This window comes from Dromiciops gliroides, chromosome 6 (assembly GCF_019393635.1).
Source record: "Dromiciops gliroides isolate mDroGli1 chromosome 6, mDroGli1.pri, whole genome shotgun sequence".
Taxonomy (NCBI): Eukaryota; Metazoa; Chordata; class Mammalia; order Microbiotheria; family Microbiotheriidae; genus Dromiciops; species Dromiciops gliroides.
The window spans coordinates 198,629,070-198,701,158 of NC_057866.1; the positions used below are offsets into that span (position 1 = coordinate 198,629,070).

General features: G+C 39.7%; 1 protein-coding gene across 1 annotated transcript; it reads left to right on the forward strand.

The window, feature by feature from the left end:
• Window positions 1-1,655: 1,655 nt before the first annotated feature.
• Window positions 1,656-12,329, forward strand: SPCS3 (signal peptidase complex subunit 3). Its single transcript, XM_043971732.1, has 5 exons — window positions 1,656-2,073; window positions 3,569-3,642; window positions 6,531-6,607; window positions 10,441-10,556; window positions 11,454-12,329. Exons 1-5 carry the CDS (start codon window positions 1,931-1,933, stop codon window positions 11,584-11,586), a joined length of 543 nt encoding a protein of 180 aa, XP_043827667.1. The 5' UTR covers window positions 1,656-1,930; the 3' UTR covers window positions 11,587-12,329.
• Window positions 12,330-72,089: the final 59,760 nt, after the last annotated feature.

Below are 72,089 nucleotides of genomic sequence, written 5' to 3' on the forward strand. Positions count from 1 at the left end.
GGTACAGTGGATAGAGTACTTGGAATGGAATCAGGAAAACCTAAGTTTAACTCCATTCTTAAATACAGGCTATGTGACCCTGGGCAAGTCACTTAACTTCTATTTCCCTTAGGTTCCTTATCTGTAAAACAGGGACAGTAGCTTCCACGGGTTTGGGGAGGATAAAATGAGATGATATTTGTAAAGGGCTTTGCAAACTTTAAAGCAATATATATTTATTTTTTCGGGCCAAGGAGGATTAAGTGATTTGCCCAGGGTCACACAGCTAATAAGTGTCAAGTGTCTGAGGTCGAATTTGAACTCAGGTCCTCCTGAATCCAGAATCCAGGGCCAGTGCTCTATCGACTCAACCACCTAGCTGCCCCCTTTAAAACACTATAGAAATTCTAGCTATTCTATGGAAGATTTACAAGGTGGACATGGATGAGAATGAGGTGCGGAAAAGCTACAGGTCAAGGATTACTCATATTCATGGAGATCATGCATATATACAAATATGTAATTGTCAAAATGGAAATCACTTGAGTAACTAGAGTAATCAGTGCTGCTTCTGTTTAGGGCCCTTTACAAGGGGTGGGGGTTGGGGGGGCGCACCATAGGAAAACAAAGGAATAGGAAGGGAAGAGGGAAGAGCCTGGGTCAGCAGGTGCAGAGACTGCTAAGGGTATAGTGAAAGAGCTCTGAATTTGGAGTTACTGTCGTTTTGGGTATATCATATCCCCTTTATGGGCCTCAGCTGCCTCATTTCTATGAGGATGTTGGAACACTCTCAGGTTGCTTCCAGCCGATATTTTAATACATAAGAGTCAGAGTTGGGAACTTAGAGGTTATGCATTCAAACCACTTTCATACAATAAAAAAGAGAACCATAGAATGTAAGCTCCTTGGGGGTAAGAACTGGCTGTTACTATTAATTTCGTTTTGTTTTCCTATTCCCAGCACCGCAGTGGTCAATGGCACATTGTAAATACCTTGCACACTCCATGTTTGTTGAATTGAACTGAGGCCCGGGTTACTAAATTGGGACCCTTGCCAGGGTCTCTCTCACCGGCCCGGTGTCAGGGCTCAAATCCACTTAGGTCGGGCTTGATCACAGCTTTTCTTCAGGTTTCTGGGGCCATGGGGTCAATGCGTGTTTTACAAACTGTCCTCCATTCCGATATGCTGCGCTAAGACCGGCCAGGGAATTCAAGGCGTTTAAACTGCAACAACAAGCCGGAACCAGTAGTTAACAAGCCAGCAAGTATGGCCCTTAAAACCTGGAGAAAACTGAGCCTGAGGACGCAAGCCCCGCCCACTCCCTGACCAGCCAGTGCTTAGTCCTCCCCCCACCCCCGGAGCTGGGGGAGAGGTGAGAAAGGGAATGGGGCGGGGCCGAAGGAGAAGGACAGGGCGGGGCGTAGGTGCGGAGGCGTGACCATAGAGGTGGGCGTGTCCGTATGACGAAGGCGGCAGTGCGCGACCCGCACTTCCCGCTTCGGGCTCGCGCTTTGCGCCACTCTGATTGGCTACGGGTCACACAGACTGTGGCGAGAGGGGGAAGGGGACGGAGTTTGGGGAGCTGGCCCGCCTTTCCCCGCCTGGCTTCCGCCGGCTTCGGGGCCCCATCCCGGCGTCGGTGCGCGCGCGGGAAAGGGCGGGGCGGAGTGGGGGCGGGAGTCAGATCGCGCCCGCCCCTCTCTCGGAGCTGCGCCCCTCACGGTGGGGCGGTGTGGGGGAAGGTGCGGAGGTGGGCCGGGTTTCAGTGGGGGCGGCGGCGCGCTCGCTCTCGGGAGAAGCGCGCACCCAGGGCGGCGGGGAGAGAAGCAAGCCGGCTGGGAGCGGAGCCGGGTGTGTGTGGGGCTGCGTGTGGTGTGAGCGGGAGCGTGTGTGAGGGAGGGCTGGCGGCGGGAAGCGAGTGAGAGGGGCCGAGCCGAACCGAGCCGCCGCGATGAACACGGTTCTGTCGCGGGCGAACTCGCTGTTCGCCTTTTCGCTGAGTGTGATGGCGGCGCTGACCTTCGGCTGCTTCATCACCACCGCCTTCAAGGACCGAAGCGTCCCGGTCCGGCTGCACGTCTCCCGAATCATGCTGTGAGTGCCGGCGGGGCGGGGGGGGGGGGGTTCGGAGGGCGGGGGGAGCCGCCCCTCCCGCCCTGTCCCGGGCAGCTGCGCCGCGCTACACTGCTTGCTTTCCCCCGGTACCCCGGGGCCGGCTTCCTTCTTCCTCCCCCGGTCCTCACACGCCCTGGCCGGGGCAGCCCAACGCCCCTCCGCGTGCACACCCAGCCGGGGTCGAGCTCTTGGGCTCGCTCTGCTGCCTCCCCTAATTCAGGCCAGCGCCCGCAGCCCTCCTTCCTTCCTGCTCCTTCCCTCCCCCGCGCGGGCCAATGAGGAAGCCCCACACCAGCCTGCGCCGGCCCGGCCGCGGCGCCTGCCCCTTCCCTGCCCCTCCTGCACATCTGCAGCGGGCCCGCCCGAGGGAGGCTCGTCGCCCTCCTTCCTCCCCGGCTTATTTCGGATTCCGGGGATCGGCGATCTCAGGCCTCTGCTCCGCCCCGGGACCCCCACCGGAGGCAAAGCGCTTTGGGATCCGCCAAAGCGTGGTATTGTCTCTCCTCTTGTTGGCTTTTCCCATCTTTACTACGCTTAAATGTGTTTAAATTGGCCTCGTTTCTGTAATAAACATCATTTAAACCTGCCTCGCTCCCTTTTAAGATTTTCTTTAAAAAAATGTACTTGCTGATACCCAAGATGGAAATCACCGGTGTATTTTGTGAAAAGGTTAGAGCCTTCCCCCCAGTTTTGTGGTATTTAAGCTTGATCTAAGATTTTAGGATGAAGGTTTTGAGCACATTCCGAATTGATCGTTACGAAATGAAAACTGGCATGTTATTGCTGCAGTTGCCTGTTTTTAAAAAAAATACTCGTTTAAAAGCCATCCTCCATTCTACGATTATTCTCTTTTGGCAAAGATTACATTCTGTCTCTTTCATGTCCTTCCTGCATACTCGAGTGCTTTCCTGTTGCTCTCCGAGTTAGCCCCGGACCTTTCCTGTCAGATGTTAAATTCTGATGGCTCCTTAAATCACTCTTCTTCTGCCCATTGGTTTGGTTTGTTCTGATGCCCTTAGCCATTGGTTAATTTACTTTTGTTTTCCACATCTCCTTCAGTGAAAACACGTTCTACCCATTTATGAAATTGTCTAATTTCCAAGTCTTTCCCCCATTTTTTTTTTAGGTACTCTTTAAGTCATGTAATGATAGTTGGTGACCTACCTTGATGTTTACTTTGCACGGTTTAGTCTATTTCCTTTTCTTTCAGTTGACCTTAATGTCCATCCTTTTATTAGGTTTTTAATGTATTTTTATTTATCCATCTAGCCTTAATTTTAAGTTGATATGTCTCCCTATTTATATGTAGCATAGAACTGGTCAGGAGATAGTCAGAAATGTTTGGAATAAACTGCTTTGTGTTGTTATGTATATGTGTGTGTATATTTATCTATAAGTGTGTGTGACAAGGGTATCCAACTCTTAAGAAATAGAGATTTTGTTGAAGGATTATAAAATTTATGTTTATTTTCAGAAAAAATGTGGAAGACTTCACTGGACCTAGAGAACGAAGTGATCTGGGATTCATTACATTTGATATAACTGCTGATATCCTTTGTGAAAATAATTTTAAAATATGTATACATCAATTTCAGTGATTTCAAATTTGTGTTAAGCTAAATTACAAAATTCAGAAATATTCTAGTGAAAAACGAAAGAGTTGTGAATTTGCCTCCAACTTGTTTAAAAAAATATTTAATCTCTGTACCCTAGTTTCTTAGTAAAATAAGATTAATTATAGCTGTCCCCATCTACATCAGTAGGGTTTTTTGGTTTGTTTGTTTTGGATAATTGAAGAAAAAAAATGGCTGGAATTGTTCAGAAGAAACATAAATCTAATCCAGCAAAAATGAGATTTTGAAGCCTTAAAACTTTAATTTAGAAAGAATAAAATTGGGGTAAAGAGAAGAATTACTGATACACAAGCTATGTAGAAAGTGAATTTTATATCCTTTCACACAGAAGCCATCAGTGCTGTTACAGTAGCAGTGCTAGGTAGCAGTAACATAAGTACTTTGCTTATGTAATTTTAGGTTACTTGTTTGTCGTCATTTCAGTATCTAAATGATTGGTCAGTTAACCATCTCAGTTGACAGTTACTATTCTGTTTTTTTAGAGTATGTGGCTTTTAGGCCTGGTCTCATCTGTTTTATTGAGATAATCTCAGTCCACCTCCCGGAATCCCTCAAACCAGAATTTGAACCAATCTTTTTTTTTTTTTAATATCAGGTCTTTTTAAACTGGGGTCTATAAATTAAACATACACACACATATTTTTGATAATTGTACTTGAGTATAATTGATTTCCTTTATAATTCATTTTAATTTATAGTTTTCTTATGTATAATGGGATCCACGGACTTCACCAGACTGCCAAAGGGACTCTGACACTGGAAATGTTAAGAACCCCCTTTCTTAGTGGACTTAAACAAATGATCCTCTCTTTTAACCAAGGGCTAGGGTCTTAGAAATAGTCTGGATTCAGCAATAGGCTGCAACTTTGGTCTACAGGCAGCTACTGTGAAAGTAGGGTTCAACATTTAAGAGGGAAAAAAAAGTCATTTGTTACACTAAGTGTCTTCTATAACCTGCTTTCAGGTGTCCATAGCCATCTTTAACCCAGCACTGTTGAGAAGGTTTGGGTTAGACTGAAAGTTTTCATATTAAAAGTAAATTACCCCAGGTAGTTCATTTACATATTTTAATGTTAGCTCTTTATCTCTTGGGTCATTCATGTATTTCTGTCTAATTGATGGCTGGTGGTATGTATTTTTCAGCTTAGTAAAACAAAGTATATTTTACAACCTGTGGAAGTGCCTGTTCTGTAAATGGCCTGTGTGATTTCCATATAAATATAATAGATACAAAATCATTTGATTTCAAAAGAAACACTGGTCTTTCCATTCTTGTGAGATTTGGTGGGGGTGGGGAGGGAAAAAGAATTAATTGGGTGGTCCGAGATCTTTTGTTTTACCAGTGTGGCCCAAGAATTTAAAGTTTTGAAGAAACAGATCTATTTAACTGAAAATAACATGAACTATATAGTTCATGACATATTTGATCTGGCTATTTCAGTCAGTCAGTTAATAAACATTAAGTGCTTACTGTGTGCCAGGAATTGCTAAGTGCTGGAAATAGTGGAAATATTTTGCTCAGTTTAAAATGTCACAGTAGATTTATTATACAATGAGAATAGAATATGCAATGTACACAGTGCAATAGGACCTTTTTATTAATTTTTTCCTTTTTTGGACTGGGCTTGCAACTTTATTGGCGTAGGTAATTATACCCATGATGAGACTGCCTTTACCAATATGGGTAGGCATCTACTCTCTGACATAGTTTTAGAATGTTTCCGGAGCACTGATGCAATTAAATGATTTGCCCCAGGGTCACAAAGTCAGTATCAGAGGCAGGTTTTGAACCCAGATCTCCTTGTTTCACAGTCTGGCTCTTTTCCCCCATACAATCCTGCCTCTCACTTTAAATGTGACTATGAATTTGATTTCACAGAAAAGTAGACTTTGAATCCTTTATTAATTTTGGAAATCGGAGTTGGAAGAGAGTAGATTTATTCCAGGTTGTGTTCCCCTTTTACAGATGAGGACACCAAGGCCAGAGAAGGAAACTGACTTGCTTACAGTCACCTAGCACACTGATGCTACTTGGTTTACTAAGTAAAAGTAGCTCTCATTTATGTATTTAAGATTTATAAAGCCCTTTACACATATTGCTTCATTTTTATCACAACAACTCTGTGAGGTAGGTAAACAAATTAGAATTTATTTTTCAGTGAGAGTAAATATATACTATAAAGTTTCAATCAAATAGCATCAATTTAGTATGTGATTTCAGGTAAGTAAACTTCATTCTATTGATCTGTTTTCTCCTTTGTAATAATAACTTAGGTGTACTCTGATGCCTTAGAATTCTGTGATTCTGTGCTGCCTTCCTCTGCTTTCTGTAGTAGTTAAGAGGAGGAGGGCATTGGCTAATCTAAAAATCCAAAAACACTCTTTGTCCTTCATCAGGTTTTTTCCTATCCTTTTGCATCAGATTTAGCATTCTAGATACTTTTTTTTTCCCAGACAAAAGAAATTAGTTTGCGTGCTAAGAGGCAATATGTTATAAAGGAAAGAGCACCAGATTTGGGGTCGGCCAGTGCATAGGTTCCAATTCATTTTGCTACCTACCTGCTAAGTGATCTGGAATAAGTCATTTAATTTCTGGGTCCCAGTTTCTTGTTTCCAGTGCCCCTTTCATCTGTAAATCTGTGATCCTGTGATCTTTTGATAGAACTAACAGAAGGGAGACATAACCTAGCATGTTATGTGACTGAGGAAGGCCATTCTTGTCAGAAATCTACTCTGAATAACTGAGAACTGACAATTCAAGTCTTATGCTATTTTATGTGTCTTTGTCCTTAATTTTGTCACATCTAGAGAATATATTTGATTGGAATGTAAAGCAGTTGTTTCTATATTTATCAGCAGAATATTCAACAAAAAATAATGTAAGTATATACATATGTGATGTATATTTAGAAGTGTGTATTAGCTTTACAAGCTAAAAATTAACATTGAATCTTTTTTTTTTTTTGGTAAGATAATCATCGTATGACTTGTGGACCTGTAAAAATTTAGCTATTTGTACCATATGGGTAAGGAGCTTAAAGAGACCCAGCTATGAGAACCTGATGTAGTGATGCTAGGTTCTCTTTCTCTTTGCCTTCTCTGCCACTCCTTTGGGACTGTGAGTCTAACAAGTGACCTCTAGGTTTAAGATGTATAAAGCCCTTGATTCTCACAACTCTGTGAGGTAGATAGGTACGAGGAGGGTTTAGGCTAGACCACTCAGTTTTCAGGTAGACTTGGAGGGGAGCTATGGGACCAGGGACCTATGTTACTTGTGCTTATTTGGAATGTTTCAGAGACTGAATTCTTGAAAATAGTAGAAATATCTAGCTGAAAATTTTATTTCAGATATTTGATTACATATCAATTTTTTGCAAAATGTTAGTAGTTGGTATTCTAAAGGTCGCAAATACTGTGTGTTCAGTTCATTCCTTTAATTATCTTGAGGGAAGGATAGGGGTACCTGAACTAGTATAGATAGTGAATCACAAAGTTATAATGTCTATCGGATCTTGCTTTAGTTTTCCAGGTATTTTGTACTAGTGTTTTATTTTATATGTTGCTGTCTATCAATAAGCTTTTGGGGGGGGCGGGGCAGTGAGGGTTAAATGACTTGCCCAGGGTCATATAACTAGTAAGTGGCAAGTGTCTGAGGATGGATTTGAACTCAGGTCCTCCTGAATCCAGGGTCATTGCTTTATCCACTGGGTCACCTAGCTGCCCCCTTAATAAGTTTTTGATAATTGTTGATGTACATTTGTAGTTGTGTTAAAATTGGTAGTATTAAAATAATTTCACTTCAAGTATCTATTGATAATATTATGGTGGCTTTCCTAATTGGTTCCATGAAAATACAGCATCAGGTGAAACAACATGTGAGGTGGGTGTTATTTTCATAGCAGTGATGCTATAAATGTCAAAACTGAGCAGTCAGTCAATGAATGTTACCATTCAAAAAAGAATGAGTTTTTAGTGATGGACTGGACAGTCTTATAAAGGTTGAACTTATTCCCTGGCATGCTTGTTAAATTAAGCATACTTTTAAGCATATTAATAATAGCTAGTATTTATATAGAACTTTATGGTTATCAAAGTACTTTACAAACATTTCACTTGATCATCCTAACAACCCTGTGTAGTAGGCTATCGTCATTTTACAGATAAGGAAACTGAGAATAAGAGAATAAACAACCTGGCATAGGGTCATAAACTAATGTCTTGAGGCAGGATTAGAAATAAGGTTTTCAGGGTAGCTGGGTGGTACAGTGGATAGAGCACCAGCCCTGGAGTCAGGAGGACCTGAGTTCAAATCCTGCCTTAACACTTACTAGTTGTGTGACCCTGGGCAAGTCACTTAACCCTGATCATCTCGCCCAAACGAAAAAACACAACTAAGGCTTCCAGACTCCAAGTCTAGCAACTCTATCTATTGTACCACCTACCAGTCTATGTATTTACTAAGCAAAGTAGGCTACTTAATTTGGCCTAATGGTTACATTTCTAGGAGAACCAATATTATCAATAGATACTTTAAGTGAGATGATTTAAATAATCAAAACCATAAAAGATTACAGCATGGTTTATGCAGAGAGTAATCAAATTAATGGTTCTATTTGTTAATTATTTGGAAAGTAGAATTAAAGTGTCACCATATTTCTTTTGTGTCTCGGTTACCATATTATGAAACTTGATTTTGGTGCAGTACCTTGAGAAAGATCGGTGAAGATGGTCTTAATTATTACAAGTCATATGAACTTTACAGAGGCTAATGTTGAGCAGTGGTTATCAGGTTGGCATATTGTGTGCCTGTCTTCACATGGTTTGGTTGGTTGTTTTAACCCCGTCCCTTAAAATATCAATCCAGTAGTGTTCAAAAGAAAGCAATTCATGAACTAGACATGAGAGCAAAAGAGTAGACACCAGCATAATAACTGAGCATTTAGGAAGTTCAGTAATTCACCTGGATTTTCTTCCTCCATAGTAATTCCTTTGTAACTGGGATGGCATGAACAAATGAATAATTTTTGAGAAATATTCCAGTTTACTCTAGTTTTTCCCAGGCTAACTAAAGACTGTTACTTTGGGAAATTTGAAATTTTCATGATAATGGCAAATTTAAATTTTGTAATAATCCCGTACTTTTTTTTTTCTATTATGTTCACCAAGACCTAGAGCTAGAAAGGACAAAGCATTTAATTCTATTTTGTCATTTTACAGTTGAGGAAACAGACTCAAAGAGATGAAGTTATTTTCCAAGTTGTCATGTATTAAGTGGCAGAACCATATTCTAACTTAGATTCCCTCATTGCAAATGTTTGTGTTTCTTGTAAGGGGCTAAAATTCTAGCTATACTGTCTAAAATATCTAATGAGTGGTCGCCAATAAATTATAAGCTTCAGCAAGAGTTAGACTTTTAAGCATTTATTAAGGAAAATAAGAATTTGCTGAAGAGAGAGAGAAAGGCCTAGATTCATCTATCAAAGGGAGAGCACATCTTTTGCTCAGCTCTCCACCAGTTTTCACCAAAGAGAGCAAGAGCATCAGCCTCGCCCCCCTCTTCCTCCCACAAGCAAAGGTTACTTCCTGACGCCAAAGAAAAGCCACATGTCTTGCCCTCAGGTGTCTTCTCCTCATGGAGGAGCTTTCCTACAGTAAGTCTCCAGCAGGTGGCGTCATTCCAATCGTTACATTCTAGAGAAGTTTTATAGCCATGGTTGGGATACTCTAGAAAAGAATATAAATTTTTAATTTTTTTGCCACACACTTAGTAACTGGCATGGACAAAGCTAACAAATGGAAGAGGATATTGAAAATGTCCTATATTTCCAAAGTAAAGGAAATGTCATTGAAATGTTTTCTTCCTTTGTTTCATTTCTTTACCATTGGGGGCCCATTTTTCCTTTGAGAAAAACTGCAGTCACTTTTCATCTGCATTTTGGAAATTTCTATATTGTTTGTGTGTAAGCCAACAGAGATCTGCCTTAATAGAGTTCATGAGAGAAGTACATTGTGGCTATATTGTTTTTATTTTTAAATTTTCTGGTAAGAAAATGAATTATTTTTAAAAGATTGATTTTCTTCAGGTCATCCCTAATAATCCAGCATCTCCTGTATGATACTGGAATGTCCTCTCAAGCAGGGCTGACTGCAGTTGCCAGACAGCCATAAATCCTCAGGATACTATTTGGGACCCTCTAACTGTGTGTGTGTGTGTGTGTGTGTGTGTGTGTGTGTGTGTGTGTGTGGCGGGGAGTGGTGGGGGTGGTCTAGGGCACCCTCAGTTATCTATAGTCACTCCCAGTGGAGCTGGGCACTCCAAGCATGGTCCTAGGAAACTTCGAGAATATTAGATGGTAACAGATACTTCAGTTGGGAACTTCTCTGCTTCTGCAGCTTATTAGGTTGTGCTTGGGCTGGCATCTCATTAGAACCCCCCAGCAGCTCAGTGCTATGTCACTGACCAGTTCTTTTCAAAAGATCCGGGATTTCCCTGCTGGAACGTCATCCTTCTGGCTTAGAGGTTCTTCCCATTCTTACTTGTTTTTCATGTTTTAATATTAACATTGTGGAGATTGCCTTAAAGTGGGGCTGATTAATATGTCAGACTGTTATGTTTAATAATCTGTCTCCTTTGGATCAATGCTACTTTTAATATGCACTGACCAGCTGTTATGTTAGAAGAGTTGTCTAATTAATTCTCATTTCAATGTAGGTTCTGAACCAGGTTGTCCTTTGGGACAAGATCATCCTGAGAGGCGAAAATCCAAAGCTGGTGCTGAAAGATATGAAATCAAAATACTTTTTCTTTGACGATGGAAATGGTCTCAAGTGAGCAACTCATGCCATTTTAAGTCATTAACCATGGTTTTTTTGTGAAAGAAGAGGGAAGGAGAAAGTATATGGAAACAAAAAGTATTACAGTATTCAAAGAGAGCAAACAGTGATAGGAAATAATGTTCATGTAGATATTAACTTGTAGATTATAGGAAGATAACTTTTTAGGGTAGATGGGGTGGCCATTGAGTGGGCTGACGTATGAGGGGGCTATTCTTTATTTGGAATCAGAGGTTTCAGATTTGGGTCATGTAGCCTTGGGCAAATCACTGAGCTTCTCTGAGACCTCAGCTGCCTTATCTTTAAAATGAGGAAGTTGGGCTAGAAGGGCTCTGAGATGCATTCCAAATCTCTGAGTGGTAGCAGTGCAGACAGGGAGGCTTCTCTCCATGTGTTTGCTAGAGGTATGGCTTCTGCTTTTAAGGGTGTAGGGCGTTCAGGAGCTTGCTTGAATGTAAGGATTACAGAATCAACTCCTGACAATAGTAGAACCTATGATTTAAAACTGGAAAAATTGCTAGGAGCTCAAGAGCTTCCTTTGCACAGTCATGGAATGTCAGAGCTGGAAGGTCCCTTACCTCGAGTAACTTGCCCAAGGCCATACATGCAGCTGGGACTACATCTTCTGACTCATCGTAGTGTTCTTCCCGCCATAGGATACTGCCTCTTATTTAATCTTTGATTGGTACTGCTAATCAGTAGGTTTTAAGGTATAGGTCATCAGGTAAATTGCTGCTGACTTTATTCCCCCTCGTGATACTACATTTGAGAAAAAGAATTCTGCTTAGTGGCACAGGTAGTCTTAGTAGTAGCTGTGTATAAATAAAATGATTTAGTCAGGAAACTGCATATATTTATGCTGACCACTGCTTATCATCTGTCTTTTTACAGGGGAAACAGGAATGTTACTTTAACTCTCTCTTGGAATGTTGTACCAAATGCTGGAATTCTGCCTCTTGTGACAGGATCGGGACATGTCTCTATTCCATTCCCAGATACATATGAAATAACAAAGAGTTATTAAATTATTATTCTGATTTTGAGCAACATATTTTTATACTTAATGAATTTTATCTCATTTGCCCCATCCTTTTCCCTTTTCCTTCTCCCTCTTCTTTTGTCCTGAAAGCAAGAGATACTTAAACTTGCTCTTGGCTGTAACTTTTACAAAAAATTAGGTTTCTTTTGGTTTTTGTTTTTTTTACAGGAGCCAACATTGAAAAACGTAACTGAAAGGAAAGGTAAATGTGTGACAATTTTTTTTAATTGGCCACCTGAATGAAGTATTACCTTTCTTAATAATAAAAGTTGAAAAACCCTCAAATAGTCTTGATTTGTAAAATATCTATTTGAAGTATTCTCTGCATTTCCATTATTATGGAATATAAAGTGAAGAGCATGAAGGGTAGTTAAAACTTCCCAGGTGTCTGTAGAGTCATAACAACTCTGTATTATATGCCTTCCATTCATGCAGATAAGCATTTGATGTGATTCAGATGTAGGCATCCTCTTGTATCCTTTTTGAGTATGTCTGATATTTGGCAAAATACTGTCATATATTGTTATATATTAGAAGTCTGGTTTACAAAATAGCTAAAAGTGAGTAAGTGTCACTTAGGAATGCTCATATTTCATTTTTTTACATACAGGTAACTAGCCGTTTTCTCCACTTAAAGGCTAAATACCTCTCTGTGCTGTAAACCAGTCTGTAACAAAACTTTTTAAAGCCTCTTAAGTGAATCAAATGTGTGTCTTTTAAGTGCTTTTTTTTTTAACTTTCCCTCCTGTGATATCTTTCTGTAACTTCTTAGCATTGTCACTGACAGTGGAAGATTTCAGCATGGTTTGACCCCCTTTATAACAAGTCTGTCCTGGTGAGCATGCCTATTTCATTGAAGGGGGATTATTTAAAAGCTTCCACCAGTCTACACTTTGATCCTAATGGTAGGAAAATAGTACCAGTTTGCCACAGCTTATAGGCTAGTCTACAGAGGCATATCTGCTCATCATGTTTGTTACTCTGGATGTCTTCTGCTCTGCCACCTGGATGTTATATCATCTGATGAGGGGAAAGGAGTGATTGTAGATGTTATCCTGAGAACCTGTATGTAGAATTTATTTATAGACATCTGAAACATTTTTATATCTTGGAAATTGAGAGTTAGAGTGGACCTCACAAATATTAAACCAATTCATTTGCATGCTCAGTCATAAACAGACTGCAATTGGCCATACTTAGCATACATACTCAACCTTATTTAGAGCAAATTAAATAGAGATACAGCAGGTAACAATTTTGCAGTTGGCATTAAATCTTTTTGTACTTTGGCCTTAAAAGTGGCAAGTAGGAAACCAGAAATAAACTTAGCCTCAGGAGCACACATTGATTGCATGATCATGTAACGATTGGAATAACGCCACCTGCTGGATACTTACTGTAGAGGAGTTCTGCCCATGAAGGGAAGGTCTTTGAGGGCAAGACCAGGAGTCAGGAAGTGACGCGGGCTAGTGGGAGGAGGAAGGAAGAGACTGGCCCTCAGTCTCGCTCTTTTTTCCTCTGGACTCTGGTGGAGAAGGGAGCTAGAAATGTGCTCTCCCTTTAATAGATAGGAATCTAGGCCTTTCTCTCTCTCTTTACCAAATTCTTATTCTCCTTAATAAATGCTTAAAAGTCTAACTCTTGCTAAAGCTTATAATTTATTGGCGACCACTCATTAGATATTTTAGACAGACTAGCTAGAATTTTAACCCTTAACAATCAGGAACAATTGAATGGCTAATTCTTTGTTAATAATTATTCAGATTGGGGCAGCTAGGTGGTACAGTGGATGGATAAAGCACTGGCCCTGGATTCAGGAGGACCTGAGTTCAAATTTGGCCTCAAACACTTGATACTTATTAGCTGTGTGATCCTGGGGAAGTCACTTAACCCTCATTGCCCCACCAAAAAAAAAAAAGCTTCAGATTCTCTAACAAAAATTATATTTCTTCTTTAGTCATAACTTGACCTCTTTTGTATAAATGCAGATTTAATAAGTGAGTTGCTATTATAATTAATATCATAACTCATTTATAAATCCTGGTCTTGGACTCATTGACAGATTTCATCAGGACTGAATTTCACTTCTCTAAGCTTCAAGAGAAGAGAAATAAGGTAAATGTTTCAGATGGGGTGTGGGGGGGTCCTTTTAGCACAAGGGATACTGCTTAAGAAAACAGCCCATGGGATGAGGAGGAGCACTAATATTAGGAAGGCTAACCTACTTTGATCCAGCTTTTCCTTGTCTATTACAAAGTAATTTTCTCTTGGATTCCCCCAGGCCTTGCAAATTTAGATCTCTGTTTTTTGTTTTTTAAATTTAAATCTTTTAAGCTAATATGCACCAATATCAACTTGGAAATTCAGAACCTAGACAGACACTGAAAAATACTATAATTGAGCTTGAAGGATAAGGATATGACTTGATCTTAGGAGGGAAGCAGTGGTGTACAACAAACCTACTATTTAGCCAATAACCTTATTTGAGCTACTAGATAGTGGCTAATGTTAAAGAAAGCATAATTGATTATAAGACCTCTATTTACATTGGGTGAGTTTGATGGAGACAAAAACTAAGATTGTTCTGATACTATTTAATTGTTTACTTGATATGTAATTAGGAAGAAAAGTATAGTAAAATCTCATTAACCTGGATAGTCTGACTATTAAGCAGTGAAGTTGCTCAAGGCAAGGATATTCCAGTTTCTGAATAAGGGGCCCCAGGAGCACTTCTGAGAGCGCACAATTCTATTGGTTAATCAGTGTTTAGCCACCAGATCAACTTTAGTGTCAAAATTATCTTTGAAAGAGGTTTCATTTAAAAAAAACCAAAACATAAATTTGTCTCTGACTTTTAATTAAAAATGCATACAAAGTGTGCAGACCTTTCAGAAGTACATGAGAAAAAGCTTTGAAAAATAAATTTTAAATCAAAAAGCCCTGAAAAGCAGGGAAATTGGCAGGTACTTGGTGAAGTAATCCTGGTTAAAAAGACACTAATAAAAACCTAAGGCTTCCGACTGTCTCTCTTTTAGTTACCAGTAGGTTATAAGTTAAATCTGTATTTTCCTTTGGTCAAAATTGCAATCTCTGTAATGGTAGTGTTGGGTTAAAATACAAGAATACTTTAGAAGGTCTTGGGAAATAAATTAAAATTTCATCATCATCTAAATTGCATCCTCCAATAACAAACATTTTACTCTACTTGCTGTGTGGGTCTACTCATTCTACAGACAGGCCTGAATTAGGTTCCTTTGGTTGGTGGCCCTTAAGAGTTAGAATTACCACAGTGATTAAAGTGGCTTGACCAGAAGACTGCAGTCAGGTACATTTTGGTGCAAATCTTGAGTCACAAAGGAGGAAGCTTTACAGTTTTCTGCCTGGAACTTCTGGGTTTAATATGATGCAGCTTTTTTGAGGGTTCCAGTCCCTGGTGTGGGTGCTAGTTAACCAGCTTGTTACTGTGTGTTAGTTTGAAATGAAGTGAAATTTCTTGGTGTTGTGAAAAACTATAAGCTGTGAACTTTGGTAATGTTGGTAGTAACCAAACTTATGCCCACACTTTTCCAGTGCTTTCCTTACTTTAGCAGAGACTATTTACATGGTGATGTGAAGCAATCTTTGTTGTGACTGCCAATGGCTTAGAGACAACTATTTAAAAAAAACGTTGCATGCTTTTAATGCAGTTTGGGCAATTGTTTACTTAATAGATAAAGATTTCTTGAGGAAAACAAATAATGGAAATACTAAAGGCATAAATAAAGAGGATTTTCTTAATTGCAATAAGTCTTCAGCATTTTTATTAATAAAATAAATTTGGTTTATAAGTAAATGATGCATCCTAAAAGAACTTTGGGAGTCTTGCTTTTTGTGTGAAACTGTTGATGTTAAAATAAATGAGACAAGTATAGACATAATTTCTTAGTGAAATAATGTATTTATTAAAGGTAAGATGACTAAAATCACAACTGAATCATACTTAAAATAGATAGTTAAGGAAATAATCCCTTGTGTGTCCACTATGCCCAGTCCATAGGGCTGTGTTTTCTAAAATTATTTGTTACTACTGTATTTTATAAATTAATTGCTCTTCATATATTAATGGCTATTATACCAGTTTGGGCAGTAAGCATTTGTTAATAATTAATATTATCTGTCAGTAAACTATTGACCACTTGTCTCCCTAACTTCTCATATAGTCTCAGGCCTTCAGACCTACATTGTCCTAAGAGGAAGAAAGTGCACACCGAGAGGGCAAAGAGGGCAAAGAGAGTGACCCTGGAGTGGCCAAGGGTTTTATCCTCTTTAGAGGCAGGTCATTACACATTGACCTAAGTTAATTGGTTAGCATCATTCCGTTCCATTGATTCACGTGACTTGGGGTAGACCCAGAGATCAGTTTTAGTGCTTTCCCTCACTCCAGAGAGAAAGCACTAAAACCAATCTCTGAGTCTCCCCTAGAAACCCATTAGTAATTTTTTTTTTCCATAGGGCTTAGTTATAGAAGCATCCCCCTTCTGCAGAAAGCTCTCCATCTGACTCACTCCACTTCTCGGATACCCTGCATTAAGCCCTACCTGAGTTGGGGACTAGACCTAGGTGGTTGTTACAATGACTACTTTTTTTTTCAGTAATATTGCAACTGGTGGGGGAGCCTTATGGGATAAGGCTATTTTGAGTTAATGTGTAAACCGGATTACTCATGACATTATAAACCATAGTAGAAGGCTCCATATATATATATATATATATATATATATATGATTTCTGATTAAAAAAATCAATCACCTGCTACATGTGATTTCATCTTTGTAGGGAGTTCCAGGTGAGGTGCTTCCTTTATTATAGATCAGCACCTTCTTTACAGTTTAAGGTTTTACAGAACTTCTGGGGAACTGAGAGGTTAAGGGATTGCCTGGTGTCACACAAGCAGTAGGTGCCAAGAGTTGGGACTTGAACTCACTACCCTGTGGTCACGGCCAGCTCTCCATTATGCCATGATAACTATTTAATTTGTAATATTAACTGTTTATTCAGCTATTCACTTAGCTGATGCATCTTAGAGGACATATAGTCCCCTTTTCTTCACCTCAGATATATCTAAAGAGCTTGTTAAATATCCCTTTTTGCTCAGGCTTTTCCTTCCATTCTTCTAACCAGCTCCCACAACCCCTCTGCCCTTCTGGGGAAGAACTACTTATCAGGTCCTTCTAACCAAGCACTACAATGGACTGTGAAATAACTCACAGTGAGTTCTTCCCAGTTGGGAGAAAGAAACCATTTTCTTGGAATAGACACACAGCATTACTGCCTATATCCTATATAAATGTGAGTCATCATCTGCACATGTGAACAAACTAAAGTAGCCAGGCCTCACTTTTCCTTTTTAAAGGGCCAAGAGATTGTTTCCTCCATAATCCTTGTGGACCATTCAAGCATTGGAAGTAGGCATACCTCTGTGAGGAAAAAAAAGATTCTACTGTTTGATGGTGTACTTCACTCCATTCATTTAGCTGTGTGTCTTTGGACAAGTAACCTAACCTGTCAATCTCAGTTTTCTCCTGTAAAATGGGGCTAATATTTATATTTCTTTTACAGGATAATCATAAGGATCAAGAAAATACATAAAGCATTTTGTAATTAAATGTTTGAATCAAGAAAAGTATTGGGAATAGGCTTGAAATGAGGTTCAGATTGCTGTTTAATTTTTGTTAGGTTTTTTTTTTTTTAAGGAGACTTACAATGGCTAATTTCTATTGGGGAATTTCCCCTGAAATAAGAGATAATCCTGCTGATTCATGTTTTTCTTTACTATGAAGACCAATATGTAAATATTCTATAGTTTGGTGAAAAGTTGGTAATAAAAGATATCTAGCTTTTAAATTACAGAAATTAAGAAATATATTCTAAGTCGAAATTATTTGCAAGACTTTAGAAATAACAGGGAATAGAGAAGTAGCTGGTCATTCAATAGTTGGTATTTAAAATGATTTAGGAAAATGCAAGACCTTATTTCCTGCTGAGTTTGTTATATTTTAAATAATCAGAGATCCAGTCCTTCCAAAATAATAATAAGTTTTGAGTTGTGCCATAAAGAAGCCCCACATAATTAAAGGCATTGTAATCAAATTTATTAAGGACTTCAAGCTTTTTAGATAACACTGGGAATTATGGTTCATGATAGTTAAATAGAATTGGAAAGGTCAAGCAGGCCTCTATTAGAAACCTTAAATCATTAAGGCATTAGAGTATTCTTGTTGGGAAAGTCAGTTCTAATTTATTTGAAAAATAAATTGTATATAACTAATTTGGTAATAATGATAATTTGGTGATAATGTTTAGCTAATTACTACAAATAAGATAGAGACATCCATAAGAGATGGATGATAAAAGAAATTGGTCTGCTACAATCCATTCCTGTAGTTATAGTCTAGCAGAACTCTGAATGATGTAAACAGTCCAGAACCTACTTTTATGCTTAGGCTATTCAGTCTAGTAATTATCTACCTATATGTAATTCTTTTTAAAGTTTCTAACTGTTTGCTTCTAGAAAGGGAAAATATAATTGGGCTCATAAGTCTCCTATAAATTCTATTTAAATCTATAATAATAGCTTTTGTTCTGGTACATAGAATGTGATTTAGAATTGAGGGGGAAAGGAATCCCCACAAAATCTTTCAGGAGAGTTGTTGAATTACTGATTTTTTCAGTTACAAAGATAATTAGACAAATGTTAATAAGACACCTACTAATCACAAATAATCACATGGTAGGGTTGGGCATATGGAGAAAAAATTACAATCCCTGCTTTCAAGAAGTTGTAGTGGGGACATGAAGCATGTAAACAGTAAAAATGATTGTGAGGCTTATGAAAGTGGGTGGAGAGGTTCAATTAAGTGGGGGAGGAATCACCTATGGTTGGGTGGGAGCCAAAAAAATGTAATTGAAGAATTTTCAACTGAGTTAAGCCTTGAAGAATAGGAAAGATAACAGCTCACAGTGAGGTTAGGAGAAAAAGTGAGCAATGGAGAGAGCTTATGTGGAAACAAGAGAGGGCAGGAAGATCGAAACCAGCAGATGGAAGCTTCTTTCACTTTAAACGCTGCATCATCACCTACTCTTCTTACTTCCTGTATTCATATTCTTTTTTTTTTTTTCAGGACAATTGGGGTTAAGTGACTTGCCCAGGGTCACACAGCTAGTAAGTGTTAAGTGTCTGAGACCAGATTTGAACTCAGGTACTCCTGCCTCCAGGGCTGGTGCTCTATCCACTGCTCCACCTAGCTACCCCCACATTCTTTTAAAATGTATAGCATGTACTCCAGGAATTCCCACTTGAGATCAATGGAAGGTTAATAAAACAGTCTCCATCAGTTCCTACTCTGAACCATTAATCTAATAGTGAAGTATTTAATTGAGACAATAACAAGGTAAGTTAAAGGGATAAATTAAGCCATAGGATCTTTCTGTTGCCCATCTACAAATGGTTACAATCTCCTGTAGATTCACATTGGGGAATTGAGTCTCTGGATCTTTTCTCTGAGCAAGTCCCCAGAAAACTCATGCTCCAAAGAGAGAGAGAGAAGGTTCAGGTGACCAGCCTGTCCCCCTATTCAGTGCTGGAAAACTTTTGCCTGAATCCTTGAAAGGTTCCATCTCCAGGAGGTTTTTGTTCAACCATTTTAGTTGTGTTTGACTTTTTGTCATCCCATTTGGGGTTTTCTTGATATTGAAATGGTTTTCCATGTCTTTCTCCAGCTCATTTTACAGATGAGGAATTGAGGCAAATAGGGTTAAGTGATTTGCTCAGGGTCACGCAGCTAGAAAGTGTCTGATGCTGAATTTGAACTCACGAACATGAGACTTTCTGATTCCAAACTCACTACTCTGGTACAACACCCAGCTGCCCTTTGGGGAAATGTTACCATTCATAAAGAGTGAGACCACCCAGGTCATTATGCCTCAAACTAGTCAATACATTTTCCACTGTGTTTTAAGTCAGCTGTCACCCTGTCCTTGGCTGAAACACAGAAGGGTCACAAGTAACTTCTTACATCCTGCTCAACAGAGAGTCCCTAGCTTTTACTCTTAACTAAGGAGGATCATGACCATTCATGTCTTTACCACCATACAGTGCAGAGAGTTGTGCTTCTCAGATGGTCATTACCCCCTGTTGAACCCCCTTTTCCAATTACCTTTTCAAATCTCAATTCCCATCAGTTCTCCCAGTCTGCACTAACAAACACTGGGCTCTACAAAATTGTCTACAAAATTTTTTTAAAAAAATTCTTTTTATTTATTTAATTTGGGGGGTGGGGTGTGAGGCAATTGGGGTAAGTGACTTAGCCAGGGTCTCACAGCCAGTAAGTGTAAAGTGTCTGAGGCCAAGTTTGAACTCAGCTCCTCCTTACTCCAGGGCCTGTGCTCTATCCCACTGTGCCACCTAGCTGCCCCTACAAATTGTCTTAAAGCTCTAATAACTCAGGAAATCACCAGAAGCACAATAAGGGGTGGATTAAAAGCAGGCAGCAGGGCAAGCCCTGTGTGTCTTGCAAATAAAAAGGGCCACGTACAATGTGGATGGTAATACACTCTTGTAAACCTCAATATGCACAGTGATTATAATCACAGCAGTGATAATGGCATTCCTTTCCTCCCAACTCTGTTGCCACTATAAAGTGACAATGCCAGACTGAAAAATGTTTCTTGCCAATAAGAAACATTTGGCATGCATTAGCTGGTAGACTCATTTTCCCTCATTCTCCTTTTTTATTTATTTTTTTGGTGAGGCAATTGGGGTTAAGTGACTTGTCCAGGGTCACAGCTAGTAAATGTCAAGTGTCTGAGGCTGGATTTGAACTCAGGTCCTCCTGAATCCAGGGCCAGTGCTCTATCCACTGCGCCACCTAGCTGCCCTCATTTTCCTTTTTTACAAGCAAGAGGGCACACCAAGAGGTCAGATCTCATTATCTCCAGCCTAGCCCTGTACTTCTTGCCAGTATTAGAGAAGTGATAACTTTGGTGGAATCAGAGCCTTGGCTGCTTGGCTCTCAGAGGGGAAAGTGAACCTTGTTTTGGGGTGAATCCTTTATCTTTTACCTTTGTTGGAATTGGAGACTGGGGAATTAATATGACAGAGTAGTTCTAGAAGCCTAAATTGAGAGTTGGAAGGCTTCTTAGAGCCATCCAGCCCAACCCCCTTGTTTTATACATTAGGAAACAGATCAAGGGAAATGTCTTGCTCAAGGTTGTGCAGACACAAAATGGCAGTGGTGGGATTGAACCTGGGTTCAGTCCCAGGTCCTCTGTATGTGCTGCTTCTCCATGCCTTGGCTGAGACATTGTAAAACATAGAATGAGACTGGGGAATTAGGTCAAAGCCAGATTTAAAGAAGGCCTGGAATGTCAGACTATCTTACACAGGCAGGTGGGAGTCATGGAAAGTTCCTTAACACAAAGGTGATAATGATCAGTTTAAGGATACATTTTAGAAGCTATGCACTAGAGTCAAGGAGACCAGTTAGGCTAAAATAAGAGCTGACATATAGCACCGTTTAAAGTTTGCAAAGGATGTAATGTATCTAACCTCATTGGAGCTTCACATCAACCCCATGAAGTAGGGACTAAATAGATATTATCTCCATTTTCACAGGTGAGGAAATAGACTGAGAGGTTGTGTCTTGCTCATGGAGACACAGCTAATGTGCCCAAGGCAGGATTAGAACCCAGATAGGCATCTAAATGTTGTAGTAGAGTGCTTATTTTAGAGCCAGAAAAATCTGAGTTCAAATCCCACTGCTAGCTGTGTGATCCACCTCTGTTTCCTCATGTGTAAATAATAGCACTTATACCACAGAGTTCTTGTATGGATCAAATGAGATAATATGCTTAAAGTGGCTTTTTGTAAACCTTAAAGATGTGGATAAATGCTAGCTATCATTATGATTTTCCTGGGTTCCAAGTCCACTACTCTTCCCTGCTATACTCCAGGGAAGAGGGGATGAGCCCCAGAATGAGAGTATAGGTAGTAGAAGTGTGAAGTATGAGGCCCATGCTAGAGATAACGTGAATGGAAAACCAACCTGACCTGGTAACACTGACTGAACGAACGTGGGAGGAGAGGCAAGAGTGAAGAGTGACTTTCAGGTCTGGAATTGCTGCGCCTTGGGTGGGGGTAGGGATTGGAGCTTGTCATAATAGCTCATATTTCTGGAGCACTCTTAAGATATACAAAGCACTCCTATCCTAACAACTACGTGAGGCAGGTAGTACAAGTGTTCTCACTGCTATTGTACAGAGCCATGCAGGATTGTCCTTTTACAGTGCCTCCTTGTGTCATGGCAAGTACAGAAATGCTGTGTTAGCATGGTACAAACTCTGGCAGGTCCTACTGAGCTGGAAAGAAGTAGGAGACCCTATGATGGACTGTTTGTATGCCTATTGTCTGAGAAATCAGCTTGGTAAGTTTAGAGGGCTCATTATGACTGTACTGTTGGGTAGTAGATGTTTTGATCACAGCAACTCGATGACCATTTATTAAATCAGAAAGAGGGAGTAGTCTTCATTTGTAGAGGAAATAATTTGCCCACGGTCACACAGTGAGTCTTTTAAAGGAAGTGGCAGACAGAATTTGAACCCAGGTCCTTTGAATCCAGTATTACACTATAATCTTCACACACACCCTCCCATCCACTCACAAATCTAGAACTGGAAGTTTAGGGAAAAAACCTTGGAAATATTCACACATTGTTTTTTTTTCTAAATGTAGCACAAGGCGTGGAAGAATATCTATATGACTTCTTGGTTACAAGAGAAGGTTCTATTCAGGGTGGGAAGTGGGAGAAGGATTAAGTGGGAACTGACAGAGATATTAAAGCAGCCTCAATAGAACATCTTCTTTTCTTTCTTTTTTTTTTTTTTCCGGTGAGGCAGTTGGGGTTAAGTGACTTGCCCAGGGTCACACAGCTAGTAAGTGTTGTGTCTGAGGCCAGATTTGAACTCAGGTCTTTCTGAACCCAGGGCCAGTGCTCTATTCACTGCACCACCTAGCTGCCCCAATAGAACATCTTTAAAAAACAAAATTTAGACATGCTAAACTTTACAGCGTCTCAAGCAGAATTAAATTCAAGATTTACATTGAAATTCACTTGTTCTCAGCAGAACTTTCTCGAACCTGGGATTGCTGATAACAGCCTCCTCTGTAGAAGGAGGGGATGCCTCTGTAATTCAGGGTCCATTTGACATGTGTAAACACTAAAATGCAGTGCTGGAACTCATTTACCCGCCAAATAGTGCGCAGAGTCAAAATTACATTTTGTACTGACACAGTTTTCCAACTGACTGCCTGTTGCCTCAAAGCCTCCCTCAGGAAGTGGAGTTTCTTCACTCTGCAACCCAACCGTTTTTTTAGTGTTTGTTTTCAACCCGATGCAGATGATTACCTTCCTCTGGGAGACGTGCCCTGTAAGGATAGTGAGCCTCATTACATGATTACTGTAGCTTCCTCTTACAATAAAAGCTGGTTTATTTGGCATTCGATCAACATGAAATCGTTATTAACTAGCAACTTGTATACTTATCAGTGTGATGATAATACATGTCTAGCATATGGAAAGCACTTCAATGCTTGTTGACTGACTAACTGTTTCTAGTATTCAGTTGACAAATATCACTTGAGAACCCAGCAGAACAAGGTGTTGGGTAGGGATGTAAAGAGGTATGACAGGGTCCTTTCCCTCAAGAAGTTTACAGTCTAGTACAGGGAAGATCAAAGAAAGATTAAACGACATTCACTACACTTCTTCCTTTTACCTCTTTATTTTTATCATTCCTCATTCCCAGAAGAGGAACGTGATTGGCCAATCTATATACAGGCATGCCCACCAGGTTGTCATGTGGAAAGGAGCCAGGAGGAAAACATACCTATAGCTACCTCATACACCTACCTGCCTATGTCTGCAATGTCTAAGCTCTAAGAGAATGTGACTTGGGAAAAGGTGAGGATAGGAATAGGGCAGACCCAGAGAGCCTAGCCATGGGCTTCCCACAATGATTCTGTACTACATACTTGCTAACTCTATTATGCTTTCAAGGAGAACTATCTAGACATACCCAGCCCCAGATCTTGAACAATGAAATAGTGACTGAAGATAACAAAAAGGATAGTTCTCAATCCAGCTGAAGCTGAGGTCATTGAATGCTCTCCCATTCTTCCCCAAATAATAAAAGGAAAGGAGTCAGGAAGCATTTTCTCCCAGCCATATCCAAGAAAACAAATAGTCAACAACTCTTCTGGGAACCAGAGGGATATATTTCTACCTAGTATACCTCAAACTGGTGTAGGAGAAAATTATTGCCTTGGGAAGTTTTCTGAACCCATAAATGTTTTCTGTTCTTTGATTGTTTAGACAGGATCACAGATTTAGATCTGTCAGGGAATTCAAAGTCATTGAGTCAGAACCCCATTTTACAGATAATGAAACTAAGGTTCAAAGAGATAAAATATTTGGCTTGAGGTTATGCCGATAGTATGTAGCAGGTCCTCTAACTTTACTGCTCCTTTCACTGTACCCTGGGAAACTGCAGTTACAGGCCACATGGAAGTAAGAAGTTGGTCATTTTCTTGAGGAAGCTAGGTGGTGAAGTAGATAGAACTCTGGGCCTGGAGTGAGGAAGGCCCAAGTTCAAATTTGGTCTCAGAGACTTAATAGCTATGTGACCCTGGGCATGTCACTTACTCTCTGTTGTCTCAGTTTCCTTGACTATAAAGTGGGGGAAATAATGGCACCTTCCTCTCTGTGTTGTTGTGAAAATCAAATGAGATAACATTTGGAAAATGCATAGCAGAGTGCCTGGCACATTAAATGCTCATTCCCACACACTTCTTCTTCCTCTTGTATCAATCACAAATGTCAGTTCAGAATTGATCCCTAGGAGCATAGAAAATTGCTATGCCATTTTGGCTGTTATTTATAGTTGGTAATAGAATGGTAGAGAGTGCAGGAAGGTGGTATTGGGAAAGTCAAGAAATACAATAATAACAATAACAGATAACAGTTATACAGCACCTACCATGTCCTAGGCATTATGCTAAGCATTTTACAAATATTATCTTGGTTGATTCTCACAACAAGCATTGGAGGGAGGTGCTATTATTCTAATTTTATAGTCAAAGAAACTGAGGCAGACAGAAGTTAGATTACTTGCCCAGGTTCACATAGCTAGTGAGTGTCTGAGGCTAAATTTGAATTCAGATCTTCTGCACTTAGCATTCAGCTCTCACAAGGATTATCTGGGAAAGCAGTTCCTATGGAGAAGTGGCCAGCAGTCCCCACCAACAGTCAATAAAATGCCAACAAAAGGATTAACAAGCCATCCTAGCTGCAGTTGAGAGACAAGCAGCAGCAGGTGCCAGGCAAATCAGATCATCACCACCATCTTGACCATTATCTTCCCTCAGACCTAGATGTAGATAGCCCAAGACTCTGAACCCTAGATCTATGGAAAAGCAATGCATCCAGCTCGGTTGCTCATAGCCATCATCCTGGGAAATGGCCCCTGTAGACATACAGCCTAGAAATTGCTCTTCTAGCTGCTACATCCATAGCTACAGAAAACCCAGGAAAGAAATTTCTTGCCAGCAAAGTCCTTGGCCATGTCAAATGGTTTAACATCAGAAACAGGTAGGATTTGTCAGAGGAAAGAAGCATTACCATCTGCTTTGATGCTGTCTTTAAGAACCATGGGACTTTTCCATCTGACTTGCTGCTGAAATCTTCCATATGTATCACCTGCCCCACCCCTAAGGATCCATTGAGAACAGAGAATCACCTTTGCTATATGTAAGCCCAGTGCTTTGCATATAGTAAGCACTTAATAAATGCTTTTTTCATTCATTCATTCATTCATCTAGGTAAAGCTATCTGAGTCAATTACTGGATAAGCAGTTAGAAAATACTGGCCCCAGAGGTCAAGGCCAAGTAATGGGTCAGTGTCCAGGCAGGTGGTACTCAGGTCCTGGAGATCAAGTTGGGGCAATAGGTTCAAAAGTATCAGATACCTTTGAAACTAAGATCATGCCTGCCTCAAGCAAGAAATTTAGGATATGCTTTCTATTGAAGCATGAGGTAATCTCAAGGTGTGGTCCTTCTAGAGCCTACAAGTAAGGTGAGGTGAATCACGGTAGAGAAATGATGAAGGCTGGAATGGGGACTGTGGAGCCCCCAAATAAGACTACTTACTGATCTGAGTGAAACTGTGCCCTTACCAACTATTTTCTTTTTAAACTAGGACAACAGATGTTAAGGACATTGGTACAGTGTCCAAACAATAGTACTTCATCATGGGTTGAGGGTCTATACCTTGCCAATATATAGTGATGATATAGCCCAGTGGTTTCAAACCCTGAGGGCTGCCTATGGACTTAGAAAACCACAAATGAACATTATTAGTATTTTATTTATTTTGTCAAAAATTTCTCAATTACCTTTTAATCTGGTTTGAGGTCACACAGGGGAGTTTTGCCAGTCTAGGTTTGATACCTTGGTATGTGAATTTGATACCTTGGTATGTGAGTTTGATACCTTGGGTGGAGTAGTATATATTTAGCTGAGCTTTAATTCCTATTTCTCTCTCTCCCCCCTCTGCTGTCTTTCTCTTCTCCCTTCCTTCTTTCTCTCCTCCTCCCCTCCTTCCCTCCCTCCCTCCTTCCTTTCTTTCTTTTTTGATTTCTTGATTTCTTCCTTCCTTTTATATGGGAGGAAGAAAAATTAAATACTTGATAATTGAAGAAAAGACCTCTTAAAGCACTACATAAATGTGAGTTATTAACCTACCCAGTATTCCATTACTGGCAGAGGTACTTAAGGGTTGTGTTGTAGAAAGGCAAACCAATAATAATAAAATGTTTCAGCAACCAAAAGGTTGGGAATTATTGTCCTGAGTGATAGGAACCCAGGAATATAGCAATTTATATAAACCTTCTATGTCTTTGGGAAGCTGGCTGTCTTCCCAGCATCAATCGAAATAGAACAGTAATGGCCATTGTGTGGGCTGAGTTGCTCAGTTGTTTAAGACTTAGATGGAGAAACTTACAGCTGTCAGCACCCGCCTACAACACATGTTGTTCCTACTCATTTCTTTCAGATACATGCTTCTTTGTCTTTCCCTGTTAGAGTCAGGCAAGGATGATCTTGCTATATGAGGGGCATGTGATCTGTATAGGAGCAGTGAATGATTGGGTTTAGAGGAAATGGGGCAGCAAGGTGTAGTAGAGTGTTTGAATTCCTACAGCACCATTTAATACCTATGTAATCTCTATTCAGTCACTTAAGCAACAGTGTTTAGTAATCACTTATAGGCCAGGAACTGTTAGGGAATGGGAAAACAAAGGCAAAAATTAGACAGTTCTTTCCCTAATTGAGCTTGTGATCTATTAGTGGAAATACACACACACACACACACACACACACACACACACACACACAAATAAATATAAAACATAAGCAATGTTAAGGTAAGGTGATTTTGTCAGGGTAGAAAGGGTGAGGCATTAGCAACTAGCAGGAATGCTTTGAAGGAACCTAGAGATTCTAAGAGAGAGACTTAAGGAGTGAATTCCAAGTATGTTCAAAGGCATTAAGATGAGAGATGGAATATCAGGATTGGAATAGCAAGGAGACCAGTTTGGGGCTAAACGAAGAGTATGTGAAGGGGAGTATTGTATAAATCTGAAAAGGTAGGCTGGAGCAATATTGGTAAGGGCTTTAAGTACCATTATATAATTCATCTTCAAGGCAGTAAGAAGTCACTAGTGACTTGGCTAGATCTGCATTTTAGGAATATCACCTTGGTGGCTGTGTAAGAATGGACTAGATTGAGTGACACTCAAGAAAGGAAAACCAAATGGAAGGCTAACATGAGTCCAGATGAGGAGTGATGAGTCCTAAACTAGGATGGTGGCCAGGTGAATTGGGAGGTAGGATGGATGTGAGAGACGTCATAGAAGTAGAAATGACAAAACTTGGATTATGTGTGAGGATGATTGTGAGGTTGGAAACTTGAGTAACTGGAAGGGTGGGGATGCCCTCAAATGCAAATAGGGAAGTTAGAAGGAGGAGTATACTTGGAGGGGAAAATAATGAGTTCTGTTTTGAACATGTTGAATTTGATATAACTATAGGACAACCAGTTGGGAATGTTCCACATGCAGTTCATGATGTAGGACGGGAAGTCAGAAAAGATACTACAGTTGGATGGATAGATCTGGGAGTTATAGATAACCAGTCCTAGATCAGATCATGCTACATAGTTCATCCAGCCACCTACCCTGATGCTGAATTCACAGGTGCATCCTCTTTTCACTTCTTGTTCTGAGCTTGGCAATCAAAACAACATCACCATTGTTTTTGGAAAGGTCACATCAATCAAGTTTATTATGGATTAATTCATAATCCCTGTGTCTCCTCAGACCAAAATTACCTTCCCTGGTCACCACTATTTTAAATGTGTTGTCTCCCCTATGAGAATACTATAAATTCTTTTGACTGTTATAAATATCCAATTTAACTACAGAGGATTTATGAAGGAAGATGCTATCTCCATCCAGAGAAGGAACTGATAAATAGATGTATGTATAAGTTGTTTTTACACAGATATGTACATATTTGTGTCTAATGGTAGCCATCTTTAGGGTGGGGGGAAGGAAAAATATTTACATGATAATTGTATTATATTTAAAAGGATAGCAAATTGTACATAATAGATTTACAATTTCATTTGCAATCATCTTTTGAAAAATTATGCTGTTATGGAAATGCTTGTTTTATTCCATAAATTGAAAATAAAGTCAATAAAATTTAAAAAGAAGGGGAGTATTGTATAAATCTGAAAAGGTAGGCTGGAGCAATATTGGTTCTTGCCCCAAGCAAGAACTATTCCATTTTATAATTGTATTTCTAGCATTTGGTGCTGTGCCTGGCATAAGTAAGTGCTTAATAAATAGTTATTCATTAATCAAGACTGGTTTGTATAAATGTGAAGTCAATCAGTTCTTCAGGAGCTGTAGTAGCAAATAACAGGAATGTATATTCTCTTTCTCCCCCTTCCCCCTTCCCCCTTGTCCTTGGGATCCCCATGTAAGCAGCATGTTTGTGACTATGACTTCCCCCCTCTCTGGATAAACCCTCCCAGAGACAGGCTAGTGTGAGGACAAGCTGTACATCAACCCAAAGAGAGAGAAGGGTGTAGGGTGGGTGCCACTTTGTATATCATGCCAGGGGCTACACTGCTGTTCTGATTAGTTTGGCACCACACCTATGCTGCACATGCTACCAAGAGGCAGCCTTAGAATAAGAAAGAAGTTGGTTCTCTTCTTAGGAGTATGGGGAGCGGGTGCTACCTTCCTACTCCACAGATCAGTTGTCTAGTCTTCCTGATTTTGGCAACAGGTGGAAGTTCAGGTGCTAGCAGTCTAGGGAAGCAGATAATCATCAAAAGCAACTTCATCACAAAGAGCAGAGGCAGCTGTTATAGTCCACTTAGAGAATTCCATTTAAGCAAACCAAGCAGAACAGACAAGATGAGTCAAAGGCAAGAGAAAGAGAGGACAGAACCACTGGTGACTTGGGGAGGGTGACTTGCCAAATTGGGATAGGTGACCTGAAGACCAGAAGAGATTTTTGGAGGACAGATATAAAAGAATCTTCCTCATCCAGAGAGCCTAGGAAACAGGAACAGGACTTCCTGAAGCTTCTGCACAAGGAGTCTAAAATGAGACTGGCAAGTAACTGTAAGTCCTTTACAGCTTACACACCTGGGAGAGGGAGAGAAAGAGAGGGGGAGAGAGGGAGAGAGTGAGTATCTGTGTGTGTGTGTGTGTGTGTGTGTGTGTGTGTTCATGTGTGCACTAGGTACAGGACACTGTGCTAGTGGAAACATTGGAAAGAAGCTAGGAATCTACCAAAGACCTTTATCTTTTAAACATGAACCAAAGGGTAGGGGAAAAAAAGTGTGTGTGTGTGTGTGTGTGTATACACACACATACATATGTGTATATATGTGCAGATATGTGTATATATGTATATATTTAGCAGGGCTCCCACCTTAGCAGCCTACCTCAACCCAGCAGCAAGAAACCTAGAGCTTGATCTAACATCCAATCCAAACAAGTTTGTTTCAGGTGCTTTAGAGGACAAGACCTGAAGCCTCCTCACTGTGAGTGAGAGGAAGGAGAACAAATAAAGGAAACAGCCTAGGTCCCTGTGTGTTTTCATCTAGGACTTTAGGTCTCCCCATATGTAGACCTTCCCCTCTCACATTCAATGACATCATAATTGTAAAGCACTTAGCACAGTGCTAACACACTAACATAACACATGCTAAGCGTTATGGAAATGTTACCTATTAATAGTATTAATTCTTGTAATTATTACTGATACCTTTCTGTAGGTTTTTCTTGAGAGCTTGTAAAACCCTTACCAGAAGGGAAATGTGTCGCTTTCAGGGAGAGAGTCAATGGGGAAAGAAAAATCGATCCCTCTTCAGCTGGTGAATCTAGGGGAGGCAGTGAGACAAATCCCTGGGCTTTGAAACTTGGAAAATAACTTGGGAATCAGAAGAGGCAAAAGATGCTGTGAGATGATCATTTCTGATCATTAGGGAGCTACATGAAAATATCTATGTTCCCCCTGAAATCTGGGGGTGGGGAAGAAGCATTATAGAACACATGAAGAACTGCAATAGATATAAAAAAAATTGTTCTCAGGTTGTGGGTTCTTGTTTTTCCTTGCCATGCAACCCAGCCAGGTTGCCTTCTTATTTGGGGGAAAAAAAAAAAGATCCAAAGCACTGCAATGCATCGGGCTCAAGACAATTCCCAGTGGTCACGGTATTCTAGATCTGAGAGATCATGACCACGGGGTGGGGGTGGGGGGAACGAATCGAGGACCCAGGTTTCCTAAACACAGTCCAGATTATCTATTGTTAATGCATTTCAGGCTTGCTTCCCTTACGATTTATTTCACTCTATAGAATTTTAAAAGCTTAATAGATTTGCTGTCACAGATTTGTTAAACAATGAGGTACTGGTTTTTAAAAAACCAAAACACTGTTTAAAAAAAAAAAAAGGCTCTTTCACTGTAATGTGGACACTCAGCGTCCTCTGGTGGAATAGATGAGGAATGCAGGATTACTGTGTGTTCTAGAACAGCATTGTAAATTGGTAGTGATTTGTAATAAGGGAATAAGTATTTCTATATAGTGCCCATTGTATGCCAGGCATTGTGTAAAGCACTCTCTACAAATATCTCATTTGATCCTCACAGTAATTCTGCAAATGTAGATATTAATGTTCCTCCATTTTGCAGCCAAGGAAACTGAGGCAAACAAAGATCAGGTATCTTGTCCAGGATCCCACATCTAGAACATTGATCTGAAGCAACTTGGGTCTTCCTGATTCCAGATCCACTGCCCCCAACAGCTGCCTCTAGAGGAAAGGGGAGAAAAAGAGTAATGAGATCGGCCTATATACTAGTCAGCCCCCTAAGCCTCAATTTTGCACAAGGCAATTTGGAACACAAAACATTACAAGGGCTGGGCTGTGAGTATGCAGTGGGAGGAGAGGGCTCCATTAGCCTGCTGTGACTGCCCTGGAAACCCGGGTCACTAAAGAAGAACAGCATCTTTTTATTTATTGAATAGAATTTTATTTTCCAAAATATGGTAGATAAAGAACATTTTAAAAAGTCATCTCTCTTTCTCACACACACACACACACACACACACACACACACACACACACACACACACACACACACCCTTATTCAAAGTTTTTGTAACTCAAAACACAGTGAGTGTGTATTATAGGGTTTAGAGCTAGAAAAAGACCTTTAAAGGTTGTCTAGTTCACTGCCCCCCCCCCAAATTTACAGAAGAGAAAACTGAGATCCAAAGAAGTCATGGGTAAGGTCACAATGTGGCAGAGCCAAAATGTAAAGGAGATAGAGGCATCAAGATGGCACAGTGGGTAGAGTGCTGGGCCAAGGAGTCAGGAAGACCCGAGTTCAAATTCAGCTCCTGACACTTAAGAGCTAAGTGATCTTGGGCAAGTCACTTAACCTCTACTTGCCTCAGTTTCCTCAACTGTTAAATGGGGGATAATAAGAGGGCATACTTTCCAGGGTTGTTGAAAGGCTCAAATGAGATAATAATTGTGAAACACTTAGCACGGTGCCTGGAACATAGGTACTTAATACTCCCTCCTTTCACTAAGATTCCTTCTAGCTCTGGGTTACGTCCTTTGTTCTTTCACCATTCTTTCCCACTCTCTACTTTCCTTTCTTCCTCCTTTCTTCCTCCTCAGCTTCTGTAGGAGACCTTTCTCCATCCTCCTTGTTATTAGCTTATCCACCTTGTGGATTACCCTCATCTGCTCTGTATATGCCTTGCACGTACCTAATTGTATGCGTGTTATCTCCTGCATTAAATTGTGAGCTCCTTGAAAGGGGACTATGTTTTTCACCTAGCCTTGTCTCCCCGGTGTATATTATATTGCAGGTGTTTGCTGGAGCCAGCTCTAACCCACTTGCAAGGAATGATTATTAAATTTCTGGTGTAAGCAGCATCTACATCTCAGAAATAAGCAATTGCTTAGAAACCAGAGCTTAATTTGTTATGTTATTGATTGTCTAGACCTAAGAAAGTATTAACAATGTATATTAAAACACATTAATATAGATTTAACTATGGGTGCATAGGTTTTGATTTTTCCTCTGGAGAGGCTGGTTGTTAAACACTTACCAGTAGATCCCTGTATTGCTTCATAAACATTGCTTGAACTCGGGAAGAGTGCGGTAGGACTCAGGAAATGAGGTTATCACCAGACTGGAGACCTATTGATTATAGGCTATCAATAACAACAACAATACTATTTATATAGTACTTTTCTTTTCTTTCTTTCTTTCTTCTTTTTTTTTAGTGAGGCAATTGGGGTTAAGTGACTTGCCCAGGGTCACACAGCTAGTAAGTGTTAGGTGTCTGACGCCGGATTTGAACTCGGGGACTCCTGACTCCAGGGCCGGTGTTTTTTCCACTGTGCCACCTAGCTGCCCCTATATAGTACTTTAAGGTTTGCAAAGTGCTTTACTTCATTATATCGTTTAAGCTTCACAACATTCCTGGTAAAGTACCTGGCTCATAGTAAGCACTTAATAAAAACCTATTGACTAACTGATTGACTGATGGATACAACATTTACAGAGATAAGTAAAAATAAGAATTTGAAAAGGAAGAAGGCACTAAGGAAAGGGTTCTTGACCTCCACTCAATGGCTAGAAAGTCTGAACTTGGATGGCAGAAAAATACCTTTAAATTTCATATACTTAGTTTCTTTTGTAATGCCACATACTCTGTTTTTTGCATTTGCTAACATTATTCTGATCTGCTAGACTTCCAAAGGGGTCCATGACACAAATAAATTAAGATAGGTGAGGCAACACCAGTTTTGGAAAAGATGATCTGGGTCTGGAGCAGCTAGGTGGTGCAGTGGATGAAGCACCGGCCCTGGATTCAGGAGGACCCGAGTTCAAAACCGGCCTCAAGACATTTGACACTTACTAGTTGTGTGACCCTGGGCAAGTCACTTAATCCTCATTGCCTCACAAACCAAATCAAACCAACCAAAAAAAAAAAAAATGACCTGGGTCTGCTTGGCTCGAACATAGAATGCATGAAATGAATCAACATGAAAAAAACAAAACAAACAAAACCTCTGGGGAAATGAAGAGCAGCTGTAAGCCAAGCTAGGGAGTCTGTATTTTATTCTACAGGAAATAAAGGGACTTGGAAGATTCTTGGGCAAGGGAGTTAGTTACATGAGCAAAGCTGTGCTCAGGATAGATTATTTTGGTGACTTTTGTGGAGGATGGATTGAAAAAAGGAAGCGAGTGGAAGACAGGAGGTGAATTTAGGAGGCTTTTACAGTAGAAAAACAATTTGGGCAGAAAAAGAAAAAACAAAAACCCCTTATTCTAGCAGTACTAGTTTTCAGATGACCAAGCATCAAGGAAGATGGTGATAGTGAATTGTGGAATCTCAGTTTCTCCAGTTACCCACCAGATTTAGGCAGAAGTTAGGGTGGGAGGGGCAGCTAGGTGGTGCAATGAATAAAGCATTGGCCCTGGATTCAGGAGGACCTGAGTTCAAATCTGGCCTCAGACACTTGACACTAATTAGCTGTGTGACCCTGGACAAATCACTTGAGCACTAACTTTAGAGCTGATCAATCAATCAACATTTAATAAATACCTACTATGTGTCAGGCACTGTTAAGTCCTGATACAGAAACTCAAAAGACAATTCCCTCCCTGAAGGAGCTTATAATCCAATGGAGGAAGACAGCATGTAAATAAAGACACACCAAGAAAGCCGCACATAGGATAAATAGGAGAAAATTATTCAATGGAAGGCACTGGGATTAAGAGAAGTTGGCAAAAGTTTCTTGTAGATGTGATTTTAATTAGGACTTGAAGAAAGCCAGGGATGTCAGTAGGCAGAGCAGAGGAGAGAGAACATTCCAGGCAAGGGGGAAGTCAGATGATCCAGATGTAAATTGAACCTTTGCTGACCTGCTGTGTGACCTGGAGCAAATCACTTAACCTCTCTGGGCTTCTATTTCCTCACATGTAAAATGGTCTGGCTATGGCCTCTGAATTCCCCTCTAGCTCTAGATATAGGACCCTTACACTCCTAAGACTTGCTCTGAACCTGGGGTCTGTGAGCTTAAAGATGGGAAAGAAATAAATTTTCACTTAGATATAATTGTTTTCCTCTGTCATCCCAATGCATTTTATTTTATGTATTTAACAATGGACATCGCTAAAACAACACTAAAGAGGATGAGAATTATTGAACAAAACATAGAACTAAAAATGGTAAGGATGTCTATCATGGTGGTCAGTCCTCAAAGTCTTCAATGGATTGAAAGGTACTAGGGATGATTTCAGACCTTTTTTCAACCTTTTACATCTCCTGTGAGCAAGGGGTATTCTCTCAGTTTGGTAGAACAAAGTGAATTATAAGAAATTCCCCCTTAACAGATCTTCTGGGTTTTGTGTTATATAACTAACATCTGTCTCCTTGCTTCGTTGAATTCATACATCCATTAAGTATGTATTAAGCATAGATTTATAAAGATAGAAAGTTTAGATGAGACATCATCCCTGACCTCAAGGTGCTTAAAGCCCCGATTGTCTATTTTCCCCTTATTCCTTAGGCAGCATAGTATCGGGTAGTAGATAGAGAGACCTGGCCACAGAGTTTGAAGGAACCGAGTTCTTTTCCCACCTCTGACATATATTGGCTAGGTGACCCTGGACAAGTAAGTCACTTAACTTCTGAGTGTCCCAGGAAACAGACTAAGACCTTGTGAGATTAAAATTGGATATTAGATCATAAATCTCCCCTACTTAACCTTTCCCTTAATTTATCTCCCAGACTAGTAAATGGAAGAAGCTTCTGGTTTTCTAGTTAGAGCTTTTATTGTATGGTAGTCACAAAGTGATGTTGATTAGAAGGATAGGAAAGGGGGCAGCTAGATGGCGCAGTGCATAGAGCACCGGCCCTGGAGTCAGGAGTACCTGAGTTCAAATCCGGCCTCAGACACTTAATACTTACTAGCTGTGTGACCCTGGGCAAGTCGCTTACCCCCAATTGCCTCACTAAAAAAAAAAAAAAAAAAAAAAAAAAGGATAGGAAAGTAGAAATACAATACAAATCGTCTTAAGTCTAGGCTTAGTCTATATTCCATATAAAACTCACCAAAACCCAAGGCCACCTTTGGGGGAGAGAGACACTGAGTCAAGCACGTGCTGTTAACCAAGAGCCGGGCCGAGTCAAACTCTAGTCAGCGTCTGTCTGTGCAGCGCAGCCAGGAGACCATCGGAGCAGGAAAAAAGGCCCCACTTCCGTTCTCTCCTTGCCTTTTAAGCTCGCACCCCGGAAGTCGAGTGCTCAGTAGGCAATCTGGCGTGCGGCGGACTGGTGTGCGTAGCTCATGCTGTTGGTCTCCTCCCCAAAAGGGTGGTCCTAAAAAAAAAAAAAACTGGCATCTCTCCGTTATCTAACCGACTGTTAAAACTTTTTACCACATTCCCCCCCTTTTGTTCCTCAAGAAACAAAGTATTTCCTTGACAGAACAGTACATGTTACAGGTAGTGTATATTATAACAGAAAGGAGATAGTAAAAACTAACAAAACATATAAAGTCTCTGAGTTCTCTTGTCTTCTTGAAGTGGTAAGATGTCATCAGGAGGAAACTGGACTCTGGTCTGGAAAAACTGGATTCTGGACTCTGGTCTGGAAAGCTAGATTCTCTTCTTTAAGTGTTTGAATTGCTGTATTTTTACTAAACCTTAGCATAGCATTTATATCCTTAGACTTCTAATAGAGGGTTGAGGTAGTTATGCAATCTGTAACACTTTTTACCACCATGTGTCTGGATCAAAGCCAAATTTAGTATGTGTTCATGACACCTGAAAATGTTATGGAAAGGTTATCATACCATATCTCATGGTTCCAAGACAGCCAGTGATTGTGCTAGGCCACAGGTGAGTTCAACTGAGTGAGATAAAAAGATAAATAAGTTCAGTTAAATTAGGTTAAATTAGGAGGGAGAGAGGATGAATACTGGACTGTGCCTAGTAATTGTGCTCTACATAGTCACCATCATAAGCAAACCATGGACTTGCGTATACCTGTCTCTCCTTTTGTTGCACATATATTCTCTCCAGGGCCTGCATCAGAGTTCACAGCAAGTTAGTCTCTGAAATGATAAGTTTCCATACTTCCAAAATCTCATATTAATTTCACCAAAGACAGTAAGATGGTAAAAATGCATGCTATGCTGCATAACTGAGAACATATTAGTGATATATACAATAATTCCAAACCATACCCAGAGTATAATGACATATAAATAATAAATGAATGTAAATAGCTGATTATATTAGACATTATTACATAATCTTCTTTTAGCAAGTAAACCACATCATCTTATACATGACTTCTCTAGTATAACAGTAGCAGATACTTAAAGTGGTGATTAATTTATCAAAAAGAAATGACTTCAATTAACAAGATTCAATATTCAATGTTTTCAGTGAGGTATCAAGCAATAGGGTTCAATAACTCTTTCTGGTCTTTTTTAGTTAAACAGAATACAATAAAAGAGAGAAAAAAAATAAAATAAAACTCATTAGAACTCATGGTTCTCTCAAAAAGAGAGTAAAAAAAGAAGAATTCTGGTAGCTTCTGAGGCTGGATGGTCTCACCCACAGCTCTTAAAGAACTTAAAGGTGTGGTGAATTCCAGGTCTTTTCAGTGCCTTTCAAAAGTCAAAACAAAACAAAAACAAAAACAAAAAGGGTTAAAAAAATAGGTATAGGGTAGGGAAAGGGTGGGAGAAATTGAGGTGGGCCAGAAAACTAGGCCATGTGCTTCAGTGCTTTTGCCTGTAGAAGGAAATGCTTGTTAAATTTTAAGGTATTTAAGCTGCTAGAGTTTGGGGTATGCCATATTGTTTTAACTGGTTCCCCAATTCTCTGCATGCCAAAGTGGCAGGGGTTTCTGAATTGTCATTGATCTTTCTAATGCTGTCATAATGTTCTTTATGGTAGAAAATGTGGAGTTCTCTAGCATCAGTTTTGTCTGTGCCACTGATTTTCAATAAAGGCTGATTTAACTGATGAACTACCACATTCAGCTGATGCTGTTTAGCAAATGCTGTTGGTCTCCTCCCCAAAAGGGTGGTCCTAAAAAAAAAACTGGCGTCTCTCCATTATCTAACCGACTGTTAAAACTTTTTACCACAACCTCAAGTCACCAAGAAACTCCTGAATTTCTGCTTTTCATTGGAAGAGGGAGTTTAGATAATTTGAGTTCTTTGTACTTCAAAGGTTTTGCCAAAAATACTTAACAATTATTAACCATCAACAACCACCACCCAACCACAACATTCCAAAAAAACTCTTTGGTACTAAGTCAGCTAATCCTTTCTTGAAGTGGTTTATTTGACAAGAACTGTTGGAATTCTTTTTGGAAAAAATGTCCACAAGAGAAGCCCTTAGGGTGCTGGGATATCCATCAATAAGTCCAGTTAGATTGAACAGGAATTCTGAGTTCTGAGCTTTAAAGGGCTCGTACCTCACAGAATTGAGAGCAGGCACCTTTGTCTTTGCATTCCTTAAAAAAATGTATATTGTCCCTATCATGTGGCTTCCCAAAGATGAGCTGATGGATTTAATGAACGTGTGCTCTTGATCATCTCACTGGTTATTAACATTGCTTATGTCTGCCCAGTCCACAGTGTGAGCTGTCCAGAGAACCATGGGGCATGTGGCCAGTCCCTTGGGGAAAGTCCTAGTCAACCTGATTCTTGGGGGGGGGGGGGCAAGGGGGGGGGACAGAGGAGAGGTTGGAACACTAACTGATCAATACAACTGAAAGCAAATGAAAGCAACTGAAGTAAGTGGGAGAGTTTCTACAACAGTCCCCTATTTTGGTAGCTGACTGAGCAGATACTGGATGGCTTATGAAGAAGTACTCCTCCTGGAGGCTTTACTAGACTCGGAGATGGGGTGTCTGTGGGTGATTTGTTCCCTGACTAGTTTTGAAGTGGTTTACAGATGAAAGGACGGTACAAAATAAGTCATTTATAGGTAACAAGGACCATCTGAAGGAAGCAAAAGGAATAGGTTTTTTTTCAGGTACCTGAATTGAAGACCACTTGGGCAATGAATCTAGCTTTATGGTTTCTGGCAGCTATAGAAAAAATGGAAACATGTTGAGAGAAGATAGATATGAAAGCAGCAGGAATAAATTTCAAAGTGATACATGGAAATACCTTGTTCTAGAGAAATAGAATCCAGGGATAAAATTTCCACTAAGAGAAACCAATAAATAATTGAAGGAAGCATTGTACAGAAAAGCAACAAAGCACTGGTCCTATATTCAGAGGACACAGGTTCAGGTCTCCATTCTGATATTTACTTTCTATGTGACTTTGGGCAAGTCACTTAACTTCCCAGGGTCTCAGTTTCTTCATTTGTAAAATTAGGGGGTTTTAACTAGATGGCCTTTGAAGCCCCTTCTGGCTGTGTCACTCTTTGTGTGTCTCTCTGTGTCTCCGTGTTTCTCTGCCTCTTTGTGTGTCCCTCTGTCTTTCTCACCCATACCCCACCAAGTGGAATGGAATATAGACTTTAAATATAGCAGGAGATGAGGAAGGGTTTGCAATAGTCAGATCCTCTAAAAGAGATGGAGCTTGATATAGAACTTGAAAGGAAGATAGGTTTTATAGAGGTGAAGGGGAGGGAAGGATGTTGCAGGCTGAGGGAGTATCTTGAACAAAAAAAGATGGGAATGAGTGAGCCATGCCTGGAATGCATTCTTTCCTTACCTCCACCTCATAGTGAGCCTCTCTTCCCCTTAGATGCAGCTCAGGCTGCATCTTTGTATGAACCTTTTCCTGATGCCTTCCCTTCCAAGCAACTTTGTATGTATTTGTTTATTCTCTTTTTATTTATGTTGTTTAGAGAGAGTCCCAAAAGACAGTACAGTTTTAAGCTATTAAAACTTAGGCTTTAAACAAAAGGTTTGTAGACTATGCAGAAATCTGGTGCTTATTATATCATGAATAATTTATTTGAAAAATGAATGGGTAAGTGCTAGACAACCAAGCATAGAATAACAACAATTCCTCAAATTGAAATTACATTTTATCAGACGGGAATGACTCATTACCCTTTTAGGAGTCATTCTTGATTCAGGTGTTTGCATAAAGCCAAGATACAGACTTGTTAATTCAAAGACTAAAGTTAGTATAAAGTTGGAAGAAAGAACAAAAATGAAAAAAAAGAGCAGCAACATGTAATTGAAATAACTCGATCCTAACTTGGTCAAATAAGTTCTCAATGATGAAAAATGGGATATAGATTGCAGAAAAAGATTCTAATAGTTCTGTCAGAAGTTTAACTGATGAAAATTAATAGCTGTAGCAGAACCAAAAGCCTCTTGGGAAGGGGCTTCAGGTCAGTTTCTTGTCAAGTGGAAAGATATGTAAGCCAAAGGCAACATAAATTGAAAACATTTACTTGTTTATAAAAGCTTGAGGGGAAGGATGATGGAAGATCACATGAGTTGATTCACCTTCTAAAACAGAGAGAAGCAGAAGAGGGGTTTATCAGGAGACCCAATTAAGGAAAGTAATCCTAAAGGCAGATGAAAATGAAAAAGAACAATAAAGAAAAGAATTAGAAAAGATCTGCAAAATTTTATATAAAAGAAACTTTTTTCCATCTTCAAGGGAAAGAGAATTGCCATTCTTGGGACTTAACCTGGATATGTTTACAGAGAGGGTAGAAATGACACTAAGAAGAAAAAAAAAGAGGATAAGCAGCTGGATAGATCAATTAACAAGCATTTATTAAGCATCTACTGTGTGTCAGGCTTTTGTTTTGGTGTCCTGCTCCATCTACAAAATGACTCGGGGTTATATTAGGGGCTCAAAAGAAATCGTTGAAAAGGGAAGTTGATCAGATTCTTCTGTCTTTATTACTACTTATATTTGAGGGCAATTGCCCTCAAAAAAGTCATTTTGTGATTAAAAATAACTGCCCTATTTGGGGAGGAAAGAAACAGTGGTGTGGCAGGAAGAGCATTGACTTTGGAGTCAGAGGACATGGTTGCAAATTCTCCTTCTGATGCTTACTACCTGTGACCTTTGGGCAGTAACTTAACTTCCTTGGGCCTCAGTTTCCTTATCAGTACAATATGTGCATATATGGTGTGTGTGTGTGTGTGTGTGTGTGTGTGTGTGTGTGTGTGTGTGTGTGTGTGTGTGTTGGAAGAGAAGGCTTTTGAGGTCCCTCTCAGCTCTAGACCTATCTATCACACATAGGTCTGATAGGACCAAGTTGCCCCTGGGAAGCTGATTGGCCTCAGCCTAGCAGATGAAGCTGGCCTTTCACCCACCCCAGCCACCATGGGGTAGGCCTAGAACCTTATTGGCCCTGGCTTCCCTTATGTGCCTTTCTTGTCATCTAGGAGCTGGTGACATCCCAGTTACATGGACTTAGAACTTCCCAGGCTTGCTGGGGGCCTAAGATTATATGTGTGAGTGGCTTTTCTTTGATGACTTACTGACTGGACACATTTCTAAATTAGAGATGGGGGGGATATGTACATCCAGAGAAGCTAGTTCCACTGTATGCTTGTTGTACATTCTTTTTGTGTTATCACAATATAAACCTTTTCCTCTGTGGGATGTTCAGCAACTTGTAAGTGCCTCATTTGGTCCCAATACCGAATCAGAATTAAACGTGTGCTGGTGTTGGCACTGCCTCTAATACTAGGATCATCGCTATTAATACTCTTTAATATCATCTCCATCTTTGACTATAAATTCCTATTAGATACCACAGAAAGGGCTTGCCCAATGTGATTGGCATAGCTTTTCTAGTTTTGTCCTTGTCTTTTAGCTGAATAGAATATATTCTTTGGGAACCAGGAGAGGTCCACAGAAAGACTGGAGATGAGACAGGACACTCATGTCTATGTTTTAAATTAGATCTCTACTAGATACTTGAGGCCTATAGCCACAGATCAAATTACCAGGTACTTAGGAGGGTGGCGGTGGAGATACTATCCAAAGGTTTTAAGACTATGGCACCCAAGGGGATTCACCAGATTACTACAAGTTTTAGACAGAAAAAGGTTTCATTTCTGACATATCAATAATGTTTCCATTTTCTAGTTCCCCAGGATCTTAGGGAAGGGATTGGCTAAATGGAACGGCGAGGGTAGAATTGGAAAATTTCATCTTTCTTTGTATGGGACAAAGAAATCAGTTATCCATAGGAACCAGGTGGTTGGAACAAACTTCTACATCTATAGCGAGCTAAACATTTCCCATTTTGAAAATAAGCCGAAATCTTCTCTGCAGTTTAAGGATGAAAGGCAGATAGTGATGATGCAATAAATTATCTGAGTGGGAAACAAATAACAAAAATATCCTAAGGAATTTTTTTTATCTCCTGAAAGGTTTTGTTTTTTTCCATTGTCAAGAAAACAACCTTGAGGAATTCTTGATAGAAGATAATAGAGGCTCTATTCAAGAGATTACAAATTTGCTGTGAGATTTTTCATGTAGAATGCTGACCTAGATAAGGGGACAACTTTACAAGGATTCTATCATTAGGGGGAAAACCCTCAATTTACTAAGAATTTTGGATTGATGTCTATACACATTTTGTAGCAAATGTTATCAATTTCATTTGCATTCATTTTCAATGAGGATGTGAGTAGGGATTAGGTAGGCTTTTGCAAGCAACATTCCATAGTAAGATGCATCCTTAGTTTCACAACTTGACTGAAAGATAGAAAGGATGTCAGCTTCTCTTGTCTTTATTGCTAGTTAAAACAAAACAAAACAACAAAACAACCAACATGTGGTTTGGTAGAACAAAATATTAGCTTAAAGGCTCTCTTGCAACAAAGTATCTCTCAATCATATATCAAAATTATTTAAGGTTTCTTGAACAATATAACAACTGAGAACCTTATTCTATGACCCTTTGAGCATGGAAGGCACAAACCAGATACACACATGTGTATACAGATGTACACACATATACAGTGTATTGTGGAAATTTATTTTGATTTGGGAACCCTACCTTTGGGCTGAGATTAGAAAGTCTTAGGCCCTCAGGGTCTCTTCTGTGTGGGAGGTGCTGGTGCCCCTCCCCCTCAGCTTCAGCTGAGCCAAAAAGCCCTGTGGGCTGTATGAGACCCCAGGTCAGACAGCTGGGGGGAAAAAGCCCCCAGCTCCCTCCAACCTGAGTGGAGCTATCCGAGAGATCCTGGGCTCATCCAGGCTGGACTCTGGCATAGCCTGTGCTGAGGCACGTGATGCACAAGCGTCCCCCCAGCCCCAGCCACAGCCCTGGCTGGCAGATTAGCTTGGTCTGTGGGGGCGCAAAAAAGCCCCGAGATTTGAGTGGAGAAAAGGAAAATATATATAGATCTGGGAATTAGACTCAGGAGGGCCAGTGGACGAGATTTTAAGGGACTGACAAGATTAGGAGAATGGAGGAGAGGGGCAGCAAAGGAGGCCGAAGGACAAGACTGACGGAACAGACAGACAGAACAGGAGGCAGTGGAGAGCACAGAAGCAGTCAGCACAGGGTACAAGTTGGAGAAAGTGAAGATTAAGAGAACAGTAAGGAGAGGAAAGTTAGAAGCAGGGGGATAGACAAAGTGAAAAAGGGGCTTGGAGTTAGAATAAAGGACCTGAGTAGTGAAAGTGGAACATACCCTAAGGCAAGAGGCGGCCCTTATTGTATTAAAAAAGTTCCAGGCCAGCAGGAGGAAAGACTCCTGAAGGCAGTCAGGTTGTACATTTTATTTCCCTGTATTTTTATGTTTAAATAATATCTCGTAAATAAACGCTGCTTTGATTATTTAGTTAAGAGGCTTCTTAATCTTTTGCTTATCAATTTGGGAGCAGTGTGGTGGAACTTTTAAACGGCCCATATTAAGTTAATAGCAGTCAGATAGCCAGTTAGTCAAGAGTCCTCCAGTCAGATTAGTCCCCAAATTAGGGAAGTAAGTCAAAATATTTCTACAGTATATATGTGGTGTATATACACATATACATATATACATATGTGTGCGTATACACACACACACACACATAAATACATATTTATTTTTTACCAGATGTAACTGACATGGCCATGGAGGATATCCAGTTCAGAATCCAAGTTAAGAGGAACATTCTTAAGTAAGGTAAAGTCCTCTATATTGCAGATGACATTGTAATGATTACATTAAGTCATGGAACATTATAGAGTCTCTTGAAAGAAAACCAGTCATTCAAGAATTATACTTAACTGTCTGTGCAGGAGAAATCAAATCAAATGGATGCTTTGGCTTCCTTGGATGAACTGAAGGAAGCCAACAGTTTCTTCCAGAAGCTTTACAAGCAGGAAGAGTTCTATGACTTAATGGTTTGGCATCCCTGAAGAATGGCTGGTGTTTTTCTTCCTTCCCCAATTGCCTTGTCCCCTTGAACACAGCCTCTTAATCATCTTTTGCACTTGGGGCATGGAACCTGGAGTCCCCAAACACTTGGCTCTGCATTTAGCTTTGGCTCTGGCTTCAAGACATTTGGCCATGGCTGTTGGCCTGGTCCACTCTGGCCCTAAGATCACCAAAGAGGAAGGAGTGCAGAATCAACTACTTCTGTGTTTTTTGTTTTTTGAATTGCAAACTTTTAGGGGTGGGAGAAGGAAGGAAGACTTAGACCTGACTTTTCAAACACAGCAAGACTTTATTCCCCAGATCTTCTACCCTAGGCCCTGCCAGCTTGCTCTATCCCCAGCCCTCTACCACCCCTTCTTCCGATGCCACCCATGGCACATCACTCTCTCAGAGGTCTCAGTTGACTAAGTTATTTTGCCTTCTAGTTGGCACAAGCAGAGTGCCTCTATGAATGGCCAGAGTCCCAGGATGGCCTCCAATTTTCCTTGATGGCCCAGGAGGAGGGAAGAATTTCTGATTGACTCTGAATTCATTTTGTACTGGGAAAGTCTCCCTTAGAAACCCAACGACTCTCTTGCCCATTCCCCTGTAGTCCCCACTATACCCTCCCCTCATTTCCCAGCCCATGTATAAACTGTTTTGTTTATTTCATTCATTTATTTTGTGGGGGCAATGAGGGTTAAGTGACTTGCCCAGGGTCACACAGTAAGTGTCAAGTGTCTGAGGCCAGATTTGTACTCGGATCCTCCTGAATCCAGGGCCCGTGCTTTATCCACTGTGCCACCTAGCTGCTCCTATTTTGTTACTTTAGACATAAATTACCTCCCCTGCCCTGCCCCCATCTCCCTGCCATAATCTTCCCCCACCAATCCAAGTCTGAAATTCAAAGAACCCCAGTGGTGAAGGAGGCAATGCTTGTGTGTGTCTGCCAGTCTAAGCTACCACATATTGAAACTAAAACCTTGTTCCTTGATTAATAACAGGGAAGGAATTATATGGTACTTGGACAAGTCCCATAGGTAACACCCAGGGAGTGACAGCAGCTTCCTGATGGTAGCTGTGCATGGGTCTGATCTCTTCCACTTGTCTACTATTCTAATATATGTATTATGTTTCTTCACTAATCTAATATTTGATGTAGGGCACATGGATTTTCCCTGACTGCGATAAGTACTGCTAGCTCCCAGGCTTGGGAATGTGACCACCCCATTCCTTCCCCCTCCCAGTGTCACAGCCTCCTTTATTCAGGGGCCTTGGGCTGTCCTACAGGTTTAACTTAGGAAACCAGCAGCAGTGGCCATTGACAGACCTCTCCCCAAAACCCTGGTAGGGGCAGGAATCTTCCCTTCACTGAGTGGTGAGATGGTCTTTGGCCTTTGGCCAAGTTATATTGAATCCAGTGGTTTTTTTCCACATATGGTAGATTTACATAATGTAACAAACTTTTTTCTTTTTTTGTGGGGCAATTGGGGTTAAGTGACTTGCCCAGGGTCACACAGCTAGTAAGTTTTAAGTGTCTGAGGCCCGATTTGAACTCAGGTCCTCCTGAATCTAGGATCGGTGCTCTATCCACTGTACCACCTAGCTGCCCCATGTAACAAACTTTTAATATAAAGTTAAAAAAAGGAATGTTTATTGCATGGATTATGAAATGGAGATGAACAGCCTCTACAGCTTGTACACACACACACACACACACACACACACGTTCATACACCTTCAATGGATGATACAAATGGACAATAAACTAGATCCAGAATTAGAGAACTGACTGGATTGCTTTTGAAAAATCACAAAGCTTCTTAAATGAACCAAACACCTCCCGGGAAAAAAAAGACCATCTTTTCAATACCTACCATCTGCTGGTGTTTTTGTGTGGCTATGAATCATGGAACATTATACTCTCCAAAGAACTAAAAATGAAAGTTACATGGAGGACAATTGAGTGGTGTATGATAGATGTGAGCATACTGTAGCATATAACAAAAAAAAAAGGAAGTTTAGGAAAGAAGAGCAAAGGGTGAAAAAAGAAAGGAGGGCTGGCCAGTCATCCTCATGATGTAAGGAGAATCAGAAAAAAGCCCTCATTACATTGGGTGGACCCCTGTGATAGACTTGTGGGGACACATGGACAATAATACTACAGGATGGGCATGCCTGGATAAGTCACAATCTATATTGTGGATAAAGCGGAAAGCCCAGAGTCAGGAAGACCTGAGTTCAAATCCAGCCTCAGAAATGATTAGCTGTGTCACTTAACCTCTACTTGCCTCAGTTTCCTCATCTGTAAAATGAGGATAATAATGGTACCGGATTCCCAGGATGGTTGTAAGGATCAAATGAGATGTCAAGTGTTTACTAGAATGTAGCAAGTGCTATATAAATGTTAGATATTACTCTCTATTATGTTGTTGTTGGAGGGAACATCCTCACTGATAAGATCACAAATCCATTTGAGTATTTCTGTTTTTTTGTTTTTTTTTTTTTAGTGAGGCAATTAGGGTTAAGGGACTTGCCCAGGGTCACACAGCTAGTAAGTGTTGTGTCTGAGGCCAGATTTGAACTCAGGAACTCCTGACTCCAGGGCCGGTGCTCTATCCACTGCGCCACCTAGCTGCCCCTCCATTTGAGTATTTCTGTACCCAAAATGAAAGATTCTTTACCAAGTATGTTAAGTCAAACTATTCATATGATAATAACATCGTTTTCCTTTCGATTCATGGGAGTATTTTTGTAAGAATTCTATTTTATAGTTTCAGTGTGATACTTAAACTTTTTTTCAAGGAAACAGTCACTCATTCATATCTTGCTGGTGAAGTAAACCTCAGCAAGAAAGGCTTCACTGAGTGAGCAAGGAATGTAAACATAAGATTGTCTACTAGATTTTCAAGTAATACCTGACCTCATCTGATTAATTAACTCCATTTTTCAGAAAAGGATCCTGAGAAAATACTTCCCCCTGTCAATTAGCAGTCAATATTGTAACATGGGCCTCCTGATTAAATTAGTGTTCTTCTTATTGTACTACAATGCCTCCCTTAATCTTTAATTCAATTCATTGAACATTTATTGAGGGCCTACTATGTGTCATACAATAATACAGGCCTCTGGGTTTACAAGGCTTTCAAGGACTTTACATTTTAGTTGCATGCATGTTTTCCCTCCCTTAAAATGTAAACTCTTTGAGGGCAAGGATTGCTTTTTACTTCTTTTTTAAATTCCAGAACTTAGCAGAATGCTCAACTCTTAAATTCTTGTTGATTGAGTTTACAAATGAAGACAGCATGGACCTACAGAAAAGTGTAACATAAGGTCAGGTATGCTAGGGACAAAGAGATTCAGACATATTGATTGTTCTAGGAAAATGTGAGGAGGCAGGGAAGACTTCTAGTCAGGGAGATTAGGAAAAGCTTCATGGAGAAGTTACCTAAGGGGAGTCTTGAAAAAAGAAAAGGCTTCTGACAGGTAAAGATAAGAAGGGAGTGAATTCCAGATGTGAGCAATGACCTACACCAATACCCAGAGCTAGAAGATTGAATAATGATATACTTGAGCAAACCACCTTAGGTTTGAAATATCCTGTGGGTTAACACCCCACCAAAGGTCACAAATCTTCATCAGTGTTTTCACTCTTTACAACTGAGTCAGAGGATTTAGTCCAAAATGAAAGACCATTAAATAGCACAGCAAATACAGTGACAAGAAAAAATTTCCCCCATGTACACATGGGATAAACTTTCCCATTCGATACCATGACACCAGTAGGAGTTAGGACCATATTCAGAGTGCATGTGGCCAGAGAACACACATGCAGGGTGCACACATAGGGCCTATGTGGCTAGGAAATATTTAGAAGGGTATGTATCAGGAACCTGTGTGAACAGGATGGATGTGTGGAGGGCACACAGACAAATAAAGACACACGTACGCGTGTTGTATGTATGACCTCGACAACTTACACCTCTGCTGCAGAAAAAGATCTCTGTCTCAGCAGTTGGAGGAAAAGGAAGGAGGAAGAGAGAAGATACCCTCAACTGCTTGTGTTCTTTGTGATGACACTCCTCTTTAATAGGCATCATGCATCTGTTCTCCTCTACATGCTGTATTTCTATTCTTCATCAAATTGCTTCTCCTAGGCTCTTTGTTCTTATGGTGGTTGAGTTGCTCTCTGCTGCCATCTGCTGGGCTTCAGGTGTTCAGGATTGTCTGCTGCTCTCTACTCCCCCCTGCTGGGCTTCAGGTCCTTAAGGCTGGTGGCTGCTCAGTGCTCCTATCTGCTGGGCTTCTGTTCCTAGACTGTTCCCATCTGCTAAGATGCAGTGACTAAAGAGCCTATTTTTGTAAGGCAGGTCAATGTGAGAGTAGCTGAAGCAATGAAGCACCATACTTCACCAGGGAAGTAGCAGAATTCCAGCAGAATGTCCCAGGCTAATTAAGATTGTCTCCCTGGGGGCAGCTAGGTGGTGCAGTGGATAGAGCACGGGCCCTGGAGTCAGGAGTACCTGGGTTCAAATCCGGCCTCAGACACTTAACACTTACTAGCTGTGTGACCCTGGGCAAGTCACTTAACCCCAATTGCCTCCAACCCCGCCCCCCCCCCCCCCATATCTGGTGCTGATTTTGAGATGCTTGGTCTCAAACTACCTTGAAGGTCAGAAAATTTCTTTTAGCTTCCATTCAATCCTCGTTGGTGTGCAAATGAATCTGGATGAAGTGGGAAGGGTTCAATAGATAGATCAGATAGATACATACATACAGATATATACCAGCAATACATCCCCTGACTTTTGCATTATATTTTTGTTATAGCAGAAAACCTCACTGATCTCTATATAGTAGGATCATAGATTTAGAACTGAAAAGGACCTTAGAGAAGCACTAGTTCAGTTTCATCATTTTACAGATGAGGCAACTGAATTCCACAGAAGTTAAATGACCTTTACAAAGTCACACACAGTAAGTGGCAGTTTTAAAATCTGAACCTAGACCTTCCAGATCCAGACTTTGCACACCCTGTTTCACTAGCTGTGTGGCCCCTGGGCAAATCATTTAACCCAAATTGCCTTTTAAAAAATATTCAGGGCCATCTCCAGTTGTCCTGATGTATGTCTTGCCACTGAACCCAGATGGCTCTGGTGGAGAGAGTGAAGTTGGTGACCTTGCATAGCCCTCCCTCACTTAAATCCAATTCACTGCAAGTCATGACATCACCTAGATGTCATAGTCCTCTTTGAGACGAAGGACAAACGATAAGGGCAACAACAAAAGAACTGATGACATCATGAGGCTCATGTCCCGACTTGTGTGTGAATTGGATTTAAGTGAGGCAGCCTAGACTTTTGCAAATAAAAAGGTGGTCGTAAAGGGCATCAATGCAGCTTGCTAATGTGGATGCTACTAATAAAAAAACCCAAATTTTTTCACTATACAGTTTTGAGGCTACTAATATTAGCAATTTCTATCTTGAAATAGAAATGTAGCCTAGACATCTTCCCCTCCCAACACCTCTCCCCCCAAAATTTCCAGTGGATCCCTGCATAGCTAGTGTATGTAGACTTATTCTGATCCTACCCTACTTATAAATATTATTTACTGATTCTAGACAAGACTGCACAAACGGAACAAATTCCCTACTTAACTCTGGAACCCTTTGCTACCTCATTTAGCTTCAGCACAAGGTCTTTTTGGTAATAGAAGTCTTGTGAATGTGGTTTGACCCCTCCCTCCACCCATATTGTATTTTTTCTACCAATAGCCTAGGCAGGAGCAACACATCCAAATAGCAAACTATTTAATTAGACCACATTAGGAAAGCAAATAACAAAGGAAAATGAAGGAGAAGCAGCATTTTTAGCTCCCTCTACAGAAAAGGGTTCAATTCCCTATAGACTCTCCTGCCAGGTCCCTGAGGCTTTCTAGTAATTGCACCATGTAATTCATGCTCTTAGGTGAGGAAGGAAGGAAGGGTAACCTAATTTCTTTCTTATTCTTTTTCCACAGCTTTGTTTTCCTCTCTTTCTGAAGCTGCCTTTGGCTGCTTCTCTGCTGAACTGATACTGTCATCAGCCAGGGTTGTCATGTATCCTCCCCCCCCCCTTTAAAAGTTTTATTGCTGCCTTTTGTGTTGGACACCAATAATTTCTGAACATACCCTTCCCCCCTCCCCATAAGCTTTCCTTTTTAAGAAAGAAAAAGTAGGGGAAGCTAGGTGGCTCAGTGGGTGGAGCACCGACCCTGGATTCAGGAGGACCTGAGTTCAAATCCAGTCTCAGATACTTGACACATACTAGCTGTGTGACCTTGGGCAAGTCACTTAACCCCAATTGCCTCACCAAAAACAAAACAAAAAAACAAAAAAAACCAAAAAAAGAGAAAAAATAAAAGATTAAATAAAATCATGGAATCAAAATGGCTGAGGACTCTCTTTTTTTTTTTTTGACCAGAGTTACACAGCACTTGCCTCTTTTGTTAATCGTAGCCTACCTAACCTGACTAACTCAAGTGGTAGTCAAGACCTTTTCTTCTTGCCTATGCCTCTTGAAAGAAAGTACCATAGTACTAATGCCAAGCCGGGCAAGGGCAAGTGAATTCCTTTCAGTTCTTGTCATGCCCCAGGCAATTTGCAATAGTTCATACAAATTAGCTTGTGCCTTTTAAAAATCCTTAAGGAAGCATTTGGCAAGACCAGAGTAGAGAGGCAGAGCAGGTGTCCTTTGTTCTTCATTTCTATTACCACAGCTGAAGTCTTAGTCCCCTCTTGCAGATGATGACTTTCACTCTGCATTTCTGATACCATGCCCCCTTTACATGTTACAGAATATCACTATTAGGCATGACTACACAGATCAAATATTATTATGCCATTTTCAAAATGAGGCAGCTTTGAATCCTGGCTCTGCTACTATCCATGTGACCTTCAGTCACTTAACATCTCTGGGGCTCAGTTTCCTAATTTGTCAAGTGTAGAGAATAATGCTTTGAGAGAAAAATTATTTTTCTATTAATCGATTATTAATATGGGGTCCAGGTTTTTTCTCTTTACTTCCTCATTTAAAAGAGTGGTCCTTCTCTATCAATCAATCTCCTTTAGGATAGGGCTGATGAAATTAGCCTAACCCTCTAGGGACATTCTCTTCTATCTTGGGTGGGAGCCCATCTAATTGGGAGAGCTTATTATTATTAAAAGGTAAAGAGAATCTAATCTAGGTGAATTTTTGGCTCATTGTTCAACTTAAGTTCTCTGGGTAGAGATAGATTCCCTTGTCCAGATAGCTAGAGGTAGCTGAATCTTATCAAGTCATGGTCTCTGCAAGAGGAGTTTTCAGCCCATCTGCTTGTCTCCCCCCCCCCCAGTCAATCAGGGTTGATCTCCATCTGCTGGGAACACCTGCTTTTCAAAAAATATTTAAGCATTCAATGATCTCCAAGTTGGGTCTTTGGTTATTGAGAGAAACTACCGACCATCAATTTATCGATTATTTGCTAGTCTAATTAATACATTCGTCATTAATCACCCAGAAACTGTCTTTTGGACTTTTCAATTTGTCTCAACTTGTACTTCCTATCTCATAGGGTTGTTGTGACAAAGGTGTTTTGTTACTAGTGAAGAATTAAATGAATTGTGTGGATATGAATGAATGACTATTATATGAATCAGTCAGAACTATTGCTACCACCAAGGGTTTCAGTTTGTTTTTTGGAATTCTAGCCTCCTTCTGGTGGGGTTTCACTTAAAAGATTCACATACTTATGTAATCTATCCATCCCCTTATAGGTAGATTATAAACAGATTGTAATCTATCCATACCATTCTAGGTAGATTATAACCTATCTATTCCCTACCACATTCCCTCCCCTTTTTAAAGTTTGCCCTCAGAAAGTGTGATAAAAATGTCCATATTCCTATTTAGCTTCCACACAGCCACCAAATTAATATTCCTAAAGTTTAGGTCCCACGTCACTACTTTGCACATATATTATCTACTCTGAACATCTTGTCATCTGTCTTGGGTCTGCCCCCTCTTTCTCAACAGACACTGCAGTCCAGAACTCAGACAACCATACCCCAACTTCTGGGGGGGAGTTAATCTACTCAGTTTTGGAACTCTGTCCTGAAGATGGGTAGCTTGATTGTTTAGTACAAACACACCTATCCCACTATAAGCAACTTGGCCCCAGACCATGCTTTATATCCATCAACTCCAGACATCTTGCCATCTACTGTGCTTCTGAAACTCCTCCCCTGTCTAACCCCAGCCCCAATGTGCCCTTTAGAGGCAACTAAGCAGTCAAGTAGATAGAGTTCTCAGTCTGGAGTTAGGAAGACTTGAGTTCAAATCCTGCTTCTTGGCTTACTAGCTGTGTGACCCTGGGTGAGTCACTTATCCATTTTCTGCTTCAGCTGTAAAGTGGGAATCATAATAGACCTACTTCATAGGTTTGTTGTGAAAATCAAATGAGATAATATTTGTAATATAGTGCCTGACACATAGTAGATGCTTTATAAATGCTTGCTTTTCTGTCCTGCCCAACGTAGCCTTTTTGCAACTTTTATCCCATTGTTCCTGGCTGTGCTTTCCGGCGACAAACAGAACAAATCTAATTCCTTTACTGAAAACACTCTTCAGATATTTGAAGACGACAAGTATATCCTTGAAATGTTATCTAAAGATTCCTTCAAATGATACTCCTCATGAGATGGATTTGACCCTTTTTCTGGACGGTCCCTGGCCTTATCAATGTCTTTCTTAACAGAGGCACCCAAGCTGGACACAATACTTCAGATGATATCGACAAGTGAAGAGAAGAGCGAGAATCTCCCTCTTCTATTCCTAGAAACAGACCACCTCTTACGTAGCCTAAAGTTACATTAGCTTTTGCGGCTGCTGCCGTGTCAGGGCAGACTCATATAGAGCCTCCTGGTGACTAAACCTTTGGATTGTTTTCAGAAACAATTGCTTAATCATGCATCCCCCTCCTCCTACTTATGAAGTTGACTCTTTCACCCAAGTTCTTGGCATTTAACGGGGTAGCTACATGGTGCAGTGTTTAGAGTGCCAGGCCTGAAGTCAGAAGAGTCATCTCCCTGAAGTCAAATCCATTCTAAGACACAATCTGTGTGACCCCAAGCAAGTCATTAAATCCTATTTCCTCTTCCATAAAATGAGCTGGAGAAGGAAAATGGCAAACCACTCGGTATCTTTGCCAAGAAAACCTCAAATGGGGTCACAGAATCAGACACCACGGAAACAACTCAACTACAAACAAACTGTCATTTAAAGTCCTTCATAACCCATACCTTCCTCTCTTCCAGTCTTCTTAAACCTTACTTTGACCACATACTCTACAACCCAGTGATGTTAGCTTTCATGCTGTTCCTAGCACATAGCACTACATCTTGCACCTTATATTTTTCACTGGTCATCCCCCAGCCCTACAACTCTTCCTCCTGCCTTTCCTGGCTACCTTCAAACCTTGGATAAAGGCCTACCTCTGCGAAAGAGTCTTTTCTAGTCCTCCTGGGACTTTGATATTTAGTGTCTTCTCTCTCGAGAGTATTCCTAATTTATTCTGTCCTATATCTCATTTGAATTGTAGTAGGAGATTTAATGTATCACCACTCCTATGTGTTTATATTCCTGGGAACAAAAGCGTTAAGTCAAAGGAATGAATATCTAAATGCAAAATATTAATAACTCTAAAAAGCCAGAAAAGACATTTGGAGGGTTGGGGAGTTCTTGTTTTGGCATCCTGGGGATAATACTGTCTAGGTGGCTACCTATTCTATGTTGTTCCTCACTTTTCTTGATTTATTATTCCTTTACCATTGCAGTCAGGTGGTGCAATTGTTAGAGTTCTGGGCCCTGGAATCAGGAAAGCATGAATTCAATTCCAGCCTCAGATACTTAGTAGTTGTGTGATCCTGGGCAAATTCCTTAACTTCTTTTGCCTCAGTTTCTTCAACTGTAAAATGGTAATAATAATATTAATAATAATAATAACACACAACAACACCTACCTCCCAGGGATGTTGGGAGGGTCAAATGAGATAACTATCTAAAGTGATTATCAGACTACTTGGCATATAGTCATTGTTTAGTCATTTTTTCAATTGTGCCCAACTCTTTGCGACCCTGTTTGGGTTTTCTTGGCACAGATACTGGAAGTGGTTTTCCATTTCCTTCTCCAGCTCCTTTTAAAGATAAGGACCTGAGGCAAGTTGGGTTAAGTGACTCTCCCAGGGCCACACAGCTAGTAAGAGTCTTCCTGACTCTAGGTCTGACATTCTATCCACTGCACCACCTACCTGCCTCTGACACATAATAGGTACTTAATACATGCTTGTTTCTTCCTCTTTTTTATACTTCTCCCACAGTGTCACGATCCCAGAAATCCAGAAAGCAGTTTCAGGGCTCAGGTCCCACAACACCCGGCCATGCAACCCACAGAGCACCATTGCAGAGGGAAGAAAATGGAGATAAAATGTTTACAGGCAACTTCTCCAAAAATTAGAAAAACGAGTGCAGAGCAGTTGTTTTTATTCCCACCACTAGATGGTACTATTAAGGTGCCAAATCCAGCCAGACAAAGGTTTTAACAGGAATTTGCTTAGAGAAGGTATTTATAACTATCTGACCTTTTCCCTCGAACATTAAAACAAAGGCAGAGATTACAATACTTTTAATCATGTTGGAAGTCAGATGATGAGAATTTGTATCCTATTGGAATATCAACTGTAGTAATGCTACACATTTCTATTGGGCTAGAACCAATTAGTGTGTTTTCCTCCACTGTAACTTTGAGTGGTATAAATTTGAATACAAAGATCACAAAGAACTGGGTGTACAGTAGACTAGAGGTCACATCTTCAGTTTTTTACGAGCAGTGAAATGCTTCTCGATCCTTAGCCTTTTGGTGGTAGAAATTTGTGAATATTCATTCCCCTTACTACAAAGCAGAATAAGTTATTTTGTGATGTAGTAGAAGGAATGCTGGACTGGAGACCCGAGTACAGTAGTGGAATCCTATCTCTAGCCATTTTTTGGTCCTCTACTTCCTTGGGTCTCATTTTCCTCATTCATCAAATAAGACTCCGATGAAATGGTCTTCAAGGGTCTTCCTAGTGTTATAATCACATGGAGGTGCATTAGCACTAAAAAAGAAATGATTCTCTAGCATACAACTGGTACATCATTTCTATTTTCCAAACCAGATTGTGAAATAATAGAAAAAGTGAAATGGAAATGTATATTTTTTTTTTTCAGTCTGGAAAAACATCTGAATTTAAGACAGAGACAAAGGGGTACATAAAGAAAGTGTGTATTTAATTCTGTGCTAATAAACTCCTTTCAAGGACCATGCTGTCACTTTCAGATGCCATGAGGCTTTGGAAACATCAGTGCTAAAAAACAATAAACATGATGCACTTCAGTCAATGAATGAAGACTATAGTATGTGATTAATTAAAGGGATTCTAGAGCTGGATTATGCCGGCATAATAATGAACCTTACAGCTCTGTCATTCCTTTGGAAAACTTATTTTTCTCATGGTCTTATTTAGTTCCTGGAGTTTCAGTAAATAACCCTTGCAATGCTGAGAAATTCTATAATCGACCTTTTGAATGTTAAAGCACATTGGCAGTTATCTAATCCAAAGCCCTCATCTTACAGATGAGGAAACTGAGGTCCAAAGAGGTTATCATTTGTCTGTGGTCACACAACACATTAGTACTAGAAAGGAGTTGTTTATTGTTCAGTCATTTCAGTTGTCTGACTCTGTGACCCCATTGGGTTTTTGTCGACAAAGATCCTGGAGTGGTTTGCCATTTCCTTCCCCAGCTCATTTTATAGATGAGGAAACTGAGACAAAATAGGGTTAAATGACTTGCTCAGGGCCACACAGCTAGTAAGAGTCTAAGGCTAGATTTGAACTCAACATTTTTTGACTCTAGGCCTGGTGCTCTGTCCATTAAGCCCATTTGGACATCCAGTTCAGTTCAGTGGATTGTCCAACACTGGTCAGCAGACATTTACTCAGTACTATGTGCAGAGTACAGATCATAAAGTTATGATACCAGTCTTAAATCCCATTTTTATGGGTACCTTCATGTTGGTTTTATATGAGATTCAAAAATAACATGAATTCACTATCCAAACTTCTACTTTTCTACATATGTTCTAGTGTGTAGGTAGGGAACAAGTTATCCTTCCCCCTCCCTCCATAATCAGTGTCATATTCATTGCAATTAAATTCTAAAGTCTAATTCTATTCTAAATTCTAAGGATTTTCTTTGATCCAATCTTAAGACCTGGGCTGGGAGCAAACATGTCACTGATTGTACCATTTTGGTGATAAAAAATCAGTTGCATAGAGCTGTCAAAAGACTGGCTTCTTATTGCTTCCTTATCAATCTTATTGATAGCAGTTGTTTTTGTTTTTCAATCATGTCTGATTCTTTGGGTTTTATTGGCAAAAACACTGGAGTGGTTTTTCAATTTCTGTCTCCAGCTCATTTTGCAGATGAAGAAACTGAAGCAAACAGGGTTAAGTGACTTGCTCAGAGTCAAATAGGTAATAAGTAAGGCCACATTTGAATTCAGGAAGATGTCTTCTTGACTCCAGGCCTCTTCTTCCATCCAATGCACCATCTAGTTGCTCTATTGATAGTAGACAACTGGCCATATTCAAACTGATTTAAAAGCCCTCTGATTATCCAGAAATCAACAGTGAAATGAACGAAAATCACAGGCCACAGGACTTTGTCTTTTCTGAGTCCTGATTGTGGGGGTCCCATCGACCTAAGCTAGCCACAGTTCATCATTTCACTGATGTTTGCACTCATTTTCATCCCACCCCATTAAATTCCTTTCCTCTTAATCTATGTTTTCTTTCCTATATGTCATCAGTAGATTGTGGATTGAACAGTTAAATGCCATTTCCTCTCTTTCTTCAGTTCATGCATAGTTCCACCAGATGTCAGTGCTCCTCTTCAGAAAGAAGAGCCTATGCAGATACTTACTCTGCTGCATCCCTCTGAATAGGTATCACCTTCAGTTATGTCAAAGAGCGGCTTGTTTAATTGAACTGTAACAATAATAATCCTCCCCATTAACCTATCAGGAACTTGAAATATTTTCGAGTCCAATTGTGATGAATTTTTATTTTCTCATTTAATTAGAATAAAATCTATTTCAGTTTCCAGTATGTATTGGTACCAAATGAATGAGAGCACAGATAGACATGTGAGGAATTTGAATCTGGTTGCAGGACAAAAACATTCCTATTGATGTGAGAGTAGGAGGATGTGTCACTGTTTGATGTGAGTCAGTATGGGGTTTTGATTTCATAGTATAATCAAGAACAAGGAAATGTCATGTTGTTTGTGGGATATGTATGGCATGTATTTCAGAGGAAGGAAGGTATAATGCCCTTTAACAATCCTCCCTCCTTCCTTTTTTTGATTACTACATTAATATGACATTGGAAAATGGGATATATATTGACCCCACAGTCTCACTTTAGAACTTTAACTTGGAGAAAGCATTTACAATGTGCCAGGAATTGTGCTGGGAATACCAATACAAGCAAAAAGAAAGACAGGACTCTGCACTTAGGTTACATTCTAATGGGGGAAAACAACACATAAAAGGGAGCTGGAGGGTTGGGGTGAGTGGTTCCAAGAGTCATTGATTGGGTTGATTTTGAAGTGAGTATGGCTGGCATGGGTACTTCATCAAATGGAGGTTCAAAACCACTAGGACCAATGGAAAAAATAGTTTCATTCTTAATGTCTCTTTTCTTTTTCTTTCTTGATGCTTATTTATTGGTTTATACTAGTGTTATTTTCCAATGATTAATGAAACCCTATCCGTAGAACTGTATCTCATAGCAAATAAGTATATTCAACAGAACAAATCAACACATTCATTGATCATATTGAATCTCTCTATCTCTCTCCCTCTCTCTCCCTCCCTCCTCTTTCTTTCCTCCCTCCTCCCCATCTATCTATCTATACACCTATCTATCTGCATCTTTCTGCTGAGAAGTGGGAAGCAAGTTTTACCATTAGTCTGCTGAAGTCATGATTAATGGTCATTGAACTGATTAGGATCCTGAAGTCTTCCATATTGTTTTCCTTTACATTGTTTGTGTGGTTACTGTTTAAGTTCTCATAATTTTTCTTATGTAACTGCATTGGTTTATTACAGGTATTCTCGAGTTTCTTAGAACATTTGATATTTGTCACTTCTACTGCACAATAATAATATTCAGTTCCATTAAACCACTACAATTTGTCCAGCCACCTATCTTTCTTGCAGTTCCTTGGTCCTACAAAAATGTGTTTATATAGATATTTCTGTATATATACTTTGTCTTTGGGCTCCTTGAAAGTGGTATATCTGAGTCCATAGATTTGTAGTTTAGTCACTTTTTTTTTTTAGTATTTTGAATTGTTTCCAGAACGGTTGGATCATTCTACAGCTCCACTGAAAATGTGTTAGTGTGTTTAATTTCCTAAAGCTTATCTAACATTTACTGGTTTAGTCTTTTGTCATCTTTTCCCATTTGAAAAGGTCTGATCTGAAACCTCAGAATTTTAATATCACTGTCTCGTATTATTAATAACTTGGAGCATTGTTTCATGTGGTTGTTGATGACATTTCTTTTTTTGAAGACCACCTCTTCATATCTTTTGACCAATAATCTATTAAAGAATTATTCTTTTACTTACACGTATCAAATCTTAACATATATTGAATTTTAGATCTTTATCAGTAATATTTGTTGTAAATAATTTTCCAATTAACTTCTGTCTCTTTTTATTCTAACTACATTGATTTTTTTTATGTAAAAGCTTTGTAATTTTATGTAATTCAAAATGTCTATTTTCTTTCATTATCATTTCTTTTCCTTGTTTAGTTAAGAATCCCGCATTTAGCCAGAATTGTTTACAATACCTTCTTCCATTCTCCTCAATTTTTGAATATAAGTGATGCATATGTTTTTCTTCAACCATTGTAAAGTATGTTTCATAGTTGTATTCATATGCCTTGAGTGTATCTTGGTGGGTTGACTTCCAGATATTTTATGCATTTTGTGATGATGTTGATGTTGTCACATATGTCATATAATTTGGTCTTTACAACGACCTTGTGAAATAGGTGCTATTGTTGTCTCCATTTTAGATATGGGAAAACTGAGGCTGATAGATTGAGTGGTTACACAGCAAGTAAACATCTGAGTCAAGATTTAAAATAAGATCTTCCTGACTTCAAATCCAAGCACTCTCTTCACTGCACCATCTATTTAGCTATAGTTATTTTCAATGGAAAATTAGCTTTATTTTTTTTCTAAAGAGGGTGAATTTTTTTTTATTGGGGGGAATGCCTTTTCAAAAGAAAATAAAGTAAATGACAGAAAAATCAATTTATTTTTTAGCACTTTCTAAAAGTTTATGTGTTTTGAATTGTATCTGTTTTTTAGTCTAATGATCTTCAAGTTCAAATACGCTTAAGAAAACTACTACTAATTGTTTCTCAGTCAAGTCTTGATTTTTTAAATGAGAATGTTGACAATTTCCAGCTTGTTTTTTGTCCCACATTCCCCTAGTTACTGTGTAATATACGTACATGTGGTTTTACTTTGATGGATCTGTGATCTCATAGGTATGTAGGTATTTTTCTCATTGATCCAGAAAACAAAACTCTAGCCTTTTAATCCTCTTTAGTTTTATATATGAATCATAAGTACTATGGAATTTTAGTGTTGGAACGGACCTTAGAAATCAATTACACCAGATTAGAGGTCTTCAAGAGGAGGGTGGATGTCCATTAAATTGTTGGGACTTTTATAGTGAAGTCGGTTTTTTGTTTGTTTGTTTGTTTGTTTTAGAATAGTGGTCCTTGGGTTTTCTTCTAGCTCTGAAATTCTATGTTCCATATTTTTTGTTATTAATTCAACCCCCCTCATCTTATTGATGAGGCATTTGAGACATAGAGAGGTAAAGGTACTTGTCCAAAGTCACACAAATAAGGGGGCAAAACTGAGATACAAAACACATTTGTTTCTCTTTTAGGAAGTTGTGATTTTCTTGGTGTGGCTTCTCTCCTAATTGCTGTAGATTGCAACCTCTTTATACCTTAGAAAAATATCTTTGAGACTTACTGTATCAAAAAAAAATATGTCACCTGGTGATTGTAGGTGAACCTGGTCCCCAAGTAAAAGACACACTGTATATTACTTGGTCTATTGCCAAAGCCTTTCCAACTTGGTATAGGACTTGTCAGAGCTTATGAACATAATGTTGGGGAACTTAAGAGTTACTTCTGTACCATGGTAAGGGTTTGGAGGGGGAAGTTATTAAATAATACACATGTTTTTTAGAATGCATGTGAATAGAGATTTTTATGTTGGAGATAACTCAGTATTGTCTTCTGTGATAGTTATATTTTGGGCTGGATGACTTCTCAGGCATAAACTGGTCCATGAGTTGGTTTTAAGAAATTAAAATCACTGAAAAGAAACTTGATAATTCATCTAGTCCATACCCTGTCATCAAGCAGGACCATAATCAATTTCTTTCTTTCTTTTTTTTTTGGGGGGGGGGTAAGGCAATTGGGGTTAAGTGACTTGCCCAGGGTCACAAAGCTAGTAAGTGTCTGAGGCTGGATTTGAACTCAGGTCCTCTTGAATCCAGAGCCGGTGCTCTATCCACTGCACCACCTAGCTGCCCCCCATAATCAATTTCTAAGAGTCAGTCTCCTCATTTATAAAATTCTCCTGCATGTGAGTTAGCTATCCAACTTGAAGGCTAAATGATCAGGAAGGGACTCTACCTTTCCATGCTAATCACTTATTACTCTCTTAACATATTTTATGTTACTAAACAAGCTAGTTTACTTGCTGTTCCTCACTGTTGCCCACCTTCACACTTGTCCCTCACCCCAGGTATATACTCCTTCCTTACCTTCACCTTTCAAAATCACTACTTTCCTTTACAGCTTAGTTCATTTTCCATCTTGAATGGAAATCTTCCTATTCTTAATTGCTAGTCTTTTCTCCTAAATCTCTCATGTATATTCTTTTCTGTGTAAATATTACCTCACCTCCCAGTAGAATGTAAGTTTTTTGAGGATAGGCATTGTGTTTTATTTTGTTTTTGTATCTCCAGCACCTAGCATAGTCTTTAATACATAGTAGATGCTTATTAAGACCAGTTAGTTGGGATTGGCTTGAATTGGAAGAGAAAGGAAGAATTGTCTAGGAACATAACAGTAATAGAGTGATGAGGCAATGAAGGGGTAGATAATAAGAGAAGTATGATGCATGTATATACAGGGGAGGTTATACTGAAAAGCAACTTGAGGTCAAGAAACACTGATGTAGGAGATCTGGCCAACACTGAGAGATATTCCTTTATGAATGGTCACATTTAGGGTAAAATTGCAATATGGAGCTGAAAAACCTTCCATTTATCTTTCCACCCCTCCATTCTCTGCTTTCAGAAACTATGTCTGATATCCTATGAGAAGAAAAATCCAATGACTTTTCATTATTTTTGTTCAAATCTTTTGTAGCAAGTACCTCTAACTCATTCTTCCAGAGCCAGACCAACTATATCTGCCCCCTCAGAGTTCTAAAAGGGGGTATTCTGTGGGGTTTGGGGTTATCTTTTCTCCAATATCTTTGTGTATTTTTGCACTGATGTGTAACAGGGACTAATATTCCAGTTATTTTTAACCACTTAACACCAGTTAGCTTTTACAAAGGGGAATTTATTTTAAAGATAAACAATAATAAAAGTATAAACATTTCCTTTCAACACCTCGGGGGACACATTCTCTCCTAACCCATCTTAGCCTCTAGGGAGAGTACACTCAGATTTAGCTCACTTTCTAAATAGTATTGATCACACTAAGTTTATTTCCAAATGTAGTATAACTTCTGAATGAGTGCTTTTTTCAAGTGGACTGCTATTTGTAAAAATGGTTTTTAACCTTTTCCATATTATAGTTTCTGCAAGGGTTTCCAAGACCCTTAAGATCTTTACTTTCACCACATGCCCACCACAAACTTGGAATCAGGTTTCTATGCTGTTGTGAGGGAGACAAGTAATGGATTTCTTTGATTTATTCAAGTTTCTGGGCTGGGTCTCTAAGGTCACTCCTTGCTCTTTGAGGCATTGATGCTAAGTTGGTTGTAGGACCTGGATGCTGGAATTCCAGGATTCCTGGAAGCTTGCTCTCTTGACCTTTCAAAAGTCTTAAGGAACAAATGGTGGCACAACAGAACTGAGACCCATTTCCATGAGACTAACCATTGATTTCAGAGAAGAGAGGGTACAAGGCCTTTCCCTTTATAGAATTGTCTCTCATTAGAGAGTATAAATAAAAGAGTAAAACCAAGAGTGAGCAACCAATGAGCAAAAGGCCAAAGTCAACTCAAGTTTTTTAGAAGGCCTTCCCAGTTCCAATTTTGCAACTATAGTCCATCAAAAAACTAATTCATCATGTATTAACAGGCTAGAACAAGTAACAGACTATGAGTGTTTCAATGAATTTCCAAAAGATTTCCAGTACATGTCATTGAAACAGGCTTTCCAGTCTCTGCCACTTAGGAAATTTGTATTAGGTGAGAATGGAATGTTATCTTCAAATGCTCTAGTCCCTCCCCCTCCCCCACCTCTGCCCCCTCTCTCCCCATACTCCTATACCTCTTTACCTATACCTAGTGTGTATGTGTATATGTATATATACACATATATACATATATTTATCTAGTCTGATATATATGTATGTATGTATATATTTGCCTTTGGTTTATGTGACAGATATTAATGAAATTATGAAAGTTTGTTCAAAATTGCTTAAACTTTGAAAAACTGGATCTTGGTCAACTATATATGAATTTATAATGGAAAGCACAAACATACTTCTTTTAATGACCCTAGATATGTAAAGATGTTTTTTCCAACAGCAATAATTATTTATACTTTTGTAGATAACTTTTTTTTGGTGGGGCAATGAGGGTTAAGTAACTTTCCCAGGGTTGCACAGCTAGTAAGTGTCAAGTGTCTGAGGGCAAATTTGAACTCGGGTCCTCCTGAATCCAGGGCTGGTACTTTATCCATTGAGCCACCTAGCTGTCCCTTTAGATAACTTTCCAAATAACTTTTCCTCTGGAAATGTTGAAATGCATAACTAGCTAGCTTGAGAGCTAGAATTAAGGTCCATATGGACCTGTGATTTTATTAATATAGGGACTTCCCAAAGAGGAAATCTCTCTGCCAATGCAGGTCAGCACCTCCTCCTGGGCTTGGAATGTTGCATAGACCACAAAGAGGGTAAGTGTGATTTTTCTCAGGATCACACAGCCAGAATGTGTCACAAACTCAGGTTTTCTTGTCTCCTAATCCAGCTCTCTATCCATTGCAGCACATTGCCTCTTTCATTAGCACATTGACTTTTCTGGATGATGACTTTCACTTTGCCTGGCCTTTGCTTAAAACATAACCAGGGACCCAAAGGCTTCAGCCTAACATTTAAACCCTTGATCAACTAGCCCCAAATTATCTATCCAAATTCATCTCTCTCTACTGAACAACACATTCCTTCTCTTCTAGCTAGGCTAGACTTCTCAGATCCCTTGCTTGTGATCTCATTTCTACCTTGGTGACTTGACTCATGTTGTATATTTTCAGCTTAGGATTCCCCATCACCTTCTCCCCACCAAACTAAAACCTATATATGTTTCAAGGTCCAGTTAAGGGGATTCCCACCATGAAGCCTTCCTTGTGTCACTCTAGTCCCAATGATCCAACTCTTAATTTGAAGTCATCTCTTTTGTATGTAATTTGTATCAAATTCTCATGGATACTTGTTTTTATATTGCATTAGGATTTTCTTTAGGTGTTTGACTAAGCTCAATAGTACCTATTCTGGCACTTAATGAGAATCAATGTGGACTAGTGGATAGAGCACTAGATTTGGAGACGTGGGTTCAAGTCCTGCCTCAGAGCCTTGCTGTCACCTTGGGCAAGTCATTTAACTCCTTTGGGCTTCTATTTCCTCATCTATTAAAAGAAGGGGGTTAGTCTTGGTAATTTTTAGGGTCCTTTACAGCTTTAAATCTATGATCTTAGGAAGGTGACCTTGGGTTCTCATGAACAGTGTTTCCTTTTCTGTAAAATGGGAATAATACTAGCACCAATATTATAGGGTTATTGGATTATGTGAGATATATTTAAAACCTTTTGTACATTATACAAATGCTATTACTATTATTAACCTCTCTGATCTCTAGTTTCTTTATCTTTTTTAGTTGAGAAAATGGTGTGCCACAGAGATGGTAGATCACTCTCAGAACCAGGAAAATCTGGGTTCATGTACCTTCCCTTCCCTAGCACATACTGGCAAATCATTTGACCTCTCAGTGCCTCCCTTCCTCCTCCACCCCCTCCCGAGCTCTGTAAGCCCCTAAATTACAGAACACTTGTAGATTTGCATTATTAGAGAGAGTTTCCTCATCATGAATTCTTTAGGGATCCATTGAAATAACAGGTTCAGACAAAAGATGTAGATAACACTGCCTGGAGCACATTTCACAGCATTGTTACAAGGCACAAATGAGCTAGTGGAGAGAAAGTTTTTTGCAAACTTTAAAATGCTATATAGTTGTTATTATCATTATTACATACACTAAAAATACTCTGGACCATATTCCCTGCCCCCTGTTTCCTCTTTGGCTCATGTATTTCCTCTCATGAGCACCTATTGTTGATATGTAAACACTATTCTATTAAGCCTTTTGGTGACCCTTTCATGTTATAATTTCCAGTCCCTCGTCTTCCTGGTTACTCTGTCTAAACATGCTCCAACTTGTCAGTAAATTTTCCTAAAATGTGGTCCCAAGAATTGAATAGAAAGCTCTAGGTGAGTTGTAACCAGGAATAGCAGGGTTCTCATTCCTCTGGTTCTGGACATTGTGATTCTAATAATGCTGCCTGTGATCCCATTTGGTCATATCACCTCCGTGGAACTCTAGATCCTCATCTGCAAAGTGAAAGGGGTGAATTTGATGTCATCCAAGGTCCCTTCTAACTCTAAATCAGTGATCTTATGTTTTGGGGCTACTATGACACAGTTAACTCTGTACTTAGCTTGTAATCTTCTGAAACCCCAAGATCCTTCCATCGCATGACCTTGGATCAATGTTTAAGATGAGATATCTCAACCTTGAATCTCCTCTAGCTCCTAGTTTAGGGCTCTCAACATATTTAGAGGATATATGATTTTATCAGCCCACATATTCCTTCTTGGCTAGGCATATCAAAACCATTCTAAGCCTTGGTAGGATTATAGAATCCTAGATTTTGTGCTCAAAAGGACCTTAGAAGTTATCCATTCCAATTCCCTGACTTTTCAGGTGAAGAAACTTGTTCTTAGAGAGGTGAAGGGACTTGTTTAAAGTCACAGGTTGTAAGTGTCAGAGCTAGGATTAGAATCCAGGATTTCTGATTCCTAATCCACAATCTTCATGAGTTGCTGTGGTTGAAAAAAAATCAGCATTTGTTACTTAACTTTCTAGTAATCATCCTCTCTGAATTTAGTTTGCTGAGGCCACTGAGCCTTTCAATATTGGATCAGAGTCTTTCCATCTTGGAAGTAGATTGAAGAACCCCACTTGCCAACTGAGAGAGCTTCAGAACCTTATCTGGGGTCACAGAGCTGGTTAGGATCCAATTCAGGATTCAAACTCCAGTTTTCCTGGCTCTAAGTCCAGCTGTGTACTACCTAATTAATTGTCCATGGTCATGGTACTCTCCTTAAAAGGAGTGCATCTCCAACTTTTTTCATTTACATTGGTGATGATTTCATTCCTTAAAATTTGGGGAGGGATAAGTTGAATTGATCTTCCAGACCTGATTCTGACCAAATCAGGAAAAAAAATGGTTACTGAAATAGAAATGATGGGGACCTTGGGAAGAAGAGGTTACTCTTAGAATTCATAATAGGTAAGGACGGAATAATAATCATGGTAGTAGGAGTTAGTATTTGGAGATTCCTTAAAGTTTGCAAAGTTCTTCACATATATTATCTTGTTTGATACTTACAACAACCCTGGGAGATAGGTGCTATTATCCTCTCCATTTTATAGAGAAGGAAACTGAGGCAAAGAGAATTGAAGAGACTTGTCTAGAGTGACCTAGCTAGTAAGTGTCTGAGGCAGAATTTGAACTGGGGTCTTACTGATTCCAAATCCAATGCTATGCACTGTGCTATATAGTTTCTAGGTATGGTTTTATAGGCACTTAGATTTTAGGAGAGCAGATTTCAGCATTCAGAGAAATATTAGGATGATTAAAATTATGTGGGGTAATCAATTCAATTGAAAGGAGGTGCTCAATAACAAAATTATGATGATATAGATACAGATTATAGATTCTTGGGAGGAAGAAAAGAGGGAACTTATCAGATAGATGAGGATGCACAGGGAACTCATTTGCCAACAATGTACTTAGCACCTACAATGGGCCAGGCACTGGATGTTCAAAGGCATCGTACTTTCCAAATGAGAAGATGTCACAAAGCTGGGAGGAATAGTTAACACACTGGATGGCAGAATCAGGATCCAGAGAAATTTAATATGAATACATACTAAGTACTAGACTTGGGTTCAAATAATCAGTTGCACCTCTACAAAATGGAGAGGCATGGCTATACAGTATTTCATGTAACAAAGATCTTGGGGTTTCAGTGGACTGCAATTTCAGTATGAGTGTGATAGAACAGTAAAAGCAAGCTAACATCATCTTACGACGCATTATATGAGGTGTAATGTGCAGAACCTACCATATTGCCTTGAAAATGAGTTTTTATATTTGAATTGAAATGCTTTTGTTGAATGAGTGAGATGATAGCTCTTATTGAACTTTGTCGTTATAAGATCACATCTAGAACAAGGTGTTCAGTCCTGGATGTCCCATTTTCGGATGGACATTATTAACACAGTAACATGAGTCTAAAGGAAAGATTCCAAGTATACTGGAAACCATGTCATGCAAGCATCAGTTGAAGGACCTGAAGATATTGCGCCTAGAAAAGAAAACTTAGGGAATGATAACTGTCCTCTTCTATTTGAAGAGCTGTCATGAAGACAATGTATTGGCCTCAGAGAATAGAAGTAGGAGGGATGGGTGAAAAGTTGCAGAGAGAAAGATTTAACTTGAGTGAAGAAAACAGTATCTTTTTAATTTTTTTTATTAATTTTTTTAATGTATGAGGTATTTTATTTTTTCCATTACATGTAAAGATAGTTCTCAACTTTTGTTTATACATGCTTTACAATTTCAGATTTTTCTCCCTCCCTCCCCTCCCTCCCCCCTCCCCTAGACAGCAGGTAACCTGATATAGGTTATATCTATATATCTATATATCATATCCATATACATATAGATAGATATATACACACATATATATATATACACATAATAACATTAATCCTATTTCTGCATTAATCCTGTTACAAGAGAAAGAATCAGAGCAGTGATGCAAAACCTCAAATAGAAAAAAAAAACAACAGCACCCAAAACAAAAGAAATAATATGGTTCAATCAGCATCTATACTCCACGGTTCTTTTTTTTTTTTTTTTCTTGGATTTGGAGATCCTCTTCCATCATGAGTTCCCTGGAACTCTTCTGTACCATTGCATTGGTGAGAAGAATATAGTCCATCACAGTAGATCAACACTCAGTGTTGATGATACTGTGTACAATGTTCTTCTGGTTCTGCTCATCTCACTCATCATCAGCTCACGTAAGACCCTCCAGGTTTCTCTGAATTCCTCCTGCTCATCATTTCTTACAGCACAATAGTATTCCATTGTATTCATATACCACAACTTGTCCAGCCATTCCCCAATGGATGGGCACCCCCTCAACTTCCAATTCCTTGCTACCACGTAAAGAGCAGCTATAAATATTTTTGTACATGTGGGTCCCTTTCCCCCTTCCATGATTTCTTTGGGCAAAAGACCTAAAAGTGGGATTGCTGGGTCAAAGGGTATGCACAGCTTTATTGCCCTTTGGGCATAATTCCAAATTGCTCTCCAGAATGGTTGGATCAGCTCACAGCTCCACCAACAATGCATTAGTGTTCCAATTTTCCCACAGCCTCTCCAACATTTATTATCTTCCTTTTTTGTCATTTTAGCCAATCTGATAGGTGTCAGGTGGTACCTCAGAGTTGAGAAAACAATATCTTAATACGTAGAGCTATCCCAAAGTGAAATGGGCTCTCTCTGGAGGTGGTGGATTTCCCATGACTGAGAAGTCTTTAAATGGGAGGCTTGAACACTCATCAGGGATATTGTAGAAGGATTCCTGTTCAGGGACAGTTTGAAACAGATGACCTCTGAGGTAACCTTCAGCTCTGAGAGGCTATGATTTCGTGTTTCTTCAACCTTCATTTTGATCAATGAATAGTTCCACTGAGGTCGGTCAGTCAACTAACATTTATTAAGTGACTGCTATGTTCTAGGCTCTGTTCTACACGCCAGGAAAACAAAGAAAGGCAAAATCTCTCCAGTTTCTACTCTAAGGAACTCACAGTCTAATGGATAAGAGGAGATGCAAACAACTGTGTACAAATGTGCTATAAACAGGATAAACTGGAGGTAATTAACAGAATATGTGTGACCATTTGCATTTTGGGTTTTAAACCTCTTTTTATTCTTGTGATTTGTAGCAGAAAGATCACCTTGGATGTGGATCTTGAAAACCTGAATTTGAGTCTCAGTTGCAAACCTGAATTTCTTTGTGATTTCAGGCAAAACGATTAACTTCTCTGAGCCCTAAACCCTCGTATTTCTAAAGTGGAGCTCATTGTACTGAGGCTACTAATCTCTCCAGATTCTGGTGAGGAAAATGCTTTGTAAACCTTAAAGTACTATAGAAATGCAAACTGTTATAATGAGGAGGATCCTATCATGGTACCATTTGCGGAGTCCTCTGAGCATATTCGTTTGGAATTATCAACCCTTAGAGCTATGGTTAACTTTTGGTTAATATACTGAGGCTTTCCTTGCCATCCTTACCAAATATAGCACTCACATTAAATGTCTCACCATGCTGCTGGCATTGTAGAAAGTGAGCCAAAGAGACTTGATTTTAACAGTCATTTCTAGAGCAGTAAGAATAAAAGTCTAACCTCACTTTACCCTGGCTCCCTTAGAAGGGAAAAAAGAAAATGGGGCTTGGTTAGATCTTTTTTCCCTTAATTGTTTGGAATTCTTTAAAAGATATCATTTTTGTACTTGGATGTAAATCATTCATGAATAATAATTAAAGAGAGACTGTACTGACTTGAATGAGGCCAAAGTAAAGAGCATTAAGTCCCTCAAGCATATTTCTCACTATATGTGACCAGTAGATATTTTAAAATGTAGATTTTTCCCATCAGTGTTTTTCATCCTTGAGAACAAGGGAAATGCTGCAGGATGAGATGGTGAGAAATGTTAGAGGAAACAATAGTAATGAGTCACAATGAAGGTCTGGGCTTCAGAGATTCCCATGTTTAGCAAGCCTGCTTGCAAAGGAAGACGCGAAATTAGATGTGAGCCAAATCCAAAGGGTGTTTAAAAATATTATAGTAGCCAGAAGAAAAAAAAAAAGCTCACTTTTTTTCTAAAAAAGCAAATTCACCACCCAAGCACATTACATATTGCATGATTTCCTTGAATTATAGCTGTGTGAAAATGATTTTGTCGCAGATTGGATTCACTGGCTGCTTCCTTTTCTAGGAGGTCTCACAATTCCTTTTCCTCTTTTTCAAGAGCAAAGGCACTTTTCAGGGGTTCCTACCCACTCTAACATTCATCTTCACATCTGTATCATGCAGCATCCAGCACAAACTGTGCAGAGCAGCGGTGAACTTTATCCCATGCTTTTGTCTCCGTTTCACCTTGCACATTTCTGATAAGGGAGGCGGGGGCTGCTTTAGAACAATATAACATGAGTTTATACTGGCAAATGGCTTTTCCTTACTGGGGGGAGGACCTAGCTGTACCCCCCCCCCCACCATGTTTAACAGTGTTCTAGATGGTCTGGACTCTGAAATGGCAAACAGGTTTTCTGTTGGGGAACATGGGAAAACTTCTTTGAGCTCCGAAATGAAAATGTGCCTCCTCTCAGGGAAACTGGACCTTCCCTTCCTGCTGCTAACCTCTCCTTTCCACATGGGATGTTTTTAGATGAAGTACTAGGCATTGCTTGTTTTTCTAACAAGTGCTGTTGACCAAAGAAATTCAGAAGCTAGATGTTTTGAAAATACTGACTTTTCTAGTTCTAATGATGATTTTTCTTTGGATTGGACCTGTGATCTCATTGGTGTAGTCAATGAATGTCTTCCAATAAGGACATTCCTCCTACGAGTGCAGATTGGGAAGTACTCTGCAACTTATAATTATAGTTGCCTAGGGTACTAAGAATTCAAGTGACTTGCCCAGAGCCACACAGCCTGTATGCCTCAGAGGTGAGATTTGAACCAAGGGCTTGTCAGTTCCAAGGCCACCTTTATACATGAAGATGATTGAATGTTTATGAGTTATGTTTTTAATCTTAAATTTTATCAATATCTTTTATCTTTACATCACCTTTATTCCCTAGTATCAGGCAAGGTAGTAATGACTTTGATAGGTTGTTATACTTTTCTGCCCTGATGTGAGGGCAGTATAGTAAAGTTAGCAAGTCTGAGGATGCTGGACTAGTCTTCCTTCTCCTCCCACTCACCAAGAATAATGATGATGTCACATTTACATAGTACTTTGGGGCAGCTAGGTGGCATAGTGGATAGACTGCTAGTTCTGAAGTCAGGAACACTCATCTTCATGAGTTCAAATCTGGCCTCAGATGTTTACTAGCTTTGTGACCCCGGGCAAGTCATTTATCCCTGTTTGCCTCAGTTTCCTCATCTGTAAAATGAGCTAGAAAAGGAAATAGCAAACCACTCCAATATCTTTGCCAAGAAAACCCCCAAATGGTATCACAAAGATTTGGACACGACTGAAAAACAACTGAACAACACAGTACTTTAAGGTTTACAAAGAATTTTCTTCACCATTACTTTGTTAGATGCATGAAATAGAGAATGAAAGGATTATTAACATGAAAGGATTATTAACACCATTTTGCAGATAAGAAAACTGAAGTTTGGCAAGCTCAGAAGCATAGGAACATAGATTTAGAGCTGACAGGCCCTTTAGAAATTATTTAGTCCAACTGTCTCATTTTATGGATAAGGAAACTGAGGTCTAGAGAGGCAAGATAGATCACGTGGGAAGTATGTAGTAGAACAGGGATTCAAATCCAGATACTCCAACCCCAAACCAAGTATTGGTTCCACTGTGCCACAACTAGAGGAGGTCAAATATATGTTTATGAGCTGCAAATGCCAAAGTAACAATTGTCACTGCAGAACGCACAGATTGCTGGGTGACGTCCCCTTTGCCATGTGGTAAGTATGCTGGGGTTTGGAAATATTTAGCTGAGGCTTGGGCATCTCCAAATGGAACACTGCCCCAAAATCCCTCAGTGTGGTTATAGTTCTAACATAGATCAGCTTAGACATCTTCCAACCAGTTTGTCAATATTTTTTGAGTTACATTAAGTCCACCAACCATCTTCTGGGAAGGTGGCAAATATCCATCATTCATGCCGTGGGTAGAGTTATTGCCCAAATCTTTGCCGCACAGTCTTTCCTGAATGGCATTCCATGCTGACATAGTTGCTGGTAACATAAAAGAAAGAGAAAAATAACACTGTGATGGGACAATGTCTTTCAGGGGAAGGAACACTGGTCTTATGGTCTCAGGTGAGGTCACTAGATGTGGCATTTGTGGACAGAGTGCAGGACTAGAAGTCAGAAAGACCCGAGTTCAAATCCGGACTCCAACCCTTACTGGCTATTTGACCCTGTACAAGTTACTTACTCTGTCTGCCTCAGTTTCCTTCTCTATAGAAGGAGAATAATAATAGTACCTATTCCACAAAATTGTAAGGATCAATTAGATAATATATGTATGGAACTTTGTACCCCTTAAAGTGCTTTATAAATGTTGATGATGGTGATGATGAGAGTCAAACCTCTTGGGGCTTCCTCATTTGTAAAAGGGGTGGGGTGGGAATGCTAGATTAGATGATTCCTAAGGTTCCTTTTAGCTGTATGGTTCTATGGGTCAAAGGAAATGCTTGAATGAACCATGGATGTGGAGACCTTGCAGCTCCTTCTGTGACATTCCAACTAGCATTTGCCTCTTGTGTTCTCCTAAAAGTTTACCACTGGGGATCCACCCATTATATTAGAAGACTTCCTTGCTTTCTCCCAACATCAAGAGGGT

What these genes read in the sequence shown, in the direction of transcription:
- SPCS3 (XM_043971732.1), top strand. Translation starts at nt 1,931, where the DNA reads ATGAACACGGTTCTGTCGCGGGCGAACTCGCTGTTCGCCTTTTCGCTG. An exon ending in TACATTTGATATAACTGCTG is followed by an intron (nt 3,643 to 6,530) that starts ATATCCTTTGTG and finishes TAATTTTGTCAC; the next exon opens with ATCTAGAGAATATATTTGAT. An exon ending in AATATTCAACAAAAAATAAT is followed by an intron (nt 6,608 to 10,440) that starts GTAAGTATATAC and finishes ATTTCAATGTAG; the next exon opens with GTTCTGAACCAGGTTGTCCT.